General features: G+C 48.7%; 2 protein-coding genes across 10 annotated transcripts; one reads left to right on the top strand and one right to left on the bottom strand.

Annotated features, from left to right (window-relative positions):
* Positions 1–7,843: 7,843 nt before the first annotated feature.
* On the bottom strand, positions 7,844–26,002 carry GUCD1 (guanylyl cyclase domain containing 1). 7 transcript variants are annotated; one of them, XR_010729264.1, is made up of 7 exons: positions 25,142–25,355; positions 19,590–19,674; positions 18,596–18,761; positions 17,070–17,161; positions 15,016–15,257; positions 13,664–14,299; positions 7,844–8,283 (listed from the first exon to the last, which is right to left on the bottom strand). XR_010729264.1 is itself a non-coding variant. In XM_066260016.1 (7 exons), the coding sequence occupies exons 3-7, from the start codon at positions 19,598–19,600 to the stop codon at positions 14,208–14,210; spliced, it is 603 nt and encodes a 200-aa protein (XP_066116113.1). In that variant the 5' UTR covers positions 19,601–19,674; positions 24,078–24,196; positions 25,866–26,002; the 3' UTR covers positions 11,917–14,207. The 7 variants fall into 7 exon arrangements, 5 of the variants coding, with proteins under 5 accessions (XP_066116113.1, XP_066116115.1, XP_066116112.1 ...); XR_010729265.1 differs by having other exon boundaries at positions 7,844–8,223; XM_066260016.1 differs by lacking the exons at positions 7,844–8,283; positions 25,142–25,355 and adding exons at positions 24,078–24,196; positions 25,866–26,002 and having other exon boundaries at positions 11,917–14,299.
* A 137-nt stretch (positions 26,003–26,139) lies between these two features.
* Positions 26,140–41,237, top strand: SNRPD3 (small nuclear ribonucleoprotein D3 polypeptide). 3 transcript variants are annotated; one of them, XM_066260021.1, is made up of 5 exons: positions 26,140–26,272; positions 26,837–26,875; positions 27,784–27,927; positions 38,908–39,100; positions 41,028–41,237. In XM_066260021.1, the coding sequence occupies exons 3-5, from the start codon at positions 27,802–27,804 to the stop codon at positions 41,087–41,089; spliced, it is 381 nt and encodes a 126-aa protein (XP_066116118.1). In that variant the 5' UTR covers positions 26,140–26,272; positions 26,837–26,875; positions 27,784–27,801; the 3' UTR covers positions 41,090–41,237. The 3 variants fall into 3 exon arrangements, with proteins under 3 accessions (XP_066116118.1, XP_066116116.1, XP_066116117.1); XM_066260019.1 differs by having other exon boundaries at positions 26,159–26,297; XM_066260020.1 differs by having other exon boundaries at positions 26,223–26,301.
* Positions 41,238–56,588: the final 15,351 nt, after the last annotated feature.

Raw genomic sequence — 56,588 nt, 5'->3', positions numbered from 1 at the left:
GGTGCTGCCTAGCCACAGTTCTGGGTTGACTCCTTTACCCTCTCTGAGCTGCAGGCTTTTCACTTCGCCTAATGGCCCTCTTTGTACCTTATTTTTTCATAGAATCCAGCCCTGCCGACACTGTGAGCTTTTCTGTCTGGCCTTCAGTGTCCAAACTTTTGTGTCGGGTTTCTGAAAGGAGCGTGTAGTTAGCCTAAAACAGAGACCAGCTTAGGTGACAAGTTGGTGCATTTATGAAACAGGCACTAATGTACCAGAAACAATTTGACTATTTACACATCTAACTGCCTGGAAACCAAATGGTCAGGCCCACCTTAGAGTAGATGGACCCCGTAGAGGCAGTCATTTGAGAGTCTAATCCATGTCTGGAGTGTGGATGCTCAGCAAACATTTGTTGAATGAACCTAGGGTAGGAATTTTTGTTTCTATGTGATCACTGATGTCACAGGAGAGAAGTGGCGATGGTTCATTGTATGGGGCCCCTGTGTGATCTTGTGAAGCCTCCTGACCCCTCTGAGCCTCAGCTGTCTCGCCTCTGAGATGAGAGGCGGCTGGGTCGGAGGCTCTCCAGGAGCTCTGTAAGGCCCGCGGCTGGCTTATGGCTGAAATCTGGGGTGTGGAAGGAGGTGGCCAAAATCCAGCATGCCTGACAGGAAAAAAAGAGCAAAGGCATAGATCAGATCCAGGAGAGAGCATAGGTCAGGCCACAAAAGAGTTAATAAATTTGAAAAAATTGAAATCATACTAAGTATCTTTTCCAATCACAATTAAAATGAAACTTAGAAACCGGTAGCAGAAGGAAATTTCAAAAATAGGTGAAAATTAAATCACACATTTCTAAACAACCAATGCATCCCAAAAAATCACAAAGGAAATTATAAGATATCTTGAGACATGAAAACAAAAACAAAACACAGCAAAACTTACAGGACACAGCAAAGCAGTGTTATTGGGAAATGTATAGCTGTAGACACCTACATGAGAAAAGAAGAAATCTCAACAACAACCAAATTTTATATCTTAAGGAACTAGAAAAAGAAGAGCAGACTAAACCCAAAGATAATTGTAGCAAGAAAATAATAAAGATTAGAGCTGAGATCAGTAAAATAGAGGATAGAAAAATAGAGAAATTTAACAAACCCAAAAGTTGGTTTTTCAAAAAAGCAACAAAATTTGACAAATCTTTCACTAGACTAAGAAAAAAGAAGACAAGCCCTGGCTAGATAGCTCAGTTGGTTAGAGCATCGGCCCAAAGTGCAGAAGTTGCTGGTTCGATCCCTGGTCAGGGCACATACAGGAACAGATTGATGTTCCTGTCTCTCTCTCTCTCCCTTCCTCACTGGCTAAGATCAATAAATAAAAATAAAAGAACTAACACCAATCCTCAAATTCATCCCCAAAAAATTGAAGAGGAGGGAACACTTTTTAACTCGTTGTATGAGACCAGCATAACCCCTACACCAAAGCCAAAGACATAGAAGAAAACAAAACTACAGACCAATATCCCTTATGAATAATTGATGCAAAAATCCTCAACAAAATACTAGCAAACTGAATTCAACAATATATTAAAAGGATGGTACACCATGACCAAGTGGGTGTATTCCTGGAATGCAAGGATGATTCAACATATGAAAATCAATGAACAATACACCTCATTAACAGAATGAAGGGGAAAATCTCACATGATCATCTCAATTGATGCAAAAAAGTATTTGACAGAATTCAAAATCCTTTCGTGATTAAAAAAAGAAACACTCAACCTATTTGACCAGATTGTTTTAAAAAGTGTGGGAGTGAAGGTTCTCTTTTCTCACCAGAGTAGAAATCAGCCCTAAAGTCACCTAAGGCAGAGGGTCAGGCATTTAAAGGACTGTTTTTGCTCTGCCTGATGAACACATGGGGGAGAGGGAAGTCTCTTCCTTCTGCCCCTCTCCCCTCAGAAGCTGCAGCCAGAGCCGCACCCCCTGACCCCAGCAAGGAGGAGAGAGCATCGCTGGGATCCAGACCAATTACCCCACCTCAGTGTACCTGCACATCCCATGGGTCTCCTGCCGCCATGCTTCCCCTCTGCCTCCCTTCCCCCATCCCTACAGCCCACCTCTTTCTAGCTTCTACCCTGAGCCATTCCCCCTAGTGCTGGAAAGCCTGCAGGGTGAGTCAAGGGTCCTGGAATCAGGTGTCTGTGAGGTCCCGTCTGCGGGCTGGGCCTCTGCTCATGTTTCTCCTCTCCCCAGCTCTGGGCACACATCAGGCCCTCAGGGAAAATCTGCTGAACAAAGCCATACTTGGCTGGGTTAGGACTGCAGGCAGAGGCTACGGAATAATGAGTTGATGCCTCCCTCCCTCTTTCTTTCTCTCTCAAATGAATGGAAAAAACTTTTTGTTAACTGATTTTTTTTTGTTTTTTGTTTTTGCATTTTTCGGAAGCTGGAAACGAGGAGGCAGTCAGACTCCCGCATGCGCCCGACCGGGATCCACCTGGCATGCCCACCAGGGGGCAATGCTCTGCCCATCTGGGGCGTCGTTCTGTTGTAATCAGAGCCATCCTAGCGCCTGAGGCAGAGGCCACAGAACCATCCTCAGCGCCAGGGCTACTTTGCTCCAATGGAGCCTCGGCTGCGAGAGGGGAAGAGAGAGACAGAGAGGAAGGAGAGGGGGAGGGATGGAGAAGCAGATGGGCGCTTCTCCTGTGTGCCCTGGCCGGGAATCGAACCTGGGACTCCTGCACGCCAGGCCAACGCTCTACCACTGAGCCAACCGGCCAGGGCCTGTTAACTGTTTTTAAACTCTTTTTATCAGCTGCATAATGTTTGACATGTGGATGGGCTCTTATTTATTTAATTATTCTTCTATATTAGACATTAAGTTATTCCTTCATTCATTTTTTCATTCATCCATTCATTGCTATAAGAAATGATGCTGATATAAACATTTTAATGACTAAATTGTCTTATTTTTGTTAGGTTCTGATAGGTTTCAAAAAAATGGCCTGACCAGGCAGTGGCACAGTAGATAGAGCATCGGACTGGGATGCGGAGGACCCAGGTTTGAGATCCCGACATTGCCAGCTTGAGCGCGGGCTCATCTGGCTTGAGAAAAAGCTCACCCGCTTGGACCCAAGGTCGCTGGCTCAAGCAAGGGGTTACTTGGTCTGCTGTAGCCCCACGGACAAAGCACATATGAGAAAGCAATCAATGAACAACTAAGGTGTCACAACAAAAAACTGATGATTGATGCTTCTCATATCTCTCTGTTCCTGTCTGTTTGTCCCTATCTATCCCTCTCTCTGTCCCTGTAAAAAGTTAAAAATAAATAAAATTTAAAAATGGAATTCAGGCAACTTCTCTGGCCTCCATCTTTCTTTCTTCGGGGCCAGGGAACCTTGCCGGGCGGGATGCGCGCTCTGTACTCAATAAAGCCTTTTGCTATTCCACACTTTGTGGCTCTGGTCCGTTCCTTCCTTCTCAGCGGGGAAAATACCTTACATTAAAACCCGGAAGGAGTTAGAAGTCTGCAAGGACCGCTCCTTTCCCCTCCCCTCCGAGAAAGAACCAGGATCTCCAACTTCCACCCACTTCTGCGCATGGTGATCAGTGATTGCCAAAAAAGCTGGGAACTGATTGGAGTCTCTTATATTCACGGCTTCTAATTATTCGTGCACCTGTCCTTAATCTCTGTGCCGCCTGTTCCACCACGCAGGCCTTTTTCTGGCCAGAGAAACCTCACCTAAAACCTCCACTCCTAATCTTTCCTTCTCCACGGACTCTCAACTCTCTCTCCCTCCTGTCTGACCTCCGGGGGCGCACCTCTCTCGGGACTTTTCTCTGGTCAAAAAAAAAAAATTAGAAAAAAAAAAAGGAATTCACTGTATTAAAAAGCATGAACATCTTGTTAAGAGCTGGGGAGAGTCTGAGATCCTACCCTGTTTGCAAGCTGACCAGTTCACCAACCTCAGTTCCATGGATGCTGACAGAAGACATGACGATCCTGGGTCAGAGACAAGGATTGTTTATTACAGCAGTAACAGCAGCCAGAGTGCCAGCATTTCCTTATAGCAATTCCCAAGCCTCAATTCCCACAGGGCAAAGCAAAAGAATGCCAAGTGATTCCGTATGCTCAGTAGATCACATTAAGAGGAAGAGAAAAAGAGATAAAGAACTTAGAGAATTTGAATCTTTCATGCTGGGCAGTTAGTATCTACCCTTTGCTCTATCTTTTTTTTTTTTTTTTTTTTACAGAGACAGAGCGAGAGTCAGAGAGAGGGATAGACAGGGACAGACAGACAGGAACACAGAGAGATGAGAAGCATCAATCATCAGTTTTTCGTTGTGACACCTTAGTTGTTCATTGATTGCTTTTTCATATGTGCCTTGACCGTGGGCCTTCAGCAGACCGAGTAACCCCTTGCTCAAGCCAGTGACCTTGGGTCCCAGCTGGTGAGCTTTTCTCAAAATAGCTGAGCTTGTGCTCAACCTGGTGACCTCGAGGTCTCGAACCTGGGTCCTCCACATCCCAGTCCAATGCTCTATCCACTGTGCCACCACCCGGCCAGGCTGCCCTTTGCTCTAAAGGCAGACACTATCTCTAACCACCAAGGCTGCAAGAACACGAACGTGCTCCAGAGGGAGACCTAGCTTTGTTCTTCCAAGTTGGCTCTGCAAACATCTTGAAAAGATAGTCCAGAACAAAGACATTTATAGCTAGCTCACAACCTATCCAGAAATTTGGTAAATGTGAGAGACCCACAACAACAACTTCCAATAATATCCACCCCTCATTTCTGCACCATCTTGGCTTCTGGCAACTTTCCCATGAATGTATCACTCCACCAGTCATTCTGATTAATTCTAACTTCCAACAGAGGCTGGACCAAATCAGTCCGATTTGTCTCATGGCAGTTAATTCATTCCATCCACAGCACTTCAAAGAGCAGAATGAGCCCAGCCTGCAGTATTAACCTCAATCTGCCCCTCAGGGTCTTCGATCCAACAGGCTGCACAAATCCCATAAACCATCAAGGTCTACCTTTCTCAAATATGGACCTTTCCTCTTGGCCTCAGTCATTAATCCAGGAATAAAAGCATTTATTAGACATTGTCCAGTCTCTACTTTGGCCTACAAGGAGGAAGTCTAAGCAAATCCCTCATCTATACCAGCCCCAGGCAGTGAGTTGATACTGACCTGAATGCCTTCCAGGGCCAAGGTGGTACCACTGATCACTTCAGCTAAAGTCAGGGGCAATTGGTGCACCAACTTCTCTAATCAGATGACTACCTCAGGGATAGCTGCCCACAGAGTGCACAAAACTAAGTCATTATGGGTCCAGGAAGCTCCCACGAGTAAGTTCAGCCTCATTTTAGTAAGATCTCCACAGTTATCTATGGGCTACCTAATCTATTGGTGATATTTATTTAAACACTTGAAGGTCTCTTATGACTACCATGTATCAATAGATGGCAAGTCACTGTTTTGGGGAGGTTGGCAAGTTAGTGCCTGGCTTTCACACAAGTATAATCATCAAGGTAAATGTGGTACCCCTAGAAAGAAAGTGCTTACAAGTGTTGAACCCCAAGTAGGACCTACATCAGTTGGGGCACAGGTTGATAGTAAAACTAATAGGAATAGTGATTACACTGTGGTCAAAGCCATCTGGTCAGGGTGAAGGCAAACCCTGAAATAAGTTACATTTAAGATGCTTGCAGAAGTTTGGAGGAGCCGCACCAGGGCCTGTTTGTGCATGAGGAAGGCTCCAAAGGCAATTACAAAACAAGGCCATTAATGATGAATGCCTCTCCCTATCTCCTGGGATCAAAGATGTTTCCTAGCTGGTGCCAAAGTTGCTGCCCCTCTCCAAAATCAGTATAGCTCAATGCCAGTAGCCAAAATATCACCTTTGTTATTTTTCCAGTTATCCCTTTCTCAAACTCAACCCTTTTGTTTGAAAGGGTCAGTTGCAAGGGGAACGAGGGCATTTTTATAAAATGCACAGGGACCCATTATGTTCCCCCACTATGTCCCACCTGAGCTGCCAGAAGGGGTCTCAGCAAGCAATGTACTCAAGTGGTCATTGTCTTTATGAGCTAAGGCCGTGGCATTCCAACAAGAGAATTTGAGTGGCTGGACCAGAATCCAGTTTGAATTTCTGGGCCCTCTTTCAGCTGGGCTGTCATCACCTAAAGGTATGCTAACCAGGCCGGCCTGGAGTTGCTGTTAGGGAAGAGAAAGAAGCAACATGCCCAGGAATGGTCAAGTCTGAATCCCCAAATTTCAAAATAGGTCCTTATGACCTTCTTACCACTTTCATCCAGGTGTACTCAGGAAATAGCCTTTCTAGAGACAGCTGCATTCAGTGACCTACCTGCTTCCCAAAAGTGTGTGGACCAGGAAGGGGAGAGAGGGAGGGAGAATCAGAAACCTTTTTGAGTTATTTTGAGGAGGTGTTCCAGCACTGAACGGTTTCAGATGCCTGTGGATGGCAGGGAATGGGGAGGACCCACTGAATACCTTGACTGCCCGCCCATTGTTGAGGAGCTTTTTAATCAAAGGTGCACTGTCATCAGACTGCAAATGGCCCAGAAATCCAAAAACAACACAAAGATCAGTTTCAAGGGCCACAATGATGTGCCTCAAGTTGGATGAATGGATGGGACAGCAAGTCCATAACACCTGGAAAAGGTGTCAACAGTGGTGACCACCAACAGCCCCAAGCAGGTATCAGAGGTATAGAGTGAGCAAGTGGGGGCGTGCCCTGTGTAAGGTGACGTCCTTCTCTGCAAGAGGCCAGTGCTTGGCAGGAATCTCAAGCCTGGCATGTGGTGGTAGCCTCTGCATCAGGGACCGTTTTTTCCTTTGTGCTCAGTCCACAGTGGAACATGTGTCCCCATGCCCAGCTAAATGATCTGGGTGGCAATCTGGCTGGAGCAGGTGGTGCAATCTACAGCCTCATTCTAGTTGGTCTCATCAGAGAAGTTTCTTATCATGGGCATCTAACATGAGTCAACCAGAGAGGTCAATCACAGCCACAATTTGTTTTCACAGCCCAAGGGCCCAAAGAGGGATATCTTTAATCTGCTGGTTTGAGGTTTTCTAAGTGGCAAGCCAAACAACTAGGCCATTGGCAACAGCCTGAGAGTCAGTAAAAACATGCCAAGGTTAACCAAGTAGAGTATTAGCCCAGGGCTATGAGATTGGACCTGGCTTCTGTCTACTGAGTAGAGATTCACACCCATTTCAGATCTGGTTAGTGCTGCTGAGGGCAAACAGCACAGCAGCCCAGGGGACACCATCTGCTTTCCACTTAGTTGACTCACTGGTGAACCAGGCCCAGGTATTTCAGGAAACAAGATCACTGCTGAGCCAGTGATTTTGTTTTGGTGGAGTTGGAATGTAAGTTTCCCCAAAAGGATTAGCTGTCATTTTTTTTCCATGTATAGTAGAGGTGTCACTCAGGTCAGGCCAGCTGTTCTTAAAGGTGCTCCTTTAAAAGTAATGCCATTGGGCAGAGCCCAGCAGGAGGGCACAGGGGAGGAAAGAGCAGGTGCAAAGGTCCTGAGGGAGGAAAGGACTTTGACAGGTGGGAGGTACCAAGAGGAGGCCAGTTTGGCTGCCTCGTGGTCTGTTATGAGGGTGGAAGGAGATGTAGACGTTAGATCAAGGGGCTCCAAACAGCTTGGGAAGACTGGTTCACTAGATCTCCCAGGCTGGGGAGACCCGCAGGCTTCAGTTTGGCAGACCTCGATTTATTGCACTTCACAGATGTGTGTTTTGTGTGTGAAGTGGGGGGGTTGTTGTATTTTTTTTATTTTAATTTTTTTTTACATATTGAAAGCAAGATCCTCTAACAGCAAGAAGATTCTTGCTTTATTGTGATACTCACTTTATTGTAGTGGTCTGGAACCAAACACGCAATGTCTGCGAGGTCTGCTTGTACTGAGGATGCATGTCAGGAAAGGCAAAGAGGAAGGAAGCAGGGCGTGGGGGTGGGGAGGTGATGGAGAAACCCTGGAGAGGCCACCGTGCTGGGCCTGTGGCAATCTCGGTCTTCATTTCCTCGCACTGAAGTTTGTCCATGAATGCTCAAGTCCATGCTGGTCCGCTCACTCAGCCCCTGGGGATCCACACCTCAGCAGGATGACGTTTCTGTATCTTCCTGGTTTTCTCGATTCTGTTCTGAAGCTGGAGGGTGGGGGCGAGTCCATGATGTGCATTTCTGGGCTGTGGCTGCAGCAGGTCATGGAGGCAAGTCAGCAAGGAGAGTAGTAGATCCCGCAAGCATCTTTGCTGCAAGTATATTTGCCACATAACTCATTGGGCATGAGGCAATTTCATCGCAAACAATAGAAATAAATGAAACAATTAGTAACAAAATTTTTAAAACTTTTTTGCAAAATATAAAAATACATTAAAGTCTTTTGTCATAATTCTTTTTTTGCCTGTTGATTCATCTCCTCATTCAGCATCGTACTTTTTCTCTTTTCCGTTAACATTTCCTTCTTCATTAAGAGAGGTATCAGTTTCCAGCTGAAGAAGCAGCACTTAATGCTCTTGAAGATTGTTGTCAGTTTGCTGCAGCCATTTTATGGTTGTCATAGCTTGGTAAACTTTTTTGGTTTTGAAAGGTGGGAGGGATGATTGTGGCCACCAAAGGATTTGCGAACATATTGACATGTGACCATTTTTTAGTATTGTATGCAATCTGGCTTTACACATAGCTTTGTGGTCTGCCTTTATATGTGTTTTATTTTTTTAATCTTTATTTTATTGAGAGAGAGAGAGAGAGAGTGAGATACAGAGACAGAGACAGGAGCATAGGTCTGATCCTATAATTGCCCTGACCTGGGATTGAACTGGCAACCTCTGTGCTTTGGGATGATGCTCTAACCAAGCTATCTGGCCAGGGCTATACGTGGTTGTTACCATCCATTATTTTAAGGCCACCACATCTGCTTGTCACTGTATAGGCCACTCTGAGGTCTAAGAGACATATAATATAAAAATGGGAGTCCTATGACAACTTAGTCAATGGAGAATGAAACAAAACTGACAAAATACATTAAGTTTGCCAAGTGTAAACTGAACTGTCAACCAGTCACTTTATCTTTTATAGCAAAGTTGCCTTATGGCTAATTCTGCGCTGAAATGTTTGCAGTGAAAGTTCCTGTGGCAAACAAGCTTGAGGCAAATATGTTTTTGATGAAACTGGGGCCACATGCCAGGCTTTCTACCTGGAGGCAGGCTCCCAGCGGCCAGCGCCACGCTCTCTCTGGCTGCAGAACTTAGAGGTCACTTCCTGGCTCTTCTGGCGCTGGCTTACCCCTATCAGGGTCACCAGGGTTGCTTCTGACCATGGCTGGGGCTGAGGTCTGGAAAAGCATCAGTGATTGGCTCTCATTGTTCTAGAGCTCCTGGCTCTGTCTGTAGCTCCTTGAGTAATAATGACCTTGGGCCAGTTGCTCCCCTCTTTTTTTTTTTTTTATTTATTTATTGATTTTTTAATTGATTTTTAGAGAGAGGGGAGAGAGAGAGAAGGGGGAGGAGCAGGAAGCATCAACTCCCATATGTGCCTTGACCAGGCAAGCCCAGGGTTTCGAACCGGCAACCTCAGTGTTCCAGGTCGACGCTCCATCCCACTGCGCCACCACAGGTCAGGCCCTGCTCCCCTCTCTTGATTGCAGCCCTGCCCTTGACTAAACCAGTGTTCACTCAAGTGTCAATATATTTCATGAATACCAGCATTACACAAAGACAAACTCTGTCGCGAATTTGGGGAAACCCAAAATGAATGGGGTTTCCTTACTGCAGGATTATACCCAACCTTCCCTGCACATCCTAACTCCTGGAGGGGACTGCAGTATGCAGTGTTTGCCACGCTGACCTGACCAGGACACCCCATTGTACAGAACTTCTCATTGTTGGCATTCTGAAGGGCACGGCTTGGGATGTGCTAGACAAGATGGTCCCGGATGGACGTCTGCTACGAGATTTAAAAAATGGAACCACCCTACCTCCAGTGATCCCTGCCTACTGGTATTCATACTGTCATCCCTGGTGGGTGCGGATTTGTTTCTAACAAATAGAAAACCGCAGAATAGCCTGACCTGTGGTGGCACAGTGGATAAAGCGTCGACCTGGAAATGCTGAGGTCGCTGGTTCGAAACCCTGGGCTTGCCTGGTCAAGGCACATATGGGAGTTGATGCTTCCAGCTCCTCCCCCCTTCTCTCTCTCTATCTCTCCTCTCTCTCTCTGTCTCTCCCTCTCCTCTCTAAAATGAATAAATTAAAAAAAAAATTTAAAAAATAAAAAATAAAAAAAAGAAAACCGCAGAATAATAGGATGTCATTTCTGAGATTAGGTTGAGCTTCTCTTTCTTTTTTTTTTTTTTTTTTTTTTTTTTTTAAAGCTCTTTTTTTTCCTTTTTTTATTTTTATTGTGACAGAGACAGAGAGAGTCAGAGTCTAGAGAGACAGATAGGGACAGACAGACAGGAATGGAGAAAGATGAGAAGCATCAATTCCTTGTGGCACCTTAGTTGTTCATTGATTGCTTTCTCATATGTGCCTTGACTGGGGGGCTACAGCAGACCGAGTGATGCCTTGCTCAATCCAGATGAGCCCGTGCTCAAGCTGGCGACCTCGGAGTCTCGAACCTAGGTCCTCCGCGTCCCATTCCAACGCTCTATCCACTGTGCCACTGCCTGGTCAGGCGAGCTTCTCTTTCTTTCTCTCCCTCTCTCCCTCCCTCTCTGTCATTACCTGATCTGTCATGTCATGAGGACACTCAGGCAGCCCTATGGCCAGCAGCCCTACAAGTGAGCTTGGAAGCAGATGCTGCAGCCCCAGCTAATAGCTTGAGACCCTGGGCAAGAGGCACCTGCTCAGCTGCACCCAGATCTCTGCCTTGGCCTGGCCCCTGGCTCCCAGTGGGCCCCTCCCAGGAGTCCTCAGCCTGTCCCCTGCACCACCCCCACTCTATGTTCTGGGCAGCCAGCCGCACCCAGGACTCACCAGCTCTACTTCCATCCCTCCTGCTTCACCACCTCCTTCATTGTCACTTTTCTCCCATAATTGCGTTCAACGACCACTGAGAGGCCCCAAACCAGTCACCCCTGCCTATCTCAACCTGTGATATACCCATTCAGAAGGGCCCCTACCCCTTGGGTGGGCAGAAGGTTTATGAAGGGCAGATGGGCAAGCTCACTAGTGTTCATATGCTGCTGGCTGCATGCGTAGAACACCTGCCCAGCAGCCTGGTACGCTGGCTGGGAACCACACCAGCTGGTCAACTCTGACTGATGGAGTAGAGTCCACGCTTGGTCAGAACTGCTACGAATAAGCCTACACAATGTGGGCTTGGGGAGGGGCAGAGCAGCAGCCAGCCAGGGTGAGAGCACAGGTCAGAGACCGGGGCCCTGCCCCATGAGCCGGCTCTGGCTCTATCAGCTCCCTGTAGGACCCGGGGCAGGTCTGAAGCTGTCAGATAATGCAGGATTTCCAAACACTTCCTTTTTCAGAAGTAGAATTCTTATCAAATAAAATACTAGAAGGACCCAACAGTTAGCAGATAAGGGGAGCTGCTGGTTGGGATGGAGGGTGCAGGGAGGGCTGGAGACCCTCTATTCCCTCCTGTGGGCCCAGCTGCCCCCCTCACTTGACATTCCCCACCCCCTGCCCTCCTGTCCAAGGCTTTACATCCTCCATGCCCTCTTGAAGAATCTCAGTCAAGCTGAGAAGGGAGGCCCTGCCACCTCCCACGTTGCCTGCCTCAGCCTTGGACAAGCATCAGCAGGGATGCAGGCCCCAAGAGCAGGAAACTGGGTTCCAGCCCCAGCTAAAACCCAGTATGGCAAGGTAAGGACTTAGGCTCCCATCTTGTACCAGGACAAGCATTCACAAAGATGGGCCAGGGGCTGCCATCATTTTGCAGTGAGAATAACATTTATTGAGAATGGCTCATTACAAACAAAATATATTTATGTATAAAATCTCTGCAATGCAAAAATCCCTTTTATCCCCATGTGGCTGGAGTGAATAAAGCCAACTGTCCACTGTGGCTTTGGGGGCTGTGCTAGACCCCAGCTATGGACAGCGGGTCGTGGGTATCATGTGCTGTAGGCAGAAGTTCCTGATGGGGCTTTTTCTCTGGCCCCATGTTCATAATTTTTCATTGTACAACAGCGTGATTTGCATCCTGCCTCCATGACCCTCCCCAGGAAGATGGCACCATCTCAGGGACAGGCAGCTTTCTTGTTAATCTTCCAGATGGGTGACCCCTCATTTGTGGCTCACTCTGAGAAGCCATCTTCCAAGCCCAGAGACTGAGCATTTTTAAATGCATGATAGACTGACGTGCTGTGACCAGCCTTCACGGAGGGTGTGCTCCGTGACAGCCCCAGCATGTGCACCGTGCCCCACTCACTCAGCCATGCCGAAAGCTTCACTTCCGGCTCCCCAATACATCTATCCTTACCCCAGTTTTACCCAGACCCCTTCTGAGAATGCCCAGACCCCAGAGCTGTCACACATGGTAATCCTGGGCCTGGGGCCAGAGCTCCCCGGGGTCCTGCGCCACGCAGCATTAAGGCAACAGAGATGAAACCAGACCGAAGGTAATGCTAGTCTCACACCCGGGGGGCTGCCTGGCTGCAGCACCGCCCTCAGCCAAGGCTGCGTCTGGTGTTAAGGAGCAATACAGCTGGGTGGTCTGGCAGCCTGTGTAAGCAGAGCCCACCTCTGCCCCTCAGAGCAGCCATGGTGGGGAGGGGAGAGCAGGTAGGTAAGTGCAGACACTGAGCGTGGTTCTCAGTAGGGCGGTGGGGGGCAGCAGCTGCCACTGCATCATGCCTCGGCCACTGGAGACCAAGACACAGGGGTGCAGGAGTAGTGGGGCTGTTGGGGCCCCTCCCCTTTGCCGGGGGCAATCCATGAGTGCGTGTCTCTAGCCCCTTTGGGAATGATCTACTCCCCTTGCTTTTTAGGTGCAGACTGGGTTCAAGACCCAGCTCCACCAATCAGTCTCCTGCGCCAATGTTCCCCAGACCGGGCCGGGTTCTGTCTGTATAAGGGGCCCTGGCACTCAGCCCGCCAGCTAGGAGTCTTCTTCTCTTTGAGAGAGAATGTGAACTGGCTTATCTGTTCTGTGAAGAGAGGCGTCAATGGTTCCAAAGTACCTACAATCTATTATTACCAAAGGTGATTCTCACCCCTAAAAGTAAAAACTTAAAATTTCAAAAAATCTATACTCCCCCCCCCCCCCCAAAAAAGAAAGAAGGCAACAATTCTAGTCCCTGCTCTGTGCTGTGCTGGGGTCCTGAGCAGGCACTGCCCTTCTCTATCAAGACAGAATAGACCCAATATTCTGTGTGAAAGGTCCTGGCGTGAACAGGGTGGGTAGGAGGCCACAGGTGGTCTCCCCACCACTGAGGAGCATAGGCCCCAGCACCCAGCATCCAGCACCCTGCAAGGCTTAGGGCTCCCTGTACTCAGAGGATGGGCCCCACTGCTGGGACTTAGGCTAATGTCAGGAGGCCTCCTGGTTCGGGGAGAGGATCTTGGGGCCCAGGCAGCTGCCCCCGACCCTCTGGGTCAGGCTTTCCTGAGCACACTCAGCACTGTGGGCCAACAAGAGCCAAGGTCCTGCCTATACTCTATAGAGCTGGAGTACCTGGAGAGCTGCGGGGGTCTCAGAGTCCTTTCTGCCTGTGGCCCAGTCCTCCATACAGGCCACAGGCCTTGCAAGCAGCCAGGGAACGCGGGGTCTCTGCAGCACTCCCAGGGAAAGGGTGACGACAGCTCCCAGCAAGGCCAGGGTCAGCTACAGTCTCCAAACTCACAGATGCTGTCCTGACCAGCAACATCTCTCTCTAGTGCTCAGTCCCCAGACCTGTGGGAAGATGGGCTCAGGCTTCTTCCCCAGTCCCGCGCCTGGCTTGAAGGCAATAAGGGCACCCTCGGGGCTGGATGTCCTCTGGGCACAGCTGGAATCAGGCTGGGGATCCTGGGGCAAGGTCTTTTCAGAAGCTCCAGGGATGTCTCCAGCACCCAGCAGGTGTGCTGTAGCCTCCCAGAGTTCCCTGGGGTTTGTCACATGGGCTGAGGCTGCAGCTCTCCTCTGAACTCCAGCAGCCTGGGGCCAGGGCCTCCTGAGGGGGTCTGGCTGGGGCAAAGCAGGGTGGGGTCTGAGGCCTGGGCACACCAGGCTCCCGCTGTCAGCTGTCCAAGTAGACAAAGAGGATGTCCTCGTCCGTGCCGTAGCTGGTCCTGGCCTCCTCGAAGTTACTGACACTGGTGCTGCACATTCCTGCTGGGGCAGGTGGGGCACAACAGAGTCAGTGTGTGTGGGGGGGTGCACCTGCCTCATTGGTGCCCAGGGAAGCTGGGAGCAGTCTGACATGTCCCACCTCCCTGGCCACCCTTTGCCACCAAGTCTTCCACCCCCAGAAGCCCTCCTTGCCTACCGTGGCCTTCATGAGCTTGTTCCCAACCCCTCCCCACATTAGCGGATGAAGAAAGTGAGGCCCAGAGAGGAAGAAACATGCTGGAGGCCACAAGGGGTAAGTCTGTGCGAGCTAGGGTGGTCGTTCCCTGTCCCAGGGCATGGGGAGCCCTGGAAGGGTCTGAGAAGGGGCTGGGGCTGGGCGGACTTCCTGAGGGTGCTGTCTGTGGGGGCTGAAGTGAGGGAGAGAGGAAGGAAACTGCAGTCTCCACAGCATGAGAAGAGGCGGCGGGGTCCCGGGGAGTGGTGTGGGGCTGGCAGGTGGGAGGGAGAGATGGCCGGGCCTGCTGATGGCTGGGGTGTGCAAGAGGCCAGCGCAGCCTCAGGTTTGTCATTGGTTTGCTGCATGGCCAGGGGGATGGCACAGATGACAGGAGCCCAGGAGGAGCAGTGTCTTTGGATAGAAGACAGTGAGGGAGGTCTTGGCCCCACCAGGTTGAATGGGAAGGAATTGAGGGGTCCAGGAGCATGGGACTGTGAATGCAGCTGCCCTGCCCACTGTCCCCACCCACCACACTCACGGTCAGCATAGGCTGGGTTGTTGTAAAAGACGGAGCCAGTGGCCCGGCTGTAGCCACGCAGCACGATGAAGTGGCCCTGGTAGTCAGGAGTGCGGCAGAAGCAGCGGTGGCCACGGGGGGCGAAGCAGCAGTACTTGGCAGGGCTAGAGCAGAGGTCGCAGTGCAGCACCCCCGAGTTCACCAACACAATGGCCACGTGGCCCTGTGCCAGGTGCGCCTGGATGTCCTGCATGCTCACTGTGCTGTGGGTGGGAGGAGGGACAGCCGGTGACACTGGACCCCACTCCCCATCTCTCAAGTGAACCCCAGCTAGGACCCCTGTTCTGGCCTGTGTCACACAGCCAGGGGATATGGCTCACCTTCCCTCCACCCTGAGCTTTTTACAAGTGGGAATGTCCTGCTTTGTTACTGTGGTCCAGACTCAGTCCAAGGCGAAGCACAGGGCCAGTGGAGAGGGGCTCTGAGTGGGCCCAAGAACAAGCAGGCCCCATTAGGCCCTTCCCTGGGTGGAGCAGGACATGGGACACCTCCTGAACTGGTAAGTGAATTATTTTAGTCAAGCACCTCTATTGGTCTTTTACCCTAAATCATGTGTGATTTATGTTGGAAACTGTTGGGTCCAATTTAATTGCCCAATCTGAGCCAAGCATGGCTTTGCCCGTGTCAAAATCAAATGCTTCTCTGAAAAGGCTATTTTTCTTTTTTTTTCCTATGGCTCCTTGTGGCAGAAGTGGCTGTCCAGGAAGGGCTGGTCAGCAGCAGTCCGGGGAACCCCCAGGCCAGCAGAGCCAGCTGCCCCATGTGGTGTTCTCCAGAAGGGCAGCAAGTCCAAACAGGACCCCAGAAGGGGAGCAGGGGTGGAGGTGGGTCCCCCAGGCCGAAGGCTCCCCATCTTCACTGGCCCTCCTTCCTCAGCAGGCTCCTCAGGAGCGGTGGCCTGGCCCAGCTCCAGCCCACGGCCAAGTCACGGGGCAGTTTGGTTTGTTGCCTCAGCCTGGGGAAGCATGTCATTTTCCCATTTGGTCTTTGAAACAAAATACCTGGCTGGATTCCCAATGGTATGTACAAGAGTGGGATTTCAGCTGCAGGAAAAGAGCAGGGGCTGGCTGGAAGGAGCAGCGACAGGCTGCAGGGGATGACTGCACGTGCCAGCGTCAGGTTCGGACACAGCCCGGCCAAGCTGCTGGGGGTCTGAGGGCGGCTCATGCCATCCCTCCCATCCCGTTTCCCCACCTGAGGAATGCGGCCAGCACCAGCTTCCCTCTCAGCAGGACAGTGCCTGTCAAGTGCCACTAAAGAAACATCTACTGCCTTTCCTTCCAACATGCGCTCGTATGGCCCAAGAATGTGTGGAGATTTTTCCCATTTTCCAAACCACCTATAGTGTGGCTACATTGTGTTAATAATGAGAACAGAAATCTGGAAAGAACGGGGAGAGCTGAGAAGAGTGGGTTAGGAGAGCCCAGCTGCGACCTGAGCCATCAAGCCTGAGTGCAGTGCCCACAGTTAGCCCGGGGAAGAAAGTCACTCGCAACTGGGCAAGTTACTCCCAGACTCTGCCTAGATCCTGCCCCCACGTATAGAGAGGAGGGGAGACCCATGTCAGGTCACAGAGATCGCGAGATCTGGGAGCCAGGCCTCCCTAGACAGCCTACACACTGGGCTGTCCTCATCACACTCCATCACCAGGCCAGCACATTCCTCAGGCCGTCACCCCTAATTCGGGGTACTGTGTTCTGTCCCACGCCACCCTTCTTGAGTAGCCCAAGGACTGGCTGGAGTCTGTCTGCTCACCTGTACCTCCAGCCCCAGCTCAGGATCCACCCCAGACCAGAGGTTTCTGTATAGTACATCATGTAGCCCCACAGGTCCCCTTTTCATGGATGATAAAACCAAGGCTCAGGGGGATAAGTCAGTGTCCACAGCCACCTGGGCAGGAAATCCCAATTCCTGACTTCCGAGGTCCTAGCCTTTCTCACACCCCAGCCCGAGGCCTCCCCAACTGCAAGTCTATGGGTGAGAAGGTGCACAAGAAAGGGTGGGAGGAGACTCACCACTTCTCCACCAGCACCTTGCAGGCCTTGGCTTGTGCAAATAGCTGGTTCACCCGAGTCTCCTCTGTGTCAAAGTGCTTCCTGTAGAAGGACTGACGAGAAAAAGGCAGGCTAGAGGGGCCGCCCACCCTGGCTGCCCTCACCCCATTGGAACAAAGAATACATTATGGAGTCCAAGATGGTAGGATAGTGGAGAAGCTTGGCCTACTGAGGCAGATGGCACATGCAGCGTGTGGGCAGAAAACTGACTGTCCCAAGGCATGGGACCACACGGAGGCACAAAGAGGGTGCTCAGGAGATGAGTGGGCAGCCAGGCTCAGATAGTCTGCCCAAGGAAGGTCAGTCAGCCCTGGGCTTGTGCTCCTGGTGGGCATGAGCAGGAGTCAGAGTAAATGAGCAAAACTGAACACTAAGCCACCACTTGGCTTAGCCAGGTGAGGTCCATGAAACATGCTTTGTTTGGCATAGGAATTTTAAAGGGCCAGAGTCCCCATGGAGGAGGCAGAAGTGACCCTGTTCTTGGGCCCCTTTCTCTGCCTTGCAGCCATGGTGACCAAACCAGACGAGAGCCTTCTTTCCTTTGCCTGGAAGGTTCAGGGGAAAGTTAGGTTGACTGGCCCTGGCCACCACACAACAACCCTCTTGCCAAAGAGGCCGGCAGCGACTCTGCTGTGCCAAGTTTTAGAGCTTGGGCTGATATCTGCCTCACAGGCAGGCAACACTGGCTCTAGCTATGCAGGGAGGAAACGCACTGGTCTATCGGCCAGCCTGTCGGCATTCTTTTTCTCTCTTCCTTTTTTTATTTTTTAAAGTGAGAGGAGGGGATATAGAGAGACAGACTCCCACATGCACCCTGACTGGGATACATCCAGCAACCCGTCTGGGGCTGATGCTTGGACCAACCAAGCCATTGGCTACAAGAGAAGAGGGAGAGAAGAAAGAGAAGGGGGAGAGGAGGGGGGGGGGAAGGGGGAGAAGGAGGGGGAGAGAAGCAGATGGTTACTCCTCATGTGTGTCCTGACCAGGGATCGAACCCAGACGTCCATGCTCTCTATCTACTGAGCCAACCAGCCAGGTCCCATTCTTTTTCAAAAAAAAAAAAAAAAAAGATATCTTGATTTTAATTCCAGAATATCAATTACCCAGCTTGGAACCAGCTGTTCCCATGAGAAGGAAGAAAATGGGCAAATGATGGCTGGACGAGGTCAGAGGGGTGTGCTGAGGGACAGCAGGGAAGGATGTGGGAGAGCGGCCTGAGACTCCTCTGCACATCTCCCGGTGCTGCAGAAGGCAGGTGGCAGGGTCCCTGGGGTGGGGTGCTGGGCAGAACCCAGCTCGCCGCTCAGATCCTTTGGGTGGGGAGACCTCAAGCTCACCTGGACTGACCAGCTCCAAGTCCTGCCCGTAGCACATGTGCCGCTACTCTCTGGTCTCTGCCCACCCGTGTGCCCACTCACGTGTCCAGGCCTTGACCGCACCCTCTTCCAACTACTGAAGCTGGTGACGGTCCGGTGGCCGGCACTCACCTGGTTCTTGTAGCCCTTGTCAACACCCAGGGTCTGGGTACAGAAGCGGTGCCTCACACCGAAGTGGCGCATCAGGTAGGCCAGGTCAATGGTCCAGATGCTCCTGGTGAGCCGCAGCTCCTGCAGGGCACTCTCAAACTCACCGTCGTCCAGCTGGCCCAGGTACCTGTGGGCAGAGAGCCTGCTGAGGTTGGCTCACCATGGAGGGAAGCTGGTTCGGGTCACGCTTCACCTGCAGGCCCATCAGCCATTGGCAGAGCTCCCATTCCCCAGAAGACTTCATCCTTTGTCACAAAAACTTATGTCCTGTCCACACATCGCCCGGGCACAACCTGAAGCTGGCTGGGTGCCGTGTTGTCCCTGCAGTCCAGGGCCTAAATTCTGCTTCTCACATCTCTTGCGGGCTGTGTGACTTTGGGCAAGTCACCAACTTCTCTGGCCTCATTAGCTTCATGTCTAAGATGGTGCTTGGACCATATCCAGGGTTTTCTGAGTTTCAGTCAGAGAATTCTTTTCGTGAAGCGTATCCTGCCTGGAATTCCAGGATGTCCAATGGGTAAGGGGGAAGCTTCTCTGGGAAAACTCCTCCTGCAAGGTGATGGCAAACGTCCCTCCAGGCTCGGATGGTCCAAGTTCCAGTGATACTCACATAGCCTCAACTCACTGGTTGGCTCCCAGAGACCCAGTCTCCCAGGAGCCTGAGGCTAGAAAGGTGGAAGGCCCTGTGTCCCAGTCATGGGGTCACTCTGTGAGCCAGGCCTGGGCAAGAAGAATGTCTCTGGCCATCCTCAGAGCCCTAGGCATTCCAGAGTGGACACCTGGAAGGCCTGGTCCTACCACTTGTTTGCTTTTGCAGATGGCACTGAGCCTCGATGGAAGCTGGGCCTCCCACAGCCCCAACCAAGGATGATGAATCCCACCCGGGTCTGCCCCCGTGTCTCCCCCAGCCGGAGCGTGTGCTGTGGATGGCGAGGGCCTCACCCTGCCCACTCACCGCAGTACCATCCTGGAGCAGGCCAGGCCACAGTCCCAGTGGTACAGCTGCTGGATGATGGGCACGGGCAGCTGCACAAAGTCCCCTGCATGGAAACACAGGGCGGTCACAGATCCTTGGCATAGTGCCTGTCACTGCCACCCCCACTGGAATCACCCTGCAGGGGCTATTCAGGGGCTGACCCACAGCCTTTCAGACCTCTCACTCCATTCTCCTTACCACAGCAGTGACTCCCCAAAACACCAGTCAGAGCAGGTCAGCCCCACATGAAATCCTCTAGCGGGTTGGTTCCTGCATCTCAGGACAATGACTTCAGGGCTGCTGGCCCAGCACCTCCTGTCTCCTCACCTCCACTTGTCCTTACCAGGCCACCCTCCAGGCAGAACCCTCACCTGTCATGGATTCCCTGTGCCCCAGGCCTTTGCACACCTGCTCCCTCTGCCTGGCCTCCCGAGTGCCTGAGACCTAACTACTATCTTCAAATGTCCCTTCTTCATGACACCACCCTTGTCTGCCCAGCCCATGTGCACTCACAGCCTCACAGGCCTCTCTCAGAGCCCTCTTTTTGGTGGCAGCTCAGAGAAGGCAGCGACAGGGAGAGTACACGAAGAGCACTGAGCAGATATTCACATCTGAATTCATGAGGCCCCTGGAGGCTTGCCCGACTTAGGCCCATCAAGGTGTGAGGACCATGGTGAAGAGAAGGGAACTGTCATGTAATCTGTGTATGTCAGGGGTCCCCAAACTACGGCCCCTTAAGCCACATGCAGCACCCTGAGGCCATTTATCCAGCCCTCGCCGCACTTCCGGAAGGGGCACCTCTTTCATTGGTGGTCAGTGAGAGGAGCATAGTTCCCATTGAAATACTAGTCAGTTTGCTGATTTAAATTTACTTGTTCTTTATTTTAAATATTATATTTGTTCCCATTTTGTTTTTTTACTTTAAAATAAGATACGTGCAGTGTGCATAGGGATTTGTTCATAGTTTTTTTTTATAGTCCAGCCCTCCAATGGCCTGAGGGACAGTGAACTGGCTCCCTGTGTAAAAAGTTTGGGGACCCCTGGTTTATGTGGAATGCTACCCTGGGCAACCTCTCAGTATGTCCCTGCCAAGCAGTGAGGCGGGGCAGACCTAGGCGTTCTAGCCCCGGCTTAGCCGCCAGCTGGCTGTGGGCTGAGCCACTGACTTCTTCCGCTGGACTGAGTCGGGCCATCTATAAAGTGGGGACTTTGGTCTCAGTCATTCAATCAACAAATATTTCCCAAGAGCCTAGCAAGGGCCTGGCATGTTTACAGGAGATACAGCGATAAGTGACAACTCCCTGTCCCAATGGACTGCAAAAACAAGCAAGTGTAAGAGAAAACAGGGCCAGGCTAGGGAAAAGGGTGGGGGTACGCCCCAGAGAGCAAAGTCAAGAAGCACAAGACGGTGAGAGAACAGCATGTGTGGAGTCGCTGAGGTGGGGGCGAGCTGGCGCCAGCCTTCAGAACCCTCCTATTCGGGCACTCCATGAACCTGGACAAAGTTCAGAGTCTGAAGAACCAGGAGGGACTTCCCTTCAGTAGTCACCATCACTCACTACTCATTCATGACACCCGTTCAGCACATGAAAACCCAGCCTACATTGCTTCCTCATCTCAGGGGTCCCTGGGGTCGTTCTTAAACCCAAGACCAGCCTATGCAGTGCTGCCCCAGAACCTGGCTCCCATGCATTAGATCTGGAGCCTATCCTGACCTTCTGACCTGCCAGCCTTGTCTGGGCAGTCCCTTGCCTGGAGTGGGTCCCAAGCTCCTACTCTAAGCCTAAATCCTTCCCAACAGACGCCACCAGGTGCAGGGCCTTCCCTGAGCCCAGGCTGGCCATCCTTTATCTGAACTCCCACCAGGCCCAAGTTCACGCTATGCCTCACAGAGGGGACCCTTGCATAGAGCTTGTCTGTGCCCTTCTGGGCTGTTGTACATTCCCAGGAGGCAGGGACATGTGCCTGCTCCTTTGCTGTACCGCATTGGTTTCTCTCCTGCTACTCCTCCCCTCTAGATTTTTTTTTTTTCATTTTTCCAAAGCTGGAAATGGGGAGGCAGTCAGACTCCTGCATGCACCCGACTGGGATCCACCCACCATGTCCACCAGGGGGCGATGTTCTGCCCCTCTGGGGCACCACTCTGTTGCGTCCAGAGCCATTCTAGCGCCTGAGGCAGAGGCCACAGAGCCATCCCCAGCGCCCGGGCCATCTTTGCTCCAATGGGGCCTCGCTGCGGGAGGGAAAGAGAGAGACAGAGAGGAAGGAGAGGGGGAGGGGTGGAGAAGCAAATGGACGCCTCTCCTGTGTGCCCTGGCTGGGAATCGAACCCGGGACTCCTGCACGCCAGGCCGACGCTCTACCGCTGAGCCAACCAGTCAGGGCATACTCCTCCCCTCTAAGGGCACGCAGCAGCATGGAAGGCAGGGTGGCATAGGCAAATGCAGGCCACCTGCTGGCTGAGTCACCTGAGAGGCACCTGACCTCTCTCTGCCTGTTTCTTTCTCTACGAAACGAACCATCACAGATGCCAACCTGTGTAGTGCTGTGAACACTCAGGGAAAAATGTGTGTAAAGCCCTTTTTGGGTGCTGATGTGAACCCTGCCTTCCTCTATCCAGCTGACTGGGACCTGGTGCACTGAGCCCAGGCCGGGCTGAGGCTTTGTTCCCTCCATCCCGAGCCCAGGTAACTTCAGCCCTTCATTCAACGCCTTTGCACATTCACCTCCTTTAACTGCCGTGGATTCAGTCCTGAGGGTTTAGTCCAGCCTATCCTCTGCTCTAAATTCCACCCTCAGCTCCGCTCCCATCTTTGTACACAGAAGCCAGAGGGATCCCATCTACAGCTTCCTATTGCTCTTAAAATAAAGCTGTACCCCTTACTAGGCCTGTAGGACTCTGCCCTACCTGAGCCCCACCAGCCTCACCTTGGTCCTTACCCCTCACTCACCCTGTTCCTATTTTGCTGGAAACCCATCAAGTTTTATTCCACTCCAGGGCCTTTGTACACAGGGCTCTGTCTGGAACTCTCTTTCCCTTGCTGTTCTCAAGACTGCCTTTTACTGTCATTCGGGTCCCAGCCCAAGATCTCTTCCTCTGAGGTTTTTTCTGACTATGCCTTTGGGGGAAGGGAGCCCTCTTTCACCCACAGCATCCTGTTGTTTCCCATCACAGTACTTAGCAAAAGTAACAAAATAATAATTATAATAATAAAGCTACTGTCTCCCACTAGACTGTAACCTTCCTGATGGCAGATAATTTGCTAATCCTATTCAATGCTACTCCCATTGCCTGGTGGCTGGTGCTTAATAGTATCCCAATAAACATTTGTCAGAAAAAATGAACTTATTAAGTGTGCACTGTATACTAGGCTCTGGGAATACTACAGTGACTAAGACTCACTGTAGTGCCCCCTGGAAGCCTTTCCCTCCAAGGATTCATATTCTAAAATAATTCCTCCCACTGGGCTGAGTGGAGGGAGAGTTCTGTACAGGGTGTTGTCCCCTCATAGTGCCGTGCCTCCCTTGTCAAGTACTCCTCACTGTGGCCATAAACTGCCCTTTCTTTTTATTTGTTTATTTTATTGATTTTAGAGAAAGAGAGAAAGGATGTTGGGGGAGAAACGGGAATTATCAACTTGCTTCTCGTATGTGCCCTAACCGGCAAGCCAGGGTCTCGAACCAGCGACCTCAGCACTGCAGGTCGACACTTTATTCAATGTGCCACCACAGGTCAGGGCTGCCTTTTTATTTTTCTTTACGCAGTGTGTTTACTCCTCAGACTTTGCTCTTGTATACCCCTTAATCTGGAACGCTGGCTCCTATCTCTAAATGTCCAAATGCTCTAGTCCCTTCCCTCTCTGAGCCCTTCAACATCGAGTATTTGAGGTGGTGTTTGCATTCCCCATCGTAAAGACAAAGAATTCCTCACTGGCAGGTAGGGACTAGATGACATTTACCTCCTTCTAGCCCTCAAGCCAGAGCAGGCACGCAGAAATGCTTGGTGAATGAAAGGTGTTTTTCTTCAAAGGCCTTATCCCTTGAGATACCCTGGGCCTCCCTTGTCACTGCAATGCCCAACACCCCTACCCCCAGGCTTCCAGACTACAGCACTCCCTCCATGTATGTACATGGCTCCCTCCTTACTTTGTGGGCTGGGCTCTAGTACTGATTAGCTGGGTTTTAAGTCTGTCTGTCCTTTCCCCTATGCCCAGCTGTAAACGTGGCACAGGTCAGCTGCTCTGAACTCTGCTGTCCCTTTTCTTCTTGCACTGATCCTTGGAGCCCCTCAATCCCCAGGCCCTGAAGAGCTGCACATTCCCACACGGCTGTCCCAGTCTTGGCATCAGCAGGTCAGCCCACAGAGACCCAGACATATTCCACTGGGGGATGATAAGGGTAGAGGAGGCCTTCCAAACCCAAAGCAGCTGCTAGGTGTTGATGCCTGGAACAGAGGGACTGTCCCACCTGAGAGCTAGGGTCTGCCTAGAAGGCCCTGGCTGGCTTCAGTTGGCAGCTGTCACCAAGGAAGGAAGGCAGCTCATTGGCCCTGAATATTTAACGCCCCTCAGCATCAGTCAGCTCATCTGTAAAAGTGAAAACAACAATGGTAACCTACTTCCCAGGGTGGTTACCAGGATTAATGAGGCACTGCATGTAAACAACTCAGCACAGTGCCTGCTCAGAGAAAACTCCCTGTGAAGGTGAGCCATTACGCCACTGAGGCTCAGGGAAGACAAGTGCCTGAAACTTGCAGGATACAAATCCCACGAGAGCATCAGACCCTATTCCTTGCTACAAACACAAAGGAGACCACTCCCTGGGTGTGACAATAAGGTCCCACTGATGCCTACTATCAGGGTCTCACATGCTCTTGACCTATACCATTGGTTGGCACCTCAGTTCAAAATTTTATAGTACTAGCACTTTCTCATCAACCCTGTACTTTAAGCAGAGCAGAAGTCACTGTCCCGTCCCGTCCCCCCCCCCCCCCCCCCCCCCCCCCCCCCCGCCTTAGAGAAGCAAACTGAAAATCATGACACATCAGTCTTGGTTTTTGCGCCAAAGGAACTCAGGCCACCTTGGGGCACAAGGAACCAGAGTGAAGAACTGTACAAGACAAAGCGTTGAGTCTGGGAGGCTAGAGGAAAGGTCCTGCCATTGCTCTGTGCTCTTAGCAGTTCCCTGTGCTTCTAGGCCTCAGTTCCCCCAGGGGTCAGAATCTTCCAAGGCAGGACTTTCTGCTTCTGGAGAAGGTAGCGCTCCTGCCTTAAAACCCAGGACCCTCCCGCCACGACGGCTATCAGAGCTGACTGTATCTGGAGTATCTGGAATACCCAACTGACCGAGGCTGGGGGCTGGGGGCTGGGGGCCAAGGAGGCTGTGTACACCTGGCCAGGTTTCGCTTGAAGCGTATAGCTCCTCCGCAAGCGGCGGTCGGCCCAAGGTCGCGCGTTCAGACCCTGCTCCACGCTAGGGCGGGGTGCCCCACGTTCCCCAGGGTGAGGGCTGATCTCTAGGGGGGCACTAACCGGGCTCGAGCGGCGGCCCCGCTGCCTCCGCCTCCGTCCTCATGACCCGGGCGGCGCGGGGCGCCCATGGCCCCGGCCTGGCGCCGGCTGCAGCTTCAGCTTCGGCTGGGGCAGGAGCGTGAACCTTACGTGTCGAGTTCTCCTGCCACCACCTCCACCACCACTGCGGCGGGGAGAAGTGGAGGCGGGAGCTGGACTGCCCCAAGCCCCGCCCCGTTCCCTCCAGGCCTGGGATCAGGGGACCCTGACCCTTTCTGAGGCCCCGCCCCTTCCCTGGGTCTCCAAAGAGGCCCCTCCCTTTCCCTTCTCCGGATTCCTATTCCGAGAGGCCCCCCCCCCCCGCACCGCCTACAAGGCTAAACCCGCCCCGACCATTCGTAGTTTCGGCTTTTGGTGACCCCACCCCTTTCGCAGTCCTCGCGCAGACGCGCGGGCCGTCTCCGCCTCTGCCTCCAGAAGCCCCGCCCCCCACGAGCCCCGCCCCGAAACACTGGCGTACCACAACCTTTTCCCTTCGCAAACTCAGCCTCTGCTCGGCCCCGCCTCTTTGTCAGCTTCAAGTCCAAGGTCTAATCCTGCCCCACATACCTCCAGGCTCCAGAAGACTTAACCCTATGACCCCACTCCGAATCCCTTCAGGGATGACCCGTCCTCCCTCTACTCTATACCTCAGTTTCCCCATCCGTAAGGTGAAATACCTCGCCTCGGTCTGGGCGCCTCTTACCTGGATGAGCCGCGTTAGCCTTCGGCTTCACTGCCTGCCGCCCGCTATCTGAGGGCCCAGGCCCCAGATCCCTGCCTTCCGGTTCAGGCTGTCCTTGGTGTGGAGTGCTTGGAAACGCTATTACACCTCTCCCCTTGCCCGCCTGAGGGTTGGTATTTCCGGTGGCACCTGGGCCCGGTCATCAGCCCTCTTCCGGGAGCGGAACGATCCTACCAGAGCCCACGTTTCCCAGCCGGCGGGATAAGGAGGGAAAGAAGGCGAGACCGAGCTCATTGCTAGGAAAAGGAAAGGGACGGACTCTGCGCGCGGCATTTTGGGAACGCGTGGTATTGTGGGAGCGCGGGACCGCCATTCGCTCGCTTCACACCCTCGCATTCGCTTGAGTTGCCGCCACTGCCGCGGGACCAGTAAGGAGACCGGGGTCAGGGAAGGGTAGGTCGAGGCACCCGTAAGGGACCGGGGCTGGAGGAGGGCACTCTGCCGTGGAGCTCTGCGGAGCTCGGGGAGGGAGAAGAGCGGGAAGCGCGGGCCACTCAAACATCAGCATCGCCTTACTAGCACCTGGAAGTGAGATCATTAGCTTCACCCCAAAGTACATGCTCTTCACTTTCTGTACCTCTCTGGGCCAGTGTTTTTCGACGTATGCAGGCCATAGTCTTGGGGTCATTTTTGGCTGATTGTTTCCATCTCCCCCCTCAGGCTATGGTGCCCTCATGCTTTACACACCGTTACATATTAATCAGGTTCCCCTGTTTCTAAACTGTTAGTGTAAGTTCTGTTGCCTTTTCATTGGGTCATTCCTTACCTACAACTTCGCAGTGGTTCCCCACTGTCTTCAGCATAAAACTCAAAGGGAGGCTGTCTTTCCCAACCTCATGTTCCCTTTCCTCTTGAACACACACCACGAGTCCTAATCTTTAGTCATTGCTCCTTTTAGAGTAAAAAATTCACCACTTGTCTTTTTTAATTAGGTTGTCAGACGCTTGCCCAGTGATTGTTTTTTCTCCAAGGTAAGCATTTCCTGCTTATGGCACATTGTCACTTTGTGAACACTTTAATATTTTCTTTTTAGTCTTGATGGTGAAGTGGAAGGTCAAAGGGCATTGAAGGGGTTGATTTAAATGCACAACCCCTTCTAGGTTTGCCTGGATTCTTGGTTTATATCTGCAGTGGTCAATACTATATATATTTGTACCAGGATAGCCACACTGTTGAGGATTTGAAATGTGTCTAGTGTGAATTTCTAGTTTTTATCTCATTATAATTATATTTAATGTAAATAGCTACATGTGGACAGTAGCTGCTGTATTGGACAGGATAAGTCCATATCATGGGTTCCCAAAAGGGTATTACCCACAACTGTGGGTTGACAGTACATTGAAAGGTACAGGCATTACAATACCTTACCCCCAATACATGCAAAGTTGGTTATTTGTTGAAGATACAGGACATACGGTAGCAGGGAGGGAGATGGAATGTCAGGCCTTATGTCAGGGGTAGTCAACCTTTTTATACCTACCGCCCACTTTTGTGTCTCTGTTAGTAGTAAAATTTTCTAACCACCCACCGGTTCCACAGTAATGGTGATTTATAAAGTAGGGAAGTAACTTTACTTTATAAAATTTATAAAGCAGAGTTACAGCAAGTGAAAGCATATAATAATAATTTTTTACCAAGTACTTTATGTCGGATTTTCGCTGTTTGGCACAATAAATTTTTATAAAACAACTTACTATAGTTAAATCTATATTTTTATTTATACTTCCGTTGCTCTGCTACCGCCCACCATGAAAGCTGGAATGCCCACTAGTGGGCGGTAAGGACCAGGTTGACTACCACTGCCTTACTGGAAGCATGGTGTGTGCCACATGCCTTCTCAGGCTCTGAAAGATGGACTGACTTGTCTCTTTCACTGTAGAAATCTCTTCTTGCCAAGATGTCTATTGGTGTGCCAATTAAAGTCCTACATGAAGCTGAAGGTCACATTGTAACATGTGAGACAAACACCGGTGAGGTCTACCGAGGGAAGCTCATTGAAGCAGAAGACAACATGAACTGCCAGGTATCCTGCTTTGCACTTAGCACTGTAGGGAAAACGTGTGCCTCTATCTTGGAGGACAGAAAGATGATGATTGGAGGGTCTTTTGAAATTGTGCTCATTGAACAGTTATTTACTCAGTGTCTACTGTATGCTAGCGACTATTATAGCTTCAGGGATGTGGGCATGAATAAGAGCCATTTGGAATTTTGAAATATTTGTTCTTTTGTTTCTTCATTCCATAATCATTTTCTTCCATATTTTGGGGACCTATTTAAGAGAAGTGGCACTTCTCCCTTCGCTGGAATCTGTCAGGTTCAGGCCATTATCCACTTGCCTCCACATGTTTACATAATGCTTTGCAGTTAGCAGAACTTTTTATTCACATACTATGTTTACTTGCTATTTTTCTTGCAGGGAAGAGTCTCATTTGGTTATAGTAAGTACCTTTTGAGGTAAGTGGTTTTGGTGAGAGTTGCCATCCATAAAATAGGGAGAATAAGAGTAAAGGATCTGGCCCTGGCCGGTTGGCTCAGTGGTAGAGCGTCGGCCTGGCGTGCAGAAGTCCCAGGTTCGATTCCCGGCCAGGGCACGCAGGAGAGGCGCCCATTTGCTTCTCCACCCCTCCCCCTCTCCTTCCTCTCTGTCTCTCTCTTCCCCTCCCGCAGCCAAGGCTCCATTGGAGCAAAGATGGCCCGGGCGCTGGGGATGGCTCCTTGGCCTCTGCCCCAGGTGCTGGAATGGCTCTGGTCGCTGCAGAGCGACGCCCTGGAGGGGCAGAGCATTGCCCCCTGGTGGGCGTGCCGGGTGGATCCCGGTTAGGCGCATGCGGGAGTCTGTCTGACTGTCTCTCCTCATTTCCAGCTTCAGAAAAATACAAAAAAAAAAAAAAAAAAAAAAAGAGTAAAGGATTTGCCTGACCAGGCGGTGGCGCAGTGGATAGAGCGTCGGACTGGGATGCAGAGGACCCAGGTTTGAGACTCTGAGGTCGCCTGCTTGAGTGCGGGCTCATCTGGTTTGAGCAAGGCTCACCAGCTTGAGCCCAAGGTCACTGGCTTGAGCAAGGGGTCACTCGGTCTGCTGTAGCCCCCCCGGTCAAGGCACATATGAGAAAGCAATCAATGAACAACTAAGGAGCCGCAAAAAAGAATTGATGTTTCTCATCTCTCTTTGTTCCTGTCTGTCTGTCCCTATCTGTCCTTCTCTCTGACTCCGTCTCTCTAACAAAAAAAAAAACAGAGTAAAGGATTCATCTATTGAATGTTACCCTGCTAATAAATGTTAGAGCAGCTTCCTGATACAGAGTCTGTCCCTTGGTACCATGCTTTTTGCTAAAATCACATGAATTTGTATGACATTACGAAGTGTATCAGAACATTTTCTCCTTTTTATTTTTTATTTTATTTTTTTCTGAAGCTGGAAATGGGTAGGCAGTCAGACTCCCACATGTGCCTGACCGGGATTCACCCGACACGTCCACCAGGGGGCGATGCTCTGCCCATCTGGGGCGTCGCTTTGTTGCAACCAGAGCCATTCTAGTGCCTGAGGCAGAGGCCACAGAGCCATCCTCAGCACCCAGGCCAACTTTGCTCCAGTGGAGCCTTGGCTGCGGGAGGGGAAGAGAGAGACCGAGAGGAAGGAGAGGGGGAGGGGTGGAGAAGCAGATGGGTGCTTCTCCTGTGTGCCCTGGCTGGGAATCGATCCCGGGACTCCTGCATGCCAGGCCGATGCTCTACCACTGAGCCAATCAGCCAGGGCCTCATTTTCTCCTTTTAAAAAAAAAAAAATTTTAGAGAGAGACAGAAACATAAATCTGTTCCTATATGTGCCCTGACCAGGGAGTTTAGTGGCAACCTTTGCACTCAGGATATAACATCCTAACCAACTAAGATATCTCCTTTGTTCTGAAAACCATCAGTTAAGAGCTTGGACTTTATGATCAGATGTTGAGTCTTATATTAGGCATGTTAATCACCTCAGTTTCTTCATCTGCAAAATGGGAATAGGTGTTATTTTTGGTCTTACGTGGTACCTAAGCTGAAGAGTCTAACATGGTATGGGAATGGCTGGCCCTAGTACCCCCATTCTGGTCAGTCATTGGCTGGCAGCCTGACCTCAATGTGAATGCTATGGTGGATCCCAAAGGTGTCAGCTCGAGGCTGGCAGCTCCTTGCATTCCTTCCAATCTGTTGTCTCTTTGAAGGGAGGTCTCAGCAATAACACCTATACCCCAGGGCTGTTCTTTTGGGGTTTTTTTTTAATGATTTTTATTGATTTTACAGAGGGGGTGGGTGGGAGAAGAGATATAGTAGCTTCGCTGTAGCTGGTCTTTGGTTGCTTGTTGTATGTGCCTTGACCAGACAAACCCAGGGTTTCGAACTGGCAACCAGCGTTTCAGGTCAGCACTCTATACACTGTGCCACCACAAGCCAGGCAGGGCTGTTCTAAAGATCATCTAAATTATGTGTGTGCACCAGCTCAGTACCTTGCACATTATAAATTCAACATATGATATCTGTTAACATTTCCCAGGTGAGAAAACTGAAGATTAGAAAGATAAAGTGACATCCAGGGTCACACTGTGGATCAAATGTCTTAACTATTTATTTCTTCTCGGGGTCATTCATTTATTTGTGATTTTTTTGTAGTTTGGGACATCATCTTTCTGCCAGGTTGACCAGCTGGGGCCATTTCTTGGCATCAGGGAGATAGGCATCTGGTAACAGCAGTTTTATCTCAGTGTTGATGCCATGGAGATGGGTGATGTGGACTCTCTAAAGGTCCTATGGGGCTTGACCTCCTTTGCCTTTGTGAGGCACCACTGTTATAGATCGGGTTCTCTGGCTTAGGGCATCCTCATCCATTTTAACATACTTTAATTTGGTGAGTAGAATGCAAGACTGGGGGTAGAGAATCCTGCTGTGTTTATTCAGCTATTTAGTTGGACAACTTACTGAGCTTCAGGGTCTCAGACTCTCATGTGACCTTGAGGTTTCTCAGATGCAGCCAGTGTAGGGTAAAGCACACAGACCCTCATGATAGACATATCTGGATTCAGGTTGCAGCCTGCCACCTAGTGTGATATGGAGTGAGCTTTGGACCTCCCTCACCTTCTGTTCCCTCCATTCTAAATCAGGAATGAAAATAGCACCTTGTCCTGAGGACTGTAGTTGCAGAATAGATAAGCAGATGATTATCACAAACAGTGGGGGCCAGCCACCTACCTCTAGCCCATAATAATCTGCTACGGCTGCCATAACAAAGTTCCACGCTTGGTAACTTAAGCAACAAAAATGTATTCTTGGGTTTCTGGAGCCTAGGATGCCAAGATCAGGATGTTACAGGTTTGGATCTTCTGAGGGCATGAAGGCTTATAGATGGCCGGCTTACTCCTGTGTTTTCACGTGGTATTCCTTTGTGTGTGACTATATCCTAATCTCTTTTTATTAGGACTCAGTTACCTCTGTAAAGATCTAGTTTCTACATTCTGAGATACTGGGGAGTTAAGACTTCAACATACAAATTGGGAAAGGAAGGGCACAGTTTAGTCCATAACACTGCCAGTGCCAAGATGCGAGGCTTCATTGGCTCTACCTAAATCTGGCACAGTGGATAAAACCAGCATGCTGTGGCAGAGCTGAACCTGGCACCAGTGAACACAGAGCATGGCTCACTCACAGCCCTGGGTCCTGCAGTGCCCACTGGCTCCAGTTGGCAGCTCTGGGGATAAGAATATCCTCTTAGAACGTTTTCTGCTTGTGTATACTAAAGGCAGCTGAAGTGTAGTGTTCATTATTTGATATAGGATTTTAATAGTATTTTCTAATGCAAAAGCGGGGTGGGCAACAGCACAAGTATTGAGAAACCAAATGAGAGAATCTCGCTTCCCACTACAACCACAGTTGGCACGGACTTTTCCCCTAGGGATGTATCTTGGGATTTTATTTCTTAATTTTCTATCCGTTTGCAAAAAGAGTTAGAGGCCTTCTGACCAGTGATGGCGCAGTGGATAGAGTATCGACCTGGGATGCCGAGGACCCAGGTTCAAAACCCTGAGATCACTGGCTTGAGCAAGGGGTCACTGGCTCGGTTGGAGCACCCTGGTCAAGGCACAGATGAGAAGCAATCAATGAACAACTAAAGTGACACAATTATGAGTTGATGCTTCTCACCTCTCTCCCATCCTGTGTTTCTCTCTCACTAAAAATAAAAATAGAGGACAGTTATTTATTCATTTGTTTGTTTAGAATATTCCTTGATTGGGGTTTCTCTGATGTTTTCTTCATTTTTAGATTTGGGTTATGCTGCTTTTGCCTGTTACTGTGTAAGTTATTTTGTCTCTGGGCATCATACCCAAAAGCCCAAAACGCCTTTTTGCCCCTTATTGGTGATGTTAACCTTGAATATGTGATTAGGATCTGTGGGCTTTTCACTCTATATTCTTTTGCCTATTTGTAACTACTGAGTTTTTTTGTTGTTTTTTTTTACAGAGACAAAGAGAGAGTCAGAGGGATAGACAGGAATGGAGAGATGAGAAGCATCAGTCATTAGTTTTTTGTTGTGCATTGCAGCACCTTAGTTGTTCATTGATTGCTTTCTCATATGTGCCTTGACCGCAAGCCTTCAGCAGACCAAGTAACCCCTTGCTCAAGCCAGCAACTTTAGGTCCAAGCTGGTGAGCTTTTGCTCAAACCAGATGGACCTGTGTTCAAGCAGGCGACCTCGGGGTCTCAAACCTGGGTCCTCTGCATCCCAGTCCGATGCTCTATCCACTGCGCCACCGCCTGGTCAGGCAACTACTGAGAATTTTGTGGAGAGATTCTTTCAGTATGTATCTTGTGAGCCTGACTGGTAGTGGCACAGTGGATAGATTATCAACCGAGAGACACTGAGGTCTCTGGTTTGAAACCCCTAGGTCGCTTGCCTGAGTGCAGGCTTGCCAGCTTGAGCACAGGGTTGCTGGCTTGAGCATGGAATCATCAACATGATCCCAAGGTGCTGGCTTGAACAAGGGGTCACTGGCTCGGCTTGAGGAGACCCCCCCCCCCCTTCAAGGAATGTATGAGAAGCAGTCAATGAACAACTAAAGTGAAGCAACTATAAATTGATACTTCTCATCTCTCTCTCCCTTCCTGTCTTTCTCTCAATTATATATATAATCTTGTGAGTATTCTGTTTCTCTTCAGCACATACCCCCCCCCCCCCCCGGCTCCCTATCCATTAGCATCCAGGGAAGGTGACTTTTAGAGAAAAAAAACAACAACTCCATCATTCTTTCTGTATTTATTAGGTCTGCTCTATGGAAGAGGCTTCCCCTTATTCCCCATTTATTTATTCATTTATTATCAATATGGGCTATGGGTTTCTGTTCCAATAAATAGGTTATATAATCTGTTACCATCTTTATTTTGATGTTCAAATTATTCCTGATTTGGTCACAGGAGTCCCCTCAAGCTGACTCCTGTGCCCTTTGATATGCTCTGGTCATTTTTGGGAAGCATATTCTTACCTTCTGGCACAAGATATTTATGACAGAGTCATCTTTTACTTTCTCTAACCGAGCTCTGGAATCAGTTATTTCTTCAAGGAGCCTTGTTTCCTTCTATGTTAACAATAGAATTTAGAAGCAAGAATATGGGCTCTGTTAAGTATTTCAAGTCTTAGGATTTGTCAAGCTAGAATGTATCTTCAAAAGGCTGTGTGCGGCCCTGGCTGGTTGGCTTAGTGGTAGAGTGTTGGCCTGGCGTACAGAAGTCCCGGGTTCGATTCCTGGCCAGGGCACACAGGAGAGGCGCCCATCTGCTTCTCCACCCCTCCCCCTCTCCTTCCTCTCTGTCACTCTCTTCCCCTCCCGCAGCCGAGGCTCCATTGGAGCAAAGATGGCCCGGGCGCTGGGGATGGCTCCTCGGCCTCTGCCCCAGGCACTAGAGTGGCTCTGGTCGCAATAGAGCGATGCCCGGGAGGGGCAGAGCGTCGCCCCCTGGTGGGCGTGCCGGGTGGATCCCGGTCAGGCGCATGCGGGAGTCTGACTGTCCCCGTTTCTGACTTCAGAAAAATACAGAAAAAAAAAAAATAAGGCTGTGTGCTTATCCTGACCAGGCGATGGCACAGTGGATAGAGTGTCGAACTGGGATGCGGAAGGACCCAGGTTTGAGTCCCCGAGGTCGCCAGCTTGAGCGCGGGTTCATCTGGCTTGAGCAAAAGCTCACCAGCTTGGACCCAAGGTTGCTGGCTTGAGCAAGGGGTTACTTGGTCTGCTGAAGGCCCGCGGTCAAGGCACATATGAGAAAGCAATCAATGAACAACTAAGGTGTTGCAATGCACAACAAAAAACTGATGATTGATGCTTCTCATCTCTCTCCATTCCTGTCTGGCTGTTCCTATCTATCCCTCTCTCTGACTCTCTCTGTCCAAATAAATGAATGAATAAATGAATAAATGCATGCATACATGCATACCCCACCCACCCACCCTGTGCTTAATAAAGTACTGGAAGCTTTTGTTCATTGTAGGCTTATTCTGTGCCAGGCACTAGGCTAGTGTTTTTACATGTAGTAGATTCTTCAGTCATCCAGGAACTCTGAGCACATGCTTCTGGGATTCCCAGGGTGACTGGCCAAGCTTGGAGGAGCTGATCTACACCCAAGTCTGTGATTTTAACCAGTCTCTAAAGATGAGGCGTAGCCCTGGCTGGATAGCTCATTTGGTTAGAGCTTCGTTCCAAAGCGCAGAGTTTGCCAGTTCAATTCCCAGTCAGGGCACATATAGAAACAGATCTATGTTCCTGTCTTTCCTCCTTACTCTCTCTCTAAAATCAATAATATTCTTTTTAAATTACAGATGAGGCATAGAGTAAACCTGTTAGCCACTGTTGCCTTTGGATGTGTCAAAACCTCAGCTTTGTCAGATTTCAGGCAGGAAAATAAGTAAAAGGGATCAGAGGAAAAGAAGGAGGCTCTTCTGTTTTGTTTTTTTGGGTTTTTTACAGAGTCAGAGAGAGGGATAGATAGGGACAGACAGACAGGAACAGAGAGATGAGAAGCATCAATCATTAGTTTTTCATTGCGACACCTTAGTTGTTCATTGATTGCTTTCTCATATGTGCCTTGACCGCGGGCCTTCAGCAGACCAAGTAACCCCTTGCTTGAGGTGAGCCTTGCTCAAACCAGATGAGCCTGCGCTCAAGCTGGTGACCTCAGGTCTCGAACCTGGGTCTGCCGCATCCCAGTCCGACGCTCTGTCCACTGCACCACCGCCTGGTCAGGCCGGCTCTTCTGTTAATGGCAGGGCAGAGTGCTTGCTATGTGCCCCACAACAGGAATGCTGTGATTGCCCTTCTGAGGAACCACCATGGCTGTACAGCCCTGGAGTTCATGCTGTCTCAGCTCCAGGTATGGGGAAATTCCACAACTTTGTACCGTAGTCCCCGCTTAGCCAAGGGGCTACATTACATGCCCCACCTGCCCCCTGCCAGAAGATGCTTGAAACCGACGATCATACCAAACCCTAAGTATACTAGATTTTTTTCCTACACATACGGGGTGGGCAAAAGTGCGTTTACAATTATGATTGTGTGAAACATAGTTTATTCTGTATTATTATTATATTATTTTCCATATGAACAACTGTACACCTATATTTGCCCATGCCTGTATATGCCTATGATAAAGTTAATTTCTAAATTAGGCAAAGTAAGAGATTAACAACAATAATTAATAATAAAATAGAACAGTTCTAAAATATACTGTATTAAAACTTTGACATTGAGGTCATTATTAAGTAAAATAAGGGTTACTTGAACACCATGACAGTTGATCTGATAACCAAGATGGCTACTAAGTGACAACAGATGATTAGAGTATACATTGTAGATGGACTAACAACTGTACGATTCATGTCCTGGTGGGACAACAGGGTCGCATGAGATTTCATTATGCTACTCAGAGTGGTGCACAGATTAAAACTTCTCTATTGTTTATTTCTGAAATTTTCCATTTAGTATTTTCAAACTGTGGGTAACCATGGGTGCTACTGTACTAAGATCTCTCCTCCAGGATGTCAATGAAGTTGGGCACCTGGCTTGCTAATGCCATCTGTGTTTCATTGTGGTTTTTGAGAAAGTTGAATAAACTGGGTGTTCTTGCCTGGCTTTCATTAAAACCTAGTTCGCTCCAGTTATTGCCTTTGGCTTATGATGGGAACATAGCTCAGGCTTATTAACCAGTTGTGTGGTGTGTGGGCATTGGGACTGTGGGGCTTTGTACACAGCACAGTCATTTCTGCTCGTGTGGCAGGGAGGGCGTGAGAGTAACAGCCGACCTGGTTCTTAGGTTTCTAATAGGAGTCAGATGGTACCGGGCTCTTCCTGCTTCAGCCAGGACACATACTGTTTTTGAAAACACTAATCTTACATGACAGTCTCTGTCAGGGATTTCCAAAAAGGGTGAGGGAGATTCTGAGAGGAAGGAATGAGATGTACCAGTCTGTGCCGGAGGAGAAGTGACTTGGCAGCAGCACAGCCCCCAAAATACTTTTTTTTAACTCTCAAATGCTTCCCCCAAAATTGACATTTTCTTTTTTTTAATAAATTTTTATTTTAATGGGGTGACATCAATAAATCAGGGTACATATATTCAAAGAAAACATTCCCAGGTTATCTTGTCATTTAGTTCTGTTGCATACCCATCACCCAAAGAGAGATCGTCCTCCGTCACCCTCTATCCAGTTTTCTTTGTATACCTCTCCCTCCTCCTCCCCCTCTACCTCCTTCCCTCCCCCCACCCCTAAAATGGACATTTTAACTGTCATTTATATTCACCATTTACTGAGGTTCTATTATATTCTACACTATAGGAGCAACTTTTAGATATATTTGTATGATTTAATTTTCTCCTTAGTAGTTCTAGGAAGTATGTGATGGTCTGATGTATGGGTGACATTGTGGGTTTAATCAGATGGGCCTCAGTTCAAACCCCAGCCAGGTCACACAGGGTAGTGTAACCTCAGGTAGGGAAATGGAGAGCAGGTGAGGACTGGCCTTTGGGGACAGATCAGCCTCTGATGGGCTGTGCCATGTCTTCTCTAGTGGGGAGGGTGAGAGTGTCCAGCTCATATGATTGTGTGATATAAAATTGTTGCTGCCTGACCGGGCGGTGGTGCAGTAGATAGAGTGTCAGACTGGGACACAGAGGACCCAGGCTGCCCTCTGTAGCCCCCAGTCAAGGCATGTATGAGAAAGCAATCAGTGAACAACTAAGATGCCAATGAAGAATTGATGTTTCTCATCTCTCCCTTCCTGTCTGTCTGTCCCTATCTGTCCCTCTTGCTGATTCTGTCAAAAAAAAATTTTGTTGCTGTGTGCAATCTAGGACAATAGTACATGTTCAGCAAGTGTTGGCTTTATTATGATGATATATTTTTCCTTACTCTGTAGGGGAATGAGGCTCAGGGGAGCCAGGAGACTTAGCCAGGGTTACATCCCTAACAGATGGTGAGGCTGTGCCTCAAAGATCAGTTCCCAGGTCTGTTCTGTCTTCCATGGCGTCAGGGGTATAGCAGGTATTGTGAGCTTGGATCAGATCCATGTCTCTCTCAGGTAGTCTGACCACACCTGATGTGCATTTGTGGCACCAGAGGTTATGATCTTCAAAGCAAGAACAGGATGGCAAGGACTTACAAACTTTGTGGAAATCTGGTAAGAAACTGGGGGTCCTGAGCCTGAAGCAGAAGATTATGAGACACTTGAGCCCTGTTGTACCTGAGGGCCATGTTATACAGGGACAGGAGGTTGGATCTCTAGAAACTATCCCAACTCACAGATACAGTGGGGGTGGCCCTAGAGTACTGTTAGTCTCTCAGTCCTCTGGGTGTCCAAGCGTAGGCTGGGTGGTCAGTTAGCACTTAAAGAAAAGAGCGAGTGAGGTATAAGATGGCAACAAGCTAGTCAGAAATCTGGGGAGACAGCACACCTCTCTGCAGTGGGGCCTGGGCCCATTCTGAATAAATTGTAATCTTCTTTCCTCCAGGAGACTCAAAATCAGCTACTTTTTATGGTAACTGTAGTACTGTTGAGATTGGCATTAGCAAATTTGTGTCAGCTTCTAAGCCAAGCTTTCGTTGGGACACCTTAGTTGTTCATTGATTGCTTTCTCATATGTGCCTTGACTGCGGGCCTTCAGCAGACCGAGTAACCCCTTGCTTGAGCCAGCGGCCTTGGGATCAAGCTGGTGAGCTTTTTGCTCAAGCCAGATGAGCCCGCATTCAAGCTGGCGACCTCGGGATCTCGAACCTGGGTTTTCCGCATCCCAGTTCGACGGTCTATCCACTGCACCACCTCCTGGTCAGGCTTCTAAGCCAAGCTTTTTCTGGTAAATGTGGTACTGTTGAGATTGGCACTAGCAGGTTTGTGTCACCTTCCATGCTAAGCCAGTCTCCTAGCTGGTCTCACCCGTCAGCTCCCTGCCTCTCTGTCCCACAGTTGACCTATGTTGGCATATTCATCTGGGAGGATAGGAGTCGCATGTGATGCATGCTTGTGACCTTCATGGTGCCTCTGCAGTCCATGTACTGGGCAGATGCAGGTGAAGATACAGTTTGGACAGGCAGATCAAAGCCGTGTCAGTTTCTCACTGCTGCGAGCACTTCACATGCTAACAGGGAGGCAGTGAGCTCTGGAGCCAGGCCAGCTGGACTTGAATCTGGAGTCCCTGCATTCTGGCTGTTTGACTTTGGACAAGTGCCTTAGAATTTTTTATCTGTAAAAATGGTAAAGCTCATACCCACTCTGGAGATGCTGTCAGGACCATATATGTAATGTCCTTAGCATAGTCCCTGACACACGCAGCTGGTTCTTGCATTCCCCTGCTTGGCCTGGTTCCTTTATTTCATGCTAGTCTGTGCATTTCTGGACTTGCCCTCCCACCAGCCAAGGCTCCCCCTTTCTGTGTGCCCCTGTCTCCACTGGTGCTGTTGGCCCTTACTGATAAGCTGCTGATTTTCTCCCAGATGTCCAACATCACAGTCACATACAGAGATGGCCGAGTGGCACAGTTGGAGCAGGTGTACATCCGTGGGAGCAAGATCCGCTTCCTGATTTTGCCTGACATGCTGAAAAACGCACCCATGTTAAAGAGCATGAAGAATAAAAACCAAGGCTCAGGGGCTGGTCGGGGAAAAGCTGCTATTCTGAAAGCCCAAGGTAGGTGTTCTTGTGCACTGGTTTTAACCTACGGTTTGTTGCGTATCTTTTATGAAAGGGGTTTATTATTGCCTGGGTATAGAGGTGGATCTGACTTCAGCCATTGTCACACCCACTGCTACCCCTTTTACCTAGAGTTTTGTGATTCTCATCTGTGAGGGACTTGAGGCTTTGTCCTGCCCTCTCTGTCTTGCGTCACTTGGTTACATTCATATGGCTTATGTACAATCTGACGTGGCTTCTTAGGAAAAAGCTCAAGACTTTGCCTCAAACGAAAGATTAGGTAAGTCTCATTTCTAGGAAACCCTTTGTTTCCAGAATTATGACCAAGGGACCTGGGGGAAGCTTGCTCTTGTCTAGTTTGCTGAGCATGACACCATGGTGTGGATTAACGAGTTCTGAAGCAATGGGGCAGCAAGTCCCAGAGATCCTAGGGATGTATGTTGACACTCAGCATAAACTGGGGGAAATGCTGATGGTAGGGATTCATTTTCAGACAAGTAAGCAGTTTTAAGCCATCCTTTTCCATTAAGGGGCCAGACTTCTATTTTCAAAGCTTCTTCTATTTGAAAATAATTTTTTTCTGTAGCATATTCTGAAAGTGAGACTAGCCTTTTCCCAGTGATTTAGTCTGGCCTTTCTTCTGTGTTAGCCCAATCAGAGGCATTTATTTGGGTCTGTGGAAAGTTCTGCCACATTGATTAGCTAAAGAAAGCAAGTGTAGCCTGACCAGGCGGTGGCGCAGTGGATAGTGTGTCGGACTGGGATGCCGAGGACCCAGGTTCGAGACCCCGAGGTTGCCAGCTTGAGCGCGGGCTCATCTGGTTTGAGCAAAGCTCACCAGCTTGGAACCAAGGTCCCTGGCTTGAGCAAGGGGTTACTCGGTCTGCTGTAGCCTCACGGTCAAGGCACATATGAGAAAGCAATCAATGAACAAATGAAGCACCACAATGAAAAATTGATGATTGATGCTTCTCATCTCTCTCTGTTCCTGTCTGTCCCTCTCTCTGACTCTTTTTCTGTCTCTGTAAAAAACAAAAACAAACACACAAAAAAAACCTGAGTCCTTGCCTGACCTGTGGTGGTGCAGTGGGTAAAAGCGTTGACCTGGAACGCTGAGGTCGCCGGTTCAAAACCCCAGGCTTGCCTGGTCAAGGCACATATGGGAGTTGATGCTTTCTGCTCCTCCCCCCCTCTCTCTCTCTGTCTCTCTCTCTCTCTCTGTTTCCTCTCTCTCTAAAAAAAAAAAAAAAAAAAAAAATGAATAAATAAAAAAAAAAATCTAAAAAACAAACAAACAAAAAAAACCCTGAGTCCTTCGTGTCCCAGTCCAGTGCTCTATCTACTGCGCCACCGCCTGGTCAGGCAGTTGTTTTGTTTTTTTTGTGAGAGGTTTTTTGTTTGGGGGGATTGTTTTGTTTTGTTTCGTTTTTGCTGTTATAAAACATTTCGTATATGCAAAATCACTCAAAGAAGAATAAAACCCTTCACCCAGATTTAACAGATGTTAATAATATTTAACTGTATTTGTTTCAGAATTTTAAGTGTTAATTGACTGCATCTGTCATGTTTTATGAGTTCATGCTAGGCTGGCTCTGGGAATTCATCTTTTCTGTGGTTCTCAGACTTGCTCCCCAAACCCTTCACTCCCAGTGCCCTGCCTGTTAGCCTCCTATAGAGAGCAGTGCTGAACGGGAAGGTAGGAGTCTGGTGCTTACTCCAGCTCTGATGCCCAGTGCCAGTCTGTGCTCCTCTCGGTATTTCCGCTTTCCCTTGTGAAATGCAAGAAGGACCATTATGGTGTTGAACCAGGTGGCCTTTGTAGGCCCTTACTGTGCCAGTGTCCCAGGGCTCCAGCTGCTTTGTGGCATGAGTACTCACTGACCATATTGACCTGGACTTATCCTCTCTCTTTCCCAATTTTCAGTGGCCGCAAGAGGAAGAGGACGTGGAATGGGACGTGGAAACATCTTCCAGAAGCGAAGATAAATTTTGCTGAACAGACCTTTACCTTTATTTTTTTTCTTTTAGGTTATTTGGGTCCGGTAGAATGTGTGCTCATGTATGTGTCCTAGGTTTATTTTGGCATCTCTCTTTTTAGATCAGGTGAAATGTTAAATAAATGTGGCTGTGGTGATGTCTTTGGTTTTTTGTTTTTGTTTTGAGAAAATAGGGCTTGTGTGTTCATTTGAGGGTTTCGTGTTCTGTTTGCGTTGGCAGCAGGTTTAACTTTGTCACCCTGGGAGATTTCCTGGGAAAATGCCAGCACTTTGAAGTAGCACAATTATTGATAAATTGTTGTTCCAAGCCAGTTGACTGGCTTAAACCCTTGGACAAATTCTGCAAATGCACAAACTGTCTCACTTATCTTCAGACATAGGCACTATATGGTGCTTTGTTAAGGTAACCTTTGTGGAAATGTTATTAGTTCAACTTGAAAAACACAATGGGTGGTCTTAGCCCTTGACAAAGTCCAGTACTCTGACCTATGAGCCTGGAAACGAATGGTTCCACACTGGGCAAAAGTAACCTAATATTAACAGGTTATGTAGCCTGACTGGTGGTGGTACAGTGGATAGAGTGCAGACCTGGGATGCTGAGGACTCCGGCCCGAAACCCCAAGGTCACTGAATTCAGCGTGGGATCATAAACATGATCTCATGTTTGCTGGCTTGGGCCCAAAGGCTACTGGTTTGAAGCCTAAGATCACTGGCTTCAGCAAGGGGTCACTGGCTCAGCTGGAGCCCCCCAGTCAAGGCACCAAGAAAAGATAATTCAGAGAATCCTAGTGACCAACATCTGTGGTTCCCATACTGGCTTCTTAAGCAGTTTTGTGGGGGACAGGTTCTTGTGAATTTATCAGAGTGTCTGTCTCATCGACTGGCAGAGCCACAGCTTTAAATGTAGCAAAAGTATAGAGGGCAGGGTATGCAAAGCAAAAAACTGACCAAAATAAATTGGAAACGCATCCTGAAGAAGTCAAATACAGAGAGAAGGTCTTGCCAAGGGTTCAGTATCGGATAGTCTACAGCAGAAATTGTTGAAGAAAAGGGATCAATTATCAGCCCTTAGAATATTGCTTATTGAACAGATTGTTGAAGTAATGGAAGAAGAGGAAGAAGAAAATCCAGCACATCTGTTAAGCTGGCATCAAATAGTGATTCTTTCAACAAGCTTTACTTTATAATCATGATATTACTAAGAGTACAGACCCTGTATTGTTCCTGTAATAAAGAACTAAGGAGCAAGCAGCAGGCATTGCCACAGGCATAGCAAGTAAGGCTTCAGCGACAACCCCTGGAGAAGCCTGTGTCTTGCTCCAGTACCCCAGCTCCTCTAACACTTGGATGAAGAGTGGCTGGTGGCCCCCTAGGCAGCACTGCTCCGGGGAGGGGCTCCTGGATACACAGCCATGTCAAATGAACTTCTTCCCTAAATGGAGTATGTTGTAGATTTGACAAATAATTATTGTTTCTGGTAAGAAAAACTTGTTCATTGGGTTTCATACATAGCCTGGCCAGATAGCTCGATTGGTTGGAGCATTGTCCTGAAGCACAGAGGTTGCCAGTTTGATTCCCAGTCAGGGCACATACAGGAACAGATGAGTATTACTGTCTCTCTTGCTAAAATAAAAATATTTTTTTTTAAGTTTCATAGAGTAGTGGGTTTTTTTGTTTAAGTCTTTGGTATCCTGCGTTAGCTATTTTGCTGTTTCTGGGCTGGGCACCTTGATTTACAGACATTTATGTAGCTTATTAATGAAGCCTCCTGAAGGATTAATATAGCAAGTGGGAGCAGTGGTTTTCAGGATCAGCTAGGGATCCTGTTAGACATGAAGATTCCAAGGCCTCTCCCCTAGAGATGGTGGTGAGTTGATCTAGAGTATAAGTGGTTTTTTGTTTTGTTTTCCCAGCTAGGTGATTCTCATTTAGTATATCTGAGGCCACATTTTGACCCTGGGCTAGAGTCTGTTTTTGTGTGATCACTATTAAGTTGTACTTTGTTGCCTGACCAGCTGGTGGCGCAGTGGATAGAGCGTCGGACTGGGATGTGGAGGACCCAGGTTCGAGACTCCGAGGTCACCAGCTTGAGCGTAGGCTCATCTGGTTTGAGCAAAACTCACCAGCTTGGACCCAAGGTCGCTGGCTCAAGCAAGGGGTTACTCGGTCCGCTAAAGGCCCGCAGTCAAGGCACGTATGAGAAAGCAATCGATGAACAACTAAGGTGTCGCAACGAAAAACTGATGATTGATGCTACTCATCTCTCACTGTTCCTATCTGTCCCTGTCTATCCCTCTCTCTGACTCTGTCTGTCCCTGTAAAATAAATAAGTTGTACTTTGTTGTAAAACAGTACACATTACACTTCGTCGTGAATTCCATCCAGAATCTGAAAAGCTGGCTTTGGACATGGTTCATTCTGGAAACCATGCAGGAATATCAGCCTTGCACAATTCTACCTAGATTCTGAAAAGTGAAGGGGGTTCTCATAGTTTTTTTTCTGAATGTTCACAGTAAAAAATCTTGGAAGTTACAAAACCTGAAAATACAGCTTTATAAAGTTTTATATCCTGCATTTTAGAAGAAAAATCAGTTACTTGCATTGGAAGAGCAAATAGTTTACAAGGTTTAGTAAGAAAAACAGCATTCCTCCTATCCTACCTTTCCTGTCCTATTTCCCTGCCTGAAGTAGTCCCCTTTCGATCTCTTGGCAGATTCATTTGTTTTAAGCAAGTTTCCATGGCTCCTTGATGTTTTATTTAAGGCATTACCTTTCTTTTTTTTAATTTTTATTTTATTCATTTTAGAAAGGAGAGAGGGAGAGAGACAGACAGACAGAGAGAGAGAAGGGGGGGAGGAGCTGGAAGCATCAACTCCGATATGTGCCTTGACCAGGCAAGCCCAGGGTTTCGGACCGGCGACCTCAGCATTCCAGGTCGATGCTTTATCCACTGCGCCACCACAGGTCAGGCTAAGGCATTACCTTTTGACTTGAGTCTTTCCTGCCCACCCTGCACATACTCGCCCCACCCGTCTCCCTCATACTGTAGTTCTGTTCAGATCATACTCTGTTTACATTATTATGGCTGGATGTTTAACTCCCAGCTGAGTTGTGTAGTGGACTAGATGACTTTCTTGCAGAACTTTGTTTTCCCTTGAATTAATTTTCCACTTGGTTTTCTGTCCCCTTGTCACTAATTCAACTCCACACATCCCTAAAGATATTAGCACATCATTTATTTTATCAGTTTCTGGACCTGGTCCAATCTGGACTGGCTGTCCCTTGGGCCTAATGTGTTGCTGTCATTGTGGGCTCTCCCCACACCTCTGTTGACTCTCCTGTTTTTTTGTGTAACCCCTCTTGGCTAATTACTGCATGCTGGTAGAGTCCTGCTGTAGAAGGGGTATGTAGGAAGTAGTTTTTTGAGGCTGCATGTCTGAAAATGTCTCATGCTTGTTTTTTTGTTTGTTTGTTTGTTTGTTTTTATTTTTTTTTTAATTTATTCATTTTAGAGAGGAGAGAGAGAGAGGAGAGACAGAGAGAGAGAAGGGGAGAGGAGCTGGAAGCATCAACTCCCATATGTGCCTTGACCAGGCAAGCCCAGGGTTTCGAACCGGCAACCTCAGCATTTCCAGGTTGATGCTTTATCCACTGTGCCACCACAGGTCAGGCCTCATGCTTGTTTTGATTGGGTATGAAATGCTAGGTTGGGATTTTCCTCTAGAATTTTGAAGGCATCATTTTTTATCTAGCATCTTGTGCTGCTTTAGAGAAGTCTGAAGCTGTTCCGAGTCCTGACTCTTCTGTTGCCAGTGTTCTGAAATTTCACAGTGACTTGCCTTGGGGAAGGTCTGTTTTCATGCATTTGCCAGGCCCTTGATGAGAACCCTTTCAGAATAGACTCTCATCCATAATTTATTTTAATATTTTATTTATTGATTTTAGAGGGGGGAGAGAGAGAAAAGTGGAGTAGGAAGCATCAACTTTTAGTTGCTTCTGGTATGTACCTTGACGGTGCAAACCCAGGGTTTCTAACCGACAACCTCAGTTTTCCAGGCCAACACCTTATCCACTGCACCACTCCAGGTCAGGCTCGTCCTTTATTTTGGGGAAAGTTTCTTGAATTATTTTTTAATGATTTTCTTCCTTTGTTTTTCTGATTTTTCTTCCTGGATTTCACATTAAGGCAGATGTTGGATCTCCTGGACTTGCCTGTGTTTCTTTCCTCTCCTCTCCCTGCACTCCTCATTTTCTTATCTGATTTCCTTCATGGATGATTTCCCCAAGCTTATTCTCTGAATGTTCCTTTTAGTTTTTTTCTTTTCTTTTTTTTAAAGATTTTTTAAAAACAATTTATTTTAGAGCAGAGAAAGAGAGAAGGGGGGGAGGAGCAGGAAGCATCAACTCCCGTATGTATCTTGACCAGGCAAGCCCAGGGTTTCAAACCAGCAACCTCAGCGTTTCAGGTGGATGCTTTATCCACTGCGCCACCTCAGGCCACATGTATTTTTTTTTTTATTAGTACCCTGTAGGAGGGTTCCAGTATCTTATCTCTGAGGATAGTAACATGTTTTGTTAAGCCCTTCATCTCCCTGCCTAGTATATTTTGTTCCTTTTTTTTTATTATTTTTTTTACAGGGACAGAGAGGGATAGATAGGGACAGACAGACAGGAACGGAGAGAGATGAGAAGCATCAATCATCAGTTTTTCATTGCAACACCTTAGTTGTTCATTGATTGCTTTCTCATGTGTGCCTTGACCTTGGGGCTACAGCAGACCAAGTAACCCCTTGCTCAAGCCAGCGACCTCTGGTCCAAGCTGGTGAGCTTTTTTTTTTTTTTTTTTTTGCTCGAGCCAGATGAGCCCGCGCTAAAGCTGGCGACCTCGGGGTCTCGTACCTGGTTCCTTCCACATCCCAGTCCAACGCTCTATCCACTGCGCCACCGCATGGTCAGGCTGTTTTGTTCCTTAAGATTTTATTTATTGCCTGACCAGGCAGTGGTACAGTGAAAAGGGTGTCAACCTGGGATGCTAAGGACCTAGTTTTGCAATCCCAACGTCACCAGCTTGAGCACAAGCTCTTCCAGCTTGAGCGCAGAGTTGGCAGCTTAAGCCCAAAGGTCGCTGGCTTGAGCAAAGGGTCTCTGGCTCATCTGGAGCGCCACTCCCTCCACACACACACACACACACACACACACACACACACACACACTCGAGGCATGTATGAGAAGCAGTGAACAACTAAAGTGCAACTATGAGTTGATGCTTCTCATTTCTGTTTTTTCCTGTCTGTCTGAACATTTGTCCTTTTCCGCTAAAAAAAAACAATTTTATTTCTTGATTTTTACAGAGAGAAGAGAAGGAGACACAGGGAGTAAGAGGTATCAGTTCATAGTTGCTTCAGTTTAGTTGTTCATTGGTTGGTTGATTGTGGTATATGCCTTGACCAGGCAAGCCCAGGGCTCCAAACCAGTGACCTCAGCATTCCAAGTTGATGTTCTATCTACTGCACCACTATAAGCCAGGTGTTGTGTTTTTTTTTGTATTTTTCGGAAGTTGGAAATGGGGAGGCAGTCAGACGACTCCCACATGCGCCCGACCGGGATCCACCCGGCATGCCCACCAGGGGGCGATGCCCTGCCCATCTGGGGCGTTGCTCTATTGCAACCAGAGCCATTCTAGCGCCTGAGGCAGAGGCCACAGAGCCATCAGCGCCCGGGCCAACTTTGCTCCAATGGAGCCTCTGCTACAGGAGGGGAAGAGAGAGACAGAGAGGAAGGAGACGGGGAGGAGTGGAGAAGCAAATGGGCGCTTCTGTGTGCCCTGGCTGGGAATCGAACCCGTGTTTGTGTTTTTTATGTTAGACTTTTCTTAGCTGCCTGGCAATCATTGGTAGTGTAATTATATTTAAGAGTAGGGTAGCCTGACCAGGTGGTGGCGCAGTGGATAGAGCATCGGACTGGGATGCGGAAGGACCCAGGTTCGAGACCCCGAGGTCGCCAGCTTGAGCGCTGGCTCATCTGGTTTGAGCAAAGCTCACCAGCTTGGACCCAAGGTCGCTGGCTCCAGCAAGGGGTTACTCGGTCTGCTGAAGGCCCATAGTCAAGGCACATATGAGAAAGCAATGAACAACTAAGAAGTCGCAATGAAAAACTAATGATTGATGCTTCTCATCTCTCTCCGTTCCTGTCTGTCTGTCCCTGTCTATCTCTGCCTCTGTAAAAATAAATAAATAAATAAAAATTAAAAAGAAAAAGAAAAACTATTTTTTTTAAAAAAGAGTAGGGCAGCCTGACCTGTGGTGGCGCAGTAGGATAAGGCGTCGACCTGGAACACTGAGGTTGCCGGTTCGAAACCCTGGGCTTGCCTGGTCAAGGCACATATGGGAGTTGATGCTTCCTGCTCCTCCCCTTTCTCTCCCTCTCTCTCTCTCTCTCTTTCTCTCTCCCCTCTCTCTAAAAATCAATAAATAAAATATTTAAAAAAAAAAAAAAAAAGTAGGGCATTAAAAAGAATATGTATATGTAAGGTGATCAGATTGAATTTGGGGGGTAAATTCCTAATGTCCACACCTTTAGGACTTCCTCTCAGGCTGGTCAGATTTCCTGGAGAAAATGTCCCATTTATTGTCAGGGGGGAGAAGGCTGGGGAGTTTCTGAGTTGTACGATGTCCAGATTCACAGTCTTGTGGGTCTCTGGAAGGGCCGCCTAGTCCAGAAAGCTTTAGCCCCCTAAAGGATAAGGTTCCAACTTTTTCCAAGATTGGGGAGGAACAGTCTCAAGATCATATGGAAGTCTGAATATTTAAGCAAGTTCTTTTTATTTTTCAATTACAGTTAACACAAGTTCTCTTTTTTTTTTTTTTCTGAAGCTGGAAACGGGGAGAGACAGTCAGACAGACTTCCACATGCGCCCGACTGGGATCCACCCGGCACGCCCACCGGGGGCAACGCTCTGCCCACCAGGGGGCGATGCTCTGCCCCTCCGGGGCCTCGCTCTGTTGAGACCAGAGCCACTCTAGCGCCTGGGGCAGAGGCCAAGGAGCCATCCCCTGTGCCCGGGCCATCTTTGCTCCAATGGAGCCTCGCGGGAGGGGAAGAGAGAGACAGAGAGGAAGGAGAGGGGAAGGGGTGGAGAAGCAGATGGGCGCTTCTCCTATGTGCCCTGGCCGGGAATCGAACCCGAGATTTCTGCGCGCCAGGCCAATGCTCTACCACTGAGCCAACCGGCCAGGGCACAAGTTCTCTTTTTAAAAAACTTACTTAAAAAAAAAATATATATATATATAATATATATATATATATATATATATATATATATATATATATATATTACTTTATAATGGAAAACAACTTGGCAAGATAAGATCTTTAACAGCCTGACCAGGCGGTGGCACAGTGGATAGAGCATCGGACTGGGATGACGAGAACCCAGGTTCAAGACCCTGAGGTCATCAACTTGAGCGTGGGCTCATCTGGTTTGAGCAAAAGCTCACCAACTTGAACCCAAGGTCGCTGGCTCGAGCAAGGGGTTACTTGGTCTGCTGAAGGCCTGCTGTCAAGGCACATATGAGAAAGCAATCAATGAACAACTAAGGTGTCGCAATGCACAACGAAAAACTAATGATTGATGTTTCTCATCTCTCGGTTCCTGTCTGTCTATCCCTCTCTCTGGCGCTCTCTCTGGCTCTGTCAAAAAAAAAAAAAAAGAAAAAGATCTTGAACAAAGGATGAGCTCCTAAGAAGATAACTCTCTCAAATCAATAAAATAAACAAAAAAAACCTGATTTTTTTCCCGCCTGCTTCTGGCCTACATGGAGGTAATACCTGCACTTACCCTAATGATGAAAACTACAAAACTCAGACACTGAAAGAGCCAAGGGTGGGAAAATATCATGTGGCACCCTGATTGCTGACCTGGGTTGAGTCAGAGCTGAGTTTAGAGAGGCCAAGGCAGCTGGAGTTCACTGGACAGAATACTAGAGATGGAAAGCTACACAGGGCCAGATCTACAGAAGGTCCCTCTTGAATATTCAAAATACTGACCAGCACATGAGTGTAAGAAATGTTAAGGCCCTGGCTGGTTGGCTCAGCAGTAGAGCGTCACCCAGTGTGTGGAAGTCCCAGGTTCGATTCCCCGCCGGGGCACCACAGGAGAAGCACCCATCTGCTTCTCCACCCTTTCCCCTCTCCTTTCTATCTCTTTCCCTCCCGCAGCCAAGGCTCCATTGGAGCAAGTTGGCCCAGGTGCTGAGGACGGCTTCATGGCCTCTGCCTCAGGCACTAGAATGGCTCGAGTTGCAGTAGAGCAAATCCCCAGATGGGCAGAGCATCGCCCCCTAGTGGGCATGCCAGGTGGATCTGGGTTGGGTGCATGTGGGACTCTGTCTGCCTCCCCCTGCTTCTCACTTTGGAGGAAAAAAAATGTGTTCACACCTGTAGAGAGTGTTTATTACTAGAGTTTGAGACCCTGGCTAGGTCACTCAGTGGATAAATCATCATCCTGGTGTGCCAAGGTCAGGGATTTGATCCTGGTCAGGGTACCAACAAAAGGCGATCAATGAATGCACAACAAAATGGATCAACTGGAAAGCCAGTAGACAGGGCCACCATCACAGCCGCCTGGCCTGTGCAGGTTCGCATTTGATTCGGACAGATGACGGTAATGAAACAACAGAGCCAAGAACTGGTGGGCCATTACCTTTTAATCCTGCACCCAGCAGGCAAGAAATACACACAGTGGGAAAACACTTCCCTTTCCATTCAGGGCTCCCAAAGCTACTGACTTATCCGAGTTTCCTAGAATCAAAGGTTTCTAGCTCACCAGCTTTATTCACCTCAGTTCTCCATCTCTCTGCAAAAACTCTGCACTAACTGGCTTCTCCTTAGCACTCCGCCATCTTGGCTGCTTCTCCTTGCCTCCCGTGGCCTTTCTCTGCTCTCCTGCAATGCTAGTTTCAGGAACCGAGCAAGAGAGCAAGCCCCAGTCTACCCCATCTTATAGTGTAGAAATCAAAACCTTTAAGCCAATGTACAAATAAGAAAGTCTCTGAGCCTGACCTGTGGTGGCGCAGTGGATAAAGCGTCGACCTGGAAATGCTGAGGTCACCGGTTCGAAACCCTGGGCTTGCCTGGTCAAGGCACATATGGGAGTTGATGCTTCCAGCTCCTCCCCCCTTGTCTCTCTCTGTCTCTCTCTCTCCTCTCTCTCCCTCTCTGTCTCTCTCTCCTCTAAAAATGAATAAATAAAAAAAATAAAAAAAAAATTTAAAAAAAAAAAAAAAGAAAGTCTCTGATACAAAGCCACTTATCTGAGGCATAAATGGGATTCCTCATGAGAGTGCACCACCCCTATCATGCAACAGTCAAGGGTGTGGGAAAAAGCTTAGTGTTGAGAAGATCTTAGTATTAAAAGGGTGGGAAAGGCTTAGTCTTAAAATTAAGCCTTAGGTGCCTGACCAGGTGGTGGCGCAGTGGATAGAGCGTCGGACTGGGATGCGGAAGGACCCAGGTTCGAGACCCCGAGGTTGCCAGCTTGAGCGCAGGCTCATCTGCTTTGAGCAAAGCTCACCAGCTTGGACCCAAGGTCGCTGGCTTGAGCAAGGGGTTATTCGGTCTGCTGTAGCCCCACAGTCAAGGCACATATGAGAAAGCAATCAATGAACAACTAAGGTGTTGCAATGCGCAATGAAAAACTAATGATTGATGCTTCTCATCTCTCCATTTCTGTCTGTCTGTCACTGTGTATGCCTCTCTCTGTCTCTATAAAAAATAAATAAATAAAAATTAAGCCTTAGGCTATAACAACCCTGCCTGCTTACAGCCTGTCCCCCATACTCAATGCAAACTATAAGTGAGCAAACATATATATCATATTTACAAACTTATTTGACCAACAACAACTAAGTGGAACAAGTTGATGCTCCCTCTCTCTCAAAAAAAAGTTTAAAAAGAAAAGGTTGCTGTTGGGCAGATGAAATATATTATGCTCACTTTGTTAAACATGGTGCTGCCCACGTGGAAGCCTTCGCCCAAGTGATATTAATGTGTGTTGGGGGCGGGCTGTGGGCAGGCAGGATCCTTGTAGCCTGGGGCTTGGTTTTAGGACTAAGCCTTTCCCACCCTTTTTTTTTTTTTTTTTTTTTACAGGGACAGAGTGAGAGTCAGAGAGAGGGATAGATAGGGACAGACAAGAACGGAGAGAGATAAGAAGCATCAATTATCAGTTTTTCATTGCCGTTGCGACAACTTAGTTGTTCATTGATTGCTCTCATATGTGCCTTGACCACAGGCCTTCAGCAGACCAAGTAACCCCTTGCTCAAGCCAGTGACCTTGGGTCCAAGCTAGTGAGCTTTTTGCTCAAACCAGATGAGATTGCCGCGTTCAAGCTGGCAATCTCGGGGTCTCGACCCTAGGTCCTCTGCATCCCAGTCCGACGCTCTATCCACTGCGCCACCACCTGGTCAGGCTCCCACCCTTTTTTTTTTTTTTTTTTTTTTTACAGAGACAGAGAGAGAGTCAGAGTGAGGATAGACAGGGACAGACAGACAGGAACAGAGAGATGAGAAGCATCAATCATTAGTTTTTCGTTGCGCATTGCGACATCTTAGTTGTTCATTGATTGCTTTCTCATATGTGCCTTGACCACGGACCTTCAGCAGACCGAGTAACCCCTTCCTTGAGCCAGAGACCTTGGGTCCAAGCTGGTGAGCTTTTTGCTCAAACCAGATGAGCCCACGTTCAAGCTGGCGGCCTCGGGGTCTCGAACCTGGGTCCTCAGCATGTCAGTCTGACGCTTTATCCACTGCGCCACCGCCTGGTCAGGCTCCCACCCTTTTTGATGTGGGGTGGACTTAGTATCAGAGACTTCCCTATTTTGTATATTGGATTAAAGGTTTTGATTTCTGCACTATAAAGTGAGGCAGACTGGGAGCCTGCTCTCTCGGTTCCTGAGATTAGCATTAGAGAGTAGAGCAGAGAAAGGCCACGTGGAGGAGGCCAGGAGAAGCAACCAAGATGGTGGCGTGCTGAGTGAGAAGCCAGTGTGCAGGGAGAAGGAAGGAGATGGGGAACAGAGGTGAATAAGTCTGGTGAGCTAGAAACCTTTGATTCTAGGAAACTCGGATAAGTCAGTAGCTTTGTGAGCACTGAATGAGTGGGTTTTGGAGCCCAGTGTGTGTTTTTACTTGCCCGCCGGGTGCAAGCTAGGATTAAAGATGATGGCCCACCAGTTTTTGGCTCTGTAAGGCCAGGAACCGCCATCGTGGCCATTCACATGCAGGTTCCCATTGGATTCGGGCAGATGATAAAGAAATGGCGGAGTCAGAGGATGGTGGGTGTATGGCCAGGAGCCATGGCTGTCACTATCAAAGCAGCCGCCTGGCCCATGCAGGTTCCCATTGGATTCAGGCAGATGGTAAAGAAACGGCGGAGTCGGAGGATGGTGGGCCATCCTATTTATTGGTGTCTCACCAAGACAGGCAAACCACAAAAGAAGACAAGGGAAAAGCAGAAAACCAGCTTTTCCCATGAAGGGCAAGGGATCAAGGAAGCCCCTGCAATCGTGATAGCAGGAACTGAGTGAGCCAGCTCCTGGTCTGTCCCACTTTATAGTGTAGAAAACCAAAATCCCTTAATCCAATATACAAACAAGGAAGTCTCTGATACAAAGTCACTTATCCAAGGCATAATTGGATTCCTCATGAGAGTGCACCACCCAGATCATACAATCAGTCAAGGGTGTGGGGAAAAGCTTAGTCCTAAAACCAAACCTTAGGCTACAACGACCTGGCCTGCTTATAGCCTGTCCCCCACACCCAATATAAGTCACAAGCGAGCAAACATATATATCATATTTACAAACTTATTTGACCAACAGTGGGCCATCCTATTTATTGGTGTCTCACCAAGACAGGCAAACCACAAAAGAAGACAAAGGAAAAGCAGAAAACCAGCTTTTCCCATGAAGGGCAAGGGATCAGGGAAGCCCCTGCAATTGTGATAGCAGGAACTGTGTGAGCCAGCTCCTGGTCTGTCCCACTTTATAGTGTAGAAAACCCAAAACCCCTAATCCAATATACAAACAAGGAAGTCTCTGATACAAAGCCACTTATCCAAGGCATAATTGGATTCCTCATGAGAGTGCACCACCCAGATCATACAATCAGTCAAGGGTGTGAGGAAAAGCCCAGTCTTAAAACTAAACCCTAGGCTACAACGACCCTGCCTGCCCACAGTCCGTCCCTCATACCCAACACAAACCACAAGCGAGCAAACAGAAGTGTGGCAGGGGCTGGATAAATGGCCTCAGGGGCCGCATGCGGCCCATGGCCCGTAGTTTGGGGACCCCTGCTCTAGACTTTAAGGGTGGTCTCTAGTTTTTCAGTACCTGACCCAGGTTGATTTAGGGCAGGGGAAATAATGACTTGGTGGGGTTTTTTTTGTTTTTTTTTTTTAATTAATTTATTTATTTATTCATTTTAGAGAGGAGAGGGAGAGATAGAGAGGAGAGACAGAGAGAGAGAAGGCGGGGAGGAGCTGGAAGCATCAACTCCCATATGTGCCTTGACCAGGCAAGCCCAGGGTTTCGGGCCGGCGACCTCAGCATTTCCAGGTCTACGCTTTATCCACTGCGCCACCACAGGTCAGGCAATGACTTGGTGTTTGACAGTTAGATAGAGGTGGCTGGGAACAGACCTTGGGTTGGTTAATTTGCATATGGAAGTTGTTTACTATTTTCTTTTTTTATTTTTTTTTTTATTTTTTATTTTTTTTAGAGACAGAGAGAGGAATAGACAGAGACAGACAGACAGGAATGGAGAAAGATGAGAAGCATCAATCATTAGTTTTGCCTTGCGACACCTTAGTTGTTCATTGATTGCTTTCTCATATGTGACTTGACTGTGGTGTTACTGCAGACCGAGTAACCCCTTGCTCGAGCCAGCGAGCTTGGGTCCAAGCTGGTGAGCTTTGCTCAAACCAGATAAGCCCGCATTCAAGCTGGTGAACTCGAGGTCTCGAACCTGGGTCCTTTGCATCCCAGCCTGACGCTCTATCCACTGTGCTACGGCCTGGTCAGGCTGTTTACCATTTTCTAGGAGTTGACTTTACTTTGGGAGAGGCAGTCTTCAGGTTTAGCAAGGAAGGCCCTAACATGTCAAAACATCATAAAAATTAAATTTAAAAAAAATTAAAAATGATTAATACAAGTATTCAGGAAAGTTGTGCCTCATAAATGAGGAATAATTAGCCCTAGTCTGAGCACTGCTCTGGACTTGCCTGGCAACTCATAAAAACAAGACTTGAAAGGATCCAACTGTTTCCAGGCCAGTTAGCTGCATCCTAGAACAAAGCTCAAAGGACTTATAAAAATATAAAAAATGCCCAGCGCCCTACAAGGTAAAATTTACAATGTTTGGCATTCAATCAAAGATTACCAAGCATGCAAAATTGCAAGAAAGCCCAATCTGTTGTGGAATAATAAAAACAGACTTAAAACTGACACAAATGGTAGAATTAGCACAAAAGGACATCAAAACTTAACTGTATATTCAAAAAGTTAAGTAGTGGGATAGAGAAGTTAAAAAGGAGAAGGGGCGCCTGACCAGGCGGTGGCGCAGTAGATAGAGCGTCGGACTGGGATGCGGAAGGACCCTGGTTCGAGACCCCGAGGTCGCCAGCTTGAGCGTGGGCTCATCTGGATTGAGCAAAACTCACCAGCTTGGACCCAAGGTCACTGGCTTGAGCAAGGGGTTACTCGGTCTGCTGAAGGCCCACGGTCAAGGCACATATGAGAAAGCAATCAATGAACAACTAAGGTGTCGCAATGCGCAACGAAAAACTAATGATTGATGCTTCTCATCTCTCTGTTCCTGTCTGTCTGTCCCTGTCTATCCCTCACTCTTGACTCTCTGTCTCTGTAAAAAAAAATAAAAAAAAAATAAAAAAAAGGAGGAGGGGCACTGGCCGGATAGCTCAGCTGGTCAGAGCATAGTCCCAAAGTGCAGAGGTTGCCCATTCGATCCCCGGGGTCAGGGCACCTACAGGAATAGCTTGATGTTCCTGCCTCTCTCTCTCTCTTCCTCTCTCGCTAAAATCAATAGTAAAAAAAAAATAATAATTAAAAAAAAGGAAGGAAGGGGAAAGGGTAGGAGGAAGAAGGAAAGGAGGAACTTGTATAGCTGGATGGAATTAACATCGATTAGACATTGCAGTAGAAAAGATTAGTGAATTTTAAGGCATGGTTACAAAAGCTACCTAAAATGAAACACACACACACACACACCAATCTGAAAAAGAGCTATGGGACAATGTCAAGTTGCCAACTATGTGGTTAGTTGGAGTTCCCAAAAGAGAGACAACAAGGGGGTCAGAAAAATTATTTGAAGACATAATGGCACCCTACCTGGCAAGTAATACCCAACTACAGGCTTCCTGTAAGAAACACATTTTAGTTTTTATTTTTTAAAAATGTATTGGCCTGGCCCTGGCCGGTTGGCTCATGGTAGAGCGTCGGCCTGGCGAGCGGGGGACCTGGGTTCGATTTCCGGCCAGGGCACATAGGAGAAGCGCCCATTTGCTTCTCCACCCCCCCCCCCTTCCTCTCTGTCTCTCTCTTCCCCTCCCGCAGCCAAGGCTCCATTGGAGCAAAGATGGCCCGGGCGCTGGGGATGGCTCCTTGGCCTCTGCCCCAGGCGCTAGAGTGGCTCTGGTCGCGGCAGAGTGACAACCCGGAGGGGCAGAGCATCGCCCCCTGGTGGGTAGAGCTTCGCCCCTGGTGGGCGTGTTGGGTGGATCCCGGTCGGGCGCATGCGGGAGTCTGTCTGACTGTCTCTCCCCGCTTCCAGCTTCAGAAAAATACAAAAAAAAAAAAAAAATGTATTGGCCTGACCAGGCTGTGGCACAGTGGATAGAGCGTCAGACTGGGATGTGGAGGACCCAGGTTTGAGACTCCGAGGTTGCCAGCTTGAGCACAGGCTCATCTGGATTGAGCAAAACTCACCAGCTTGGACCCAAGGTCGCTGGTTCGAGCAAGGGGTTACTCGGTCTGCTGTAGCCTCCGGTAAAGGCACATATGAAAAATCAATCAATGAACAACTAAGGTATCGCAATGAAAAACTGATGATTGATGCTTCTCATTTCTCTCTGTTCCTGCCTGTCTGTCCCTATCTCTCTCTCTGTCTCTGTAATAATAATAAAAAAAAAAGTCTGAGGATCCTTATGAAAGTTTCTGAATAAAAGGTAATTAAAAAAAAATAATAAAATAGCCTAACCAGGTGGCACAGTGGATAGAGCGTCAGACTGGGATGCAGAGGACCCTGAGACTCCAGCAAGGGGTTACTCAGTCTGTTGAAGGCCCGTGGTCAAGGCACGTATGAGAAAGCAATCAATGAACAACTAAGGTGTTGCAATGCGCAATGAAAAACTAGTGATTGATGCTTCTCATCTCTCTCCGTTTCTGTCTGTCTATCCCTCTCTCTCACTCTCT

Source organism: Saccopteryx bilineata, chromosome 2 (assembly GCF_036850765.1).
Source record: "Saccopteryx bilineata isolate mSacBil1 chromosome 2, mSacBil1_pri_phased_curated, whole genome shotgun sequence".
Taxonomy (NCBI): Eukaryota; Metazoa; Chordata; class Mammalia; order Chiroptera; family Emballonuridae; genus Saccopteryx; species Saccopteryx bilineata.
Note: the sequence above shows the minus strand (reverse complement) of the source record. Positions and strands in the feature narration are given on the sequence as shown.

Coding starts and splice junctions, on each gene's coding strand:
- SNRPD3 (XM_066260021.1), top strand. CDS start 27,802: ATGTCTATTGGTGTGCCAATTAAAGTCCTACATGAAGCTGAAGGTCAC. Junction 27,928..38,907: donor AAGACAACATGAACTGCCAG/GTATCCTGCTTT, acceptor ATTTTCTCCCAG/ATGTCCAACATCACAGTCAC. Junction 39,101..41,027: donor TGCTATTCTGAAAGCCCAAG/GTAGGTGTTCTT, acceptor CCCAATTTTCAG/TGGCCGCAAGAGGAAGAGGA.
- GUCD1 (XM_066260018.1), bottom strand. CDS start 25,184: ATGAGGACGGAGGCGGAGGCAGCGGGGCCGCCGCTCGAGCCCG. Junction 19,675..25,141: donor GGGGCCGCCGCTCGAGCCCG/GTTAGTGCCCCC, acceptor GTTTCCATGCAG/GGGACTTTGTGCAGCTGCCC. Junction 15,258..17,069: donor AAGGTGCTGGTGGAGAAGTG/GTGAGTCTCCTC, acceptor TCCCACCCACAG/CACAGTGAGCATGCAGGACA.